Below are 72,089 nucleotides of genomic sequence, written 5' to 3'. Positions count from 1 at the left end.
GTTGTAGAGACAGGGTCTCACTATGTTGCCCAGACTGGTTTGGAACTCCTGGACTCAAGCAATCCTCCTGCCTTGGCCTCCCAAACTGTTGGGATTATAGACATGGGCCATGGTGCCCAGCTCCTCAAATGCTTATTGAGTTTTAATTTTCATTTTTGTAACCAATGAGCATAAGCACACTTTAATATGTTTAGTGGCTATTTTGCTACTGATATAGATGCTGTTGGTGCCCTCTTCAGATCTCCTTAATCAGGATAGCGTAACTTTATCTCAGCTGCTGGTAATAGCTTATATTTGCCTCTTCTTAGAGGATTGCCATGGGCTGATGGGAGCCACATAAGCTTATATAAATCAACTTGCTTGGATCACCCAGAAGGTGATACAGCCCATAGCCAGTGACTGATTGATGTGAGGTGCAACAGTACAGCTACCTTGTGTCTGGGCAGAGCAAGCTCTGCTGTACAATTCATGTTGTAGAGTTCCTTACAGGATGAAGTTGAGGCTAGACTTTAAAAAAAGAGAATAAAAGCAAAGTGCTTGTCCTTTCCTTTTTCCCATGCCTGCCAGGGATGAAAGCTGTGTGGAGGAGGGCAATAAGGTGAGGGGTGTCGCCAATTCTTCCATTTCCACACACCTAAGAAAAGTAGTGAAACAGACTTGAGCTTTCTACTCACTTTAGTCCTCGTTTATTTAAGGAAGAAATTGCTGAGTGACGAGATAATCTGTTGTCTGCTTTTCATCAAAACAATGATGCACTGCATTAGAGCGAGGGTACCCAACCCCTGGGCCGCAAATGGGTACTGGTCTTTGGTCTGTTAGGAACATGGCTGCATAGCAGGAGGTGAGCTGCGCGCAAGGAGCATTACTGCCTGAGCTCCGCCTCCTATCAGATCAGCTGGAGCATTAGATTCTCATAGGAGTGCGAACCCTATTGTGAACTGTGCATGCAAGGAATTTAGGTTATGCACTCCTTATGAGAGTCTAATTCTTGATGATGTAAAGTGTCACAGTTTTATCCCAAAACCAGCCCCCCAGGACCCCCCACCACTTCATCCCCCGGCACGGTCCTTGGAAAAATTGTCTTCCATAAAACTGGTCCCTGGTGCCAAAAAGGTTGGGGACAGCTACATTAGAGGATCAGAACAATCTTGATTTCCTTTATTTGGAATCCAGAAACCTTTTTAAATCCATGGTTCCAACTAGGCTTGGTTACCTTCTTAAAGCGGGCAGAGCTGATCCTCTAAAACTAGTTAGTAACACACATTTTCCAGGTGATAGCCAGTGCTTTCTCCTTTCTAAAACACAGAAAGTTCTAGCTCATGTAAAGGTCCCAGAGGAATTTCTTGACTTTTGTATGGGTAAGTTAAACCAAGATTCAAGTATACGGCTTCCTGTTTTTTTTTTTTTTTTCTTTCCAGTAATTTGCTGAGCTGTGCTGTGTTGCTTGGCAAGCTACTTAACCTTTCTGAACCTGAATTTTAAAAACTCCAAAATACTTGACACATTTCTCCCAAGGCGCCAGTGGAATTAGCAAATGATTCAGCAAATTTGTTTTATGATTCCTGGAAAAGTAAGCTCATAGTTTTTATAAGCACTGAGCAATGTAAAATAAATCTTATCAAACACTTTGCCCATCTGTCCTAATGTACTATTTTAAAAGAATACTCCAGTATTTCTGTTATTTATGTGCTTATTTCATTTATGCCTTTCCTCTTTCTAGAAAGCCAACTTATATATCCTTCATAAAGGAAGTCTGGAAAAGCCAAACCTTGAATAGCGTGCATATCATACTGTACTGGTTTCTTTCTTTCTTTCTTTCTTTCTTTCTTTCTTTCTTTCTTTCTTTCTTTCTTTCTTTCTTTCTTTCTTTCTTTCTTCTTTCTTTCTTGTTTTTGAGACAGGGTCTCACTCTGTCGCCCAGACTAGAGTGCAGTGGCATGATCGTTGCTCACTGCAGCCTCGACCTCCTGGGCTCAAGTGATCCTCCTATGTTAGCCTCCAAGTAGCTGGGACCACAGGTGCAGGCTACCACCCCTGACTAATTTTATTTTTGATAGAGACAGAGTCTCTCTATGTTGCTCAGGCTGGGCTCAAACTCCTGGGCTCAAGCCATACTCCCACTTCAGTCCCCCAAAGTGCTGGGATTACAGGTGTGAGCCACCACAGTTGACTTCTATTTTTTTTTTTTTTTGATTGTGAAGCAAAAACATATTCAATCTGTCAAAACTTCAAATATGCACAGGTATGACTTAGATCAGGGGCCAGATAGTAAATATTTTTGGCTTTGCAGGTCATATGGTCTCTGTGATGGCTATTTAAATCTGCCTTTGTAGCATGAAAGCAACCACAGACAAGGTATAAGTGAATGAGCATGGGTGTATTCTAATAAACTCTATTTATAAAAACAGCGAGTTGGATGGCCTACAGGCAGTAGTTGGCCAACCTGTGACTTAGTTGGTGGAAGAATTCCATATTCATTCTACCTGCCACCCCAACACACATGAACGCCCCCTCCCACAACACACACGCATTCTCATATCCTTTATTTATCTGTGGTTTTGTGCAAAAGCTTTAAGAGTTTTTTCTTTTTCCTGTATGTATTAATGTAGCAGAATAATCTCACAGGGAAATTAGCTCTATGTAATATTCAGCTGTTGGATAAGAATAAAAATAAGAGAAGTGGTTTTCTCCATCTGAGCACTTCAATCTGTCATTGCCACCATCCCGAAACAACTGAGTCTTCCTATCTTTTCACTTTCAAATTTTAAAATTTTATCTTTAGTCATTTTAATTTTAATTTTATTTTTTATTTAAAATTTGTTACACTAAACTTTTTATTTTCAAAAATTTCCAACCTACAGAGAGGCACAGTGAATACCCACACAATATCAACCTGAATCCACCAGTTATTGACATCTTGCAACATTTACTTTATTTCTCTCACATATATTTACTTTGCCTAATTATTTGAAAGTAAGTTGCAGATATACAAGTATTTTGACAACACTTGACCCCTTTATATTTCAGCATATGTCCCCTTAGAACAAGGACATTTTCTTGCATAAACACAGCATTGCCACACTCTCAAACTGGCAATGACAGAGTACTATCATCTGATAGACAGTAGTCCCCAAACATCTCTCAGCTGTCCCTTTCCTGCCTACAGGCCTGAATTAGAATCCAATTAAGAATCACATTTGGCATCTATTTGCCATCTAACTTTGGTCTCCTTTAATCTAGTACAGCCCCTTGCCTTTTTGTTTGTTTTACATGATGCTGACATTTTTGAAGAATCCAGAAATCCAGATGAATTGACGCATAGGATGCCTTCAATTCTGGATTAGCCCAATAGACTCATTATTATATTCAAGTTAAACATTTTCGGCAAGAATACTACAGAGGCACTTCTTGGATTCTGCATTGCATCACATCAGAAGGCACATAATGTCTGTTTGTCTCATTATTAGTAATATTTACTTTGATTATTTGGAACTGTGAGAGCATATCTCCTTGTTTTCCTTTTGCAACCAGGAAATACTCTGTGGTATATTTTGAAACGTGTGAACTTCTTGTCCCTCCATAATGCCCCAATCTTGGTGTTCGAGCAAAAGGATGATCACCTAATTTTTTCATTCCTTTCACATTTATTAGTTGTCATTCTTATTTAAATAAGATTTACCTTCTGTCTCCTGCACTTTTTGGGGCAATCTCATGGATTCTTTCTTTGTTCAATGTGTTATAATCTATTACTATCATTATTCCTTTTCATGCTGAAATTATAGGCAATTTGGCCAATGAAAGCCCATAGGCTGACTTTTGTTTCTTGTGCACATGACTGCATCATTCTTGGAGTGCTTTAGTGCAGGATTTTCTAGGTGTACTCTGAATTTTCCCTGCCTACACTTGAAATCAAGCATCTTTTCTAGCAGTCTTGTTTTCTTCTAGATAGGAGTGGTATTTAGAAACCAAGATCTTGGCAATAGGTGTACTCATTGCTACCAGGATGTTATGGCTTCTAGGTTCTTTGAGCAACCAGTTAGAATATTTATCTTTGAAAACATCATGAGTTCATATGGGTGGCTCCAGTTAGAGTTCTTCTTCATCTCCTCCCCATTCCATATTCATATCTCTTTTTTCCCCATAGTGAGGAACCTGATTCTCAAATATCATTCTTTTTACTAATGTTTTCTATCATGTAGGAAAACATTTCAGATTAGTACTCTAATGGCACTACAAGCAAAAAACCCACGATGTAGAGTTTAAAATTTCTTTCCCAGTTTTTATTTCTTTAGACTATATTTCATTAAGGGTATAGAATATAGAAGCTGTGTTTGTTAGTAGCTTAATATTTTTTCTGTGTGATTATACTATCAATTTGATTAAAAATTAGGTTTATTTGTTTCTGTTTGTATTCAATTATATGGTTAGGTTTTCACATCTTTTCAGATTTGATTCTTTTAATTTAAAAATATTTATGTGTTTCAAATGTTAAACTATATTTAAAAATATATCAGAGACATTTCATTCTTATTTCTATCCCTTCTACCACATTCTTTACCCCTATAGGTAATAGTTATTGTTGTTGCATAGTCTAAACTATCTAGTTTAGGCATTCATTTTTTTTTTGGTGAAATTAGCAGCATCTACCAACTCACACTATATATTCATGTTTTTTAATCTTTCTGTATATGTGCATGTGCATCTTACTTTGTTCACCTGACAGTCTATCCTTGAAATCACTTCCTATCACTTCATAGAGATCAACTCATGCTTTTGCATAGCAGTATATTATTCCATTGTGCTGATTTTCCATAGTTTATTTAATCAGTCTTCTACTAGGCATTTAAGTTATTTATAATATTTTGCTAGAATAAATACTTCTGCAATGAATAATTTTGTTCATATCTGTATGTGCATTTGTATTTAAAAGGGATATTCTTATCTTAAAGGCTCAGATTTCATAGTCTCCTAGGAGCCAGGGAAAAAGAAAGAATCAATAGAATTGAGTAAGAAATGAGTGGCAGACCTCTGAAGAAAGGGGTTGGATTCAGTGAAACAGATAAAGGGAAGATGCTAGATTCAGTAGCTGATAAAGTGCTAGACCAGTGCCACACAGTGCCTGAAGACATGCAGAAGCCATACAGGAGAGACTCATGAGGGGAATGGAAAGCAGTTGTAAGGGCCCTGATGTTCGGAGCCTAACAAATTTCCTGGTGGCTGAGTGGACTTGGAAGGAGAGAATTCTATGAACAACAAAGCTACTTACTCTCGAAAATACCTAGACTTGGGCAAAGTTCATCTCCTTAGTAGTCATTATAGAAGCAGGGACAGAATTTGTTTCCAAGTTTCATGACTTTTAAGCCCCTAGACCTCTAAAATAATCTAAGGAAAGAAGAGGAAAACTCAAAATATTACTGAGACTGAACTTTCTACCAGGCAGAAGAGAAAAAGAAAGAAAGAATGTTTCATTGCCTCCACTGTTGTGAAACAAATTCATTCCTGTTCCCAAAATGATTTATTATATGTATGTGTGTGTGTATGTGTGTGTGTTTATAGAAATGGTATTCTATTTACTGAATAACATAACATTTTCTTCTATGCCTTTTTTTTAACTTAACAAAATATATTGGACATCTTGCATTTTTTCAACACCTGCAAAGTGTTTAACTATATGGATATATGCTGTCTTGTTCTTGATAAGGTGCTTTTGGAAGAAATAAGTACTAAGAGATCCAGAAAGTATTACATTGACTTTCTAGAAGCAGAGTTTGCAGCTGGTTATGCTGTTCTAAGAAAGTTTTAGCTCTAAGAAAGTGTGCATTCATGTTTTTCATAAAGAAAATAATTGCACAGTATTCTTTGTATTTTTCAACACTGACAGATGGTAAATGAACAGCCTGGGAGGAGGAGAAGTGACCCAACTTGCTTCTGCAGTATTAGAAAAGATATCAAAGTAAGAGGCAGACACTCCCAGTGCCAAAGATTTTGTTTTCTTTCTTACTCATCTCATTCAAACTGATCACAAATTGCTTTATTGCATTCTACTGTGTCACTTCATAATAAAGTAATTCCTTTCTACCTTTACATAAAAGGAGTGTCTTAGCCTATGATAACATGATTTTCTCAGTTCACCTGAGGTTGAGAGTAATTGATAATGAAAATTATTCAGAAATCTGTCATAATCATAGCAATAGTATATAGAAACACAGAATGAATAAATTTACTATTCGGCATGAAAGGACAAAAGGAAACTTTCTAATGAGCATTATCCTGTGGGTTGCAGGAAGCACAAGAAGTCAGGACAAATTTTGATGCTATTCCCTCCCACCAAATGTTTATGAGAATTGTAATGCTTTGCACAATGCTAGACTTAGGTTGTCAGTTGAATAAACAATAATATTGAGAGTATTTTCTGTATTGCAGGTGAAAATTACTTTATCAATTTTTTCTTTGTGTTTAGCATATTTGTAGAATGGGCCTAACAGTCTCTAAAGTAAAACTCTGAGACATCCAATTTGCATATATTCTTGAAAAAAAAAAGGTTTGTTAACTCATCGAAAAAGGCTTTTGTCTAATGAGGCTGGGGGTGGTGGGGAAATATGAATAATAAATAGTCCATATGCTTAATTTATGTTTTCAAATATATCACATATCCAAAATAGCAGGTAGAATTGACAATAGTAATGATTGAAAAGTGCCGTATAATAGAAAGAGTACAAAAACTCAAGTTAGAAAATTTGAGTTTTGGTTCTAATTCTGTCACTAGTTAACTAAGTGACTGTGGGTAAGTCACTTTCAGCGTAATTATCTGACAAAAAGTTTGTGTGTGTGTTAGCGAGGAGTGGTTGTTAGACTATGTGATTGTCAAAGTCCTAATGATTTTTCTGCTTCTCCTGACAACAAGATTTGCACAAAAGTAACATGTGTTTAAGTTAATGTAATGTGATTTAGCACTCCAAAAATTTCTCTAGCGTTACATGAGCTTTTTTCAAAAATGTATTTATTGATGGCATATTCTGGCAAATAGAGAATATTTATTTCCATGGTATAGGTGATAAAACCAATAATATTCATATACTTTTTTCTTAAAGATCAGTATATTACAGACTTATAACTACAATTCAGAATCTCTAATTATTGATTTATTTCATTCACAAATGCAGTATATCCCCCCTTGATTCCCAATGGATGCCTGAAACTGTGGATAGTACTAAATCCTATGACCTATGCATATTGTGCTATGTGTTTTCCTATACATACATGCCTATGACAACGTTTAATTTATAAATTAGGCACAGTGAGAATAATAACAGTATCTAATAATAAAATATAATAATTATAACAATATGCTATAATAAAAACTCTGTGAATGTGGTCACCTGCCCATCAGTTTCTTAGTAGCTGAGAGATAGCAAGAGCATGAGATTTCAGCATGCTACTCAGAATGGCACGCAATTTGAAACTTACAAATTGTTTCTGGAATTTTACCTTCAATATTTTCAGGCTGGGGTTGATCATGGGTAACTGAATCCTCAGAATGCAAAACTGTGGATAAGGGGAGGCTACCGTATTCATTTATTGCATACTAGGAAGGGACTAACATGAGTTGAGCACTTAGCATGCCAGAAAGTTTGAAAGCAAAGGCTCTGGAATCAGAAATGTCTGAATGTTAGTCCTAACTGCTATTTCTTAGCTGTGACCTTGGGCAACTTACATGATCTTTAGGTGGCAGAGAGAAGTTTATGAGGTAAGTCTCAACTCTTTGAAGGTGAAACATAGCTGCTTAAAAACTTTATTCTATTTCTGGTGCAAGTGTGCTATAAAATATTGCTTATGAATCTGGATTACTATAAAATTTCAAGTAGAAAGTTATATGTAATTATCAGAGTATATATTAAGCTTACCTTTATAAATGATCTAAGTTGGTAACAGCCAAGGTCATTAGTTAATATGATGATATTACATTGTGAACTAAAATAGCACCTAGAAGGAAAAAACTATCTGAAATGCTAAGTAAGAACCAACTTTCAAGGTAAGACATCTGGAACACTGGGTCAGGGATATGGAAACCCCACAGAGAGATGACACACTGCCTGGCTATTCAGCCCAGGATCCCTCTGATAGAAGCATCAAGGATTATATTACACTCATTTTAGCAAAAAAAAAAAAAAACCTTGAACAGCCACCTAAAAAGATAAAAGCTTTGACCTATGCTGTTGGAGAGCTATTCAGGTTGTTTGATTGGATGTATAGTCTATGAGGGTCTCTGTTTTTTGAGCCAAGAATCAAACGAAAAAAACAGGTGCTTCCTCCCTCCATTTCTTTTTTTGTTTTCTCTGGGTAAATAAAGATGGGACAAATAATCTTTAAAAATTAAATCTGTGATTTTAGTTTTAGTTCCTGGGCAGCCCTAAGGTAAAAGAAAATAATTTTTAAAAACCTTTAGGTATTATAAATTCAGATCCAAAAGTGATGCTATCTTATAGGCAAGCATAAAATGGGAGTGCTAGTAGTACTTGTTTTACAAGGCTATCTGGTGAATTAAGTGAAATAACTTTCGAGCAACTGAGCTATAACCTTGTAACCAGTCTCTACTTTGCCACGCATTCATGAGGAAAGTAAATGTGAGTCCACACAAAATACCTGAAAAATCATGAATGTTTTCTCTATATATCTTTTGGGAGCACTAGGGAGGAGCTTAGACAGTATGCCACACAGAAAACCAAATCTTTACCCATTTGTATTCCTTAGGTCCAACCCCACAGGGCAGCTGCTTCAATCATTCCTAATTCTCCTCTACACTCTTCTTAAAACTACTCTTTCCTTCCTTCACCTTGTTTCTTCTCTTCCTCTTCCACTCACCTACTGTGGCCTGCTCCTTGTTCTGTACAACAATCTGGTCTTGGTTCCTTCCAACTGTGTTCCAACTGAATACATTTTCCCTAGTGATCCTCCAATACCGTGGCTTTATATAACATATATATGCTAATGCCCACCAAATTTTCATATTCAGTGTCTATAGAGTTTGATAACCACTACAGACTCTTATAGACAACTATCAACTTAAATGTTAACTCCAAGCAACATGCCCAAAGTGGAACCTTTGATTCCCTCTTCTATTCTGCCCTATATCAGCAAATGGCACCATCATCCACTAACTTTCTTAAAGGGAAGAGCTAATTTGTCCTTTTCCTTAATCCTTACATTGAATCTATCAGCAAAGCCTTTCCTTTCTGACTCAAAACAGGTCACAAATCCATCCACTTCCATCATCCTAGATTCAGAAATAATCATTTCTCAAACCTCAAACTGGACACATGATTATTGATACTTGACAGTGGGCTTTTAAAACTGAAACTATAATTTTTAAAAAAAAATTTGTAATTTATATCATGAAATTCTTCCGCTTGAATCTCTCCAATGGCTTCCACTGTATTTGGGGCAAACTGGAAATTCTTACAATACCTAGTTCCTGCTTTCTAACCCCCAACCTCATTTTATAACACACCCTCATCTCTCAGGATGTCTCACACATTCTAGCCTTCCCTTTTGTCTCCTATTTCAAGCAGGGCCTTTTCACTTGCATGTCCTATGACCAGAATCTTCTTCCCAGCTCCAAATGATTGTCTTCTTTTTTCATTCATGTAGCAGCTCAGTTATTACCTGCAATGAGAAGCCTTCCCTTACCAACATTATCTGACAGATCTTCCTTCCAGTCAGTCCATTTTGTTTTCTTAACATCAGTCATAACTCTGAGTAAGAATTCTGTTTATTTGTGTATACATTTGTTCATTTTCTGTCTTCTGTCTGTCTGGCATATGTCTTATTTGAGGGTAAATGCCAGGGAGACAGGAACCATATTTTTCATGTCTACAGTTATAATTACACAGCCTAGAACACTGAATGGTACAATAGATACTCAACAATTAATAGCAGAATGACTGCTGAATGGAGGAAAGACCTTTACATTTTTTAAAAATCACTGTCACACTGTTTTCCTAGTGAAACATTGTGCCCACTGAGGACACTCAGGCTTTCTTCTAGGCAATCTTCCTTTCCTATGTCCTGCTAGGTTAAGAGAGAGAATTCAAATGCCGTTCCTTTTTTTTTTTTTTTTTTTTTTTGAGACAGAGTTTTGCTCTTGTTGCCTAGGCTGGAGTGCAATGGTGCGATCTCGTCTCACCACAACCTCCGCCTCCTGGGTTCAAGTGATTCTCCTGCTACAGCCTCCCCAGTAGCTGGGATTACAGGCATGCGCCACCACACCCGGCTAATTTTTGTATTTTTAGTAGAGACGGGGTTTCTCCATATTGGAGAGGCTGGTCTCAAACTCCTGACCTCAGTTTATCCGCCCACCTTGGCCTCCCAACGTGCTGGGATTACAGGCATGAGCCACCGCTCCCGGCCGGCATTACTTCTCTTAACTGCATTGTTTAGCACAGTTTCTTCTATTGTATCTTGAAGCCAAAGAATTAGAAAATGTTCTTGAGAGCAAATCCAGCAGTTTCAGACTTGATTTCGCCAGCATTCTCCATTATCTACCTAGCAAGAGAGGGGAGATGGGTGTCCATGCAGTTCACTCCCTTGTTTGTACCTCTTGCCACAGTGAAATACTCACACAGGTATCACCAACCCTCAAGTATGAGACTATCTTTCATGTGTCAGCAAATCGCATAATCATCCCGAGGTCCGTAAGGCACCCAGAATTTAATGTCAAGACTTGCACAGACACTCTGTTTAAGATCAAATCTGGCACATCAGAAGCAAAAGAGTCATCACAGTCTAGTTTGTCCACATCTTTAACTGTCCCTTACGGGTTTCCTAGGAGTTCCCAGCTTTGTTAAATTGTGATCATTCTCGCATTAATTCTTGCTGATCCAGCCATCCTTGGCACCTTCAATTTATTTATTTATTTTTTATTTGTACAAGTTTATGGGGTATGTGAACCATTTTCTTACATGTCTATAATATGTAGTGATCAAGTCAGGGTATTTAGGGTGCCCACCAACTGACTACAATATATTTTGGTTAAGCATTGCCACCGTACTCTGCTATTAAGCATTGAATTTATGCCATCTTACTGTATATTTGCATCCTTTAACCCAGTTCTCTTCATCCTCACCCCTTCCCCCCACTCACCTTTCCAGTCTCGTTATCTATCATCTCACTCTCTTTCTCCACACGATCAAACTTTTTAGCTCCTACATATAAGACAGGACATGCAATATTTGTCTTTTTGTGTCTGGTTTATTTCATTTAAGATAATGATCTCCAGTTCCATCCATGTTGATGCCAATTACACAATTTTATTCCTTTTTACGGTTGAATGGTATTTCATTGTGTGCATATAACACATTTTCTTTATCCGCTCACCATGGATGGACACTTAGGTTGATTCCACATCTTTGTTATTGTGGCATATCTGACTGAAACCTTCTTCTTTAGGCTTGATCCCTGAGGGCAGCCATGTTGTTCCCTTTCTCTTTCTCCTCTTAAACAAGGTTCAGTAATAACATGTATTTCAATGACCCCTTCAGTTTGAGGTGAAACCTAAATTTGTTCAGCAGTGTTTTGCCGTAAATTGTTCAAAGCCTGACTTGTGTTTCTGATTCTTTAAGCTGTGCTCCACTATACCTTGCCAGAGGGCAGATTGAAGAAGTCAGTTCAGTGTGAATATCAACGGAAAACATTTGTCTCCTCTGTGGCCATGTGCAGTTATAAGTTTCACACATGAATCCTAGAAACTCCCCACAACACTGTAGACCAGCAATTCTCAACCTTTTTGGCACCAGGCACCAGTTTCATGGAAGACAATTTTTCCATGGATGGGGTGGGGGAGTAGGGTTTCAGGATAAAATGCTTCCACCTGAGATCATCAGGCATTAGTTAGATTCTCGTAAGAAACACACAACCTAGATCCCCTGCATGCACAGTTTACAATAGGGTTTGTGCTCCTATAAGAATCTAATGCCTCCGCTGATCTGACAGGAGGCGGAGCTCAGGCAGTAATGCTCACTTGCCCATGCTCACCTCCTGCTGTGCCGCCCGCTTCCTAACAGGCCATGGACCGGTACCTGTCCATGGCTCCAAGGTTGGGAAACCCTGCTGTAGACTCTTCTGGAGATGCCTGACAATCCACTATGGGACCAGCTCCTTGGTGGCCTCCAGCTTCAGAATAATTATGATTGAACATGAAGACACTAGCCTTCATCAATTCCTAGCCTCCAATCGCCCCACCAGACTTTCTGTTGTGTGATCTAACTACCATTCTGAGTCTTCTCTCATCTCTAGCAAAAGGTTCCTCATCAGTTTCTCTAGTTTTGAGTAGCAAGCAGTTTAAATCATACATGCTTTAAAGCCTGTATGATTACTTGTCCAGGCTGAGGCAGACATGATTAGACTGGTACAGAACACTTGCCTCAAATTCTTTCACTCTATCTCCTCTAGTATCATCTGGTTCATATTACTGTCATCCTTTCTCTGACTCCGGCATCAGCCTCCTAACTGGTGTCCCTGCATCTGCCATTGCCCCAATTAACCTTTTGTACACTGTATAGCCTGGATGATCTTTTCAAATGTTATGTGTGATCATGTCACTCTCTTGCTTAAGCATTTTAAAGATTTCCCATTGTTAGGGTAAAGACCAAAATCTTTAATATGACCTTTAAGTAGAGTGATCATATAATTTTCTTAGTAAACTGAAAACTCAAACTGCATTTGAGAATGAAAGGGTGTGCTATTGTTAATTATACTGAGACAGCAGACACCAAGTGGGGTGTCAGACACACTGGGGCAGATGTCATCTTACTCCAAGCCTCTGCATTTGAGTGTCCCTGACTCTCTTTCCAGCCTCCTGCCTCGCGTCACTCGATCTTGCTTTCTACCCTTTGCCACACTGGCCTTCTCTTAATTCTCAAATGTGCTCTGCCATTTTAACTACAGAAGCACTTTTTCCTCTGTCTGGATTGTTCTTGCATCCACCTCAGCCCCATCCTTCTCTTGGCATAGTTAATTACTTTTCTTAAGTAAATCTTACTCTAATATCATGCCTCAACTCATGATCATTTCTCCAGCAAACTTCACCCTCGCTGCCTAATTTAACCAGTTCTCCCATTCTGCACCCCCTGCACCTGATGCCTCACTGACACTCACTTACACTCTGCTAAAGTTTACATTTATTGATATGATTATTTCATCAAGTTTGTCTCTCTCTGACTAGACTATGGGAGCAGCAGAAGGCATAGCACTATTTTATCTTTGCACCTGGAAATTGCCTGACACATTGTAGTACCTTCTTAACAGCTGTTGAGTAAGCCAATTAATACCGTGCTTACTCTCACAGAGTTTATGTAGGAGACTTAAGGTATACATAAAGTACACTTAGACAAGAATAGTCACCATGTTTGTGAGTTGTTTTAGAGCATGTTTTGTTTTGTCTTTTAAAAATATCAAATTAAAGGTATCTTCAATGCTTACCTACATACGCTACATAGCCATTTACATTTCTTCTTTTAGAAGAAAAATAGAGGAAAGTGAATGTTCTGGTCTGCATAGGATGAGGTGACCAGCATGGGAATTCAAACTCATGGTTCAATGACTATTCCACATTCATGAAATGAATAGGCCATAGTATATCCAATATTTTAATTTCAGACACATTCACAATCAATACTGATCATCACAGTCTAGTCAATTGTTCAGTGATCCATGTCGATCATCATGACAGCTGAAATTCATTGATTGGATATGTCCTACACAGGCATAGTTGCCGTTGGAAAAAGCATTTTTCAGGGAAGCAAGACCAAGCTTAAGCCAATTTGTAAAACAACTGTCAATTGTCACATGAGTCCTCAGATCGCCTTGTACCCTCAGAGGATTCCTCCAATTCAAGTGCCAAATGCTCGAGATGTATCCCCACCCTGAACAAAACTTACTTTCCGAAAATTATTAGTTATGTACATGGTAAGAATTCTAACTTCAGTTATGAGCACTTCAGAATTTTAAGCATCATCTCAGTATGCTGAAGGAATAGGAGATTTGGCATGGGACTTATGGACCATCCTAGGCATTTCCAAAATAAAAGCTATTGAGGGCTGTAACAAAGAATTAGTCTCCCTCTCCAGGGAAGGATTCTTTACATTAGTGATTTCACATGCATGTCTAAAATTCTGGTTCCATTTCTTAAGGTTTCAAGGATCTTTTTCCTTTTAAAAAAGCTTTCCTTTCTGCCTGAAGGATAATGGATAAGTTTAAACATAATTAAGTATAAAATAGTTAACCAATGTTGTTTTCAGCAAAAAATTAAAAAATAAAATTTAAAAAAGCCCTCAATTGACACAAAATTTGCTTTAAATAGGTTAGTGATGACAATATCTAACTTATGCCTCCTTAGTAGCTTATACCCAAAAATGTGGAGTTGACTTTGATATAGGCCATCAGACAAGAAAGAGAGAGAGAAAGGGAGGGAGGGATGGAGAGAGAGAGAGAGAGTCCCTATAAGTTTTCTATCATCCTCCTTTTCTACCTTATAGCACATGCACACACACACACACACACACACACAAACACACACACACACACAGGCAGGCAAACATAATCTCATCTTCTGTGACATCAATGCCCAGTCAGCAAGTTGTATCTTCAGGGGAGAAGATCATTAGCTAGGTAAGGTCGATAGGTAGAAATCATGGCGATTCTATCACACTTTGGCATGGCGAATAGAGGCTGTCAAAAATGTCTGGAAACAGAAAAAATTTTATTGAGAAAACTTAATTTGTATTTTATGGACTTTTAAAACACCCTATCAAAGACCTACAGAGAGTCCATTACTGTATTAGTCTGTTCTCACACTGCTATAAAGAACTACCTGTGACTGAGTAATGTATGAAGAAAAGAGGTTTAATTGATTCACAGTTCCAGGGGCTGTACAGGAAGCATGGCTGTGGAGGCCTCGGGAAACTTACAATCATGGCAGAAGGCAGAGGGGAAGCAACTACATCTTCACATGGCCTGCCTGAGAGACAGAAGGGGAAAGTGCTTCACACTTTTAAACAACCAGATCTCGTGAGAACTCACTCACTAGCAGGAGAACAGCAAGGTGGATGTCCACTCCCATAATCCAATCACATCCCACCAAGGCCCTCTTTCAACATTGAGAATTACAATTCAACATGAGATTTTGGTGGGGACACAAAGCCAAACTATATCAATTACTTTTAAAGTCATTATGTTTTCTCATGTTGAACATGAAAAGAACATAATTAATGGCATAACCCTCTGAAATGTTAGAATATTTGTTATGAAGAAAAGTAAAAGAAACATAATATGCTTCATCCTATGAAAATACAGGGGGAGTTTAAAGATCAAGTGATAAAACTATAGAATGAGATGATAATATTGAAGAGGCATTTCAGCATTCCTTTTTCACTTTAGCTTCATTTTTTGATCAAACTTACTTAAAATTAACTTTAAATGCTTTTTAACTTAAAAGCAGTATAAGTAATTTTATGTCCTTCTAATTTCTCATTATTCCCTGGGTACATAAGACCATCCCATGTTAACAGTTGTTATTTTGGGATGATAACATTTTGCATAACTACTTTTTTAGTTAACAATTTGTAGATCATAGTATTGTTTGAATTTTAAATAATAAGCATGCATTATTTTTAAAGTACAATAAAGTCATCTAAAAACAATAAAAAAGGAAGTTAAAATCTCTCATAAATTAATTATCTGTGGATAATTATCTGTGGATAAAGAAGTCTGTTGAAATTCTTCTTTGCCAATGACTAACCTAATCATTTGCCAATGATTAGGTTAATCATTGGTAATTTCGCGATGTTTCTTACATGTACATAGAGTTGATTCACTCATAATTCTTATTTTCATTTCTCTTCTGTTGCTGTACTGGCACAAAATCATTTTCTTAAATCCTAAAGTAGAAAAAAAGTGTGTACAATTCATATACACAATTTAAAGAAAAACAAAGCTAACATCTAGGTCCTTGACACATAGCTTATAAAATGGAATGCTCCCAGAGATTTTGAAGTCCCACTCCCTAATTTTTTTTCTGCCTTGCTACCTCGTGGTTCATTCTTTGACCTCTTTCTCCCTTGCTTTGCTTTATGAAATCTTCATGTATTTATGTATCAAAAATAAAATACTACTTAAATTTGTCTATTATTTAGTCTTATAAAAACAAGATCTTATATATATAGTCATTCTTCTGTAACACTATTTTTTGAGATACATTCATTTTATTTATTTATTTATGGATCATACTATATACTATATGCTCATCACTATATAATGCTGTATTGTAAGAATATTTCAATTTATTTATACATGCTTAATGGACAACTGAGCTGGTTCTCAACTTTTAGCAATGAATAAATAATGCTGTTATGAACATTCTTGAACATGTTTCAGTGTGCATTTGTAAGAATTTCTCTGGAAGTTAATTCTGCCTGAGTGAATTGCTGGGCTTTAGGAGATGTGCATGATAATATTTACTGAAAATGTCAAATGCTTTAATGTGGCTTTTACCAATATGCATTTCCTCCAGCTGTGTTTCAGATGTACCATTAATCTGCATTTTTGGTAACATGTGGTACTGCCTGCCTTAATCCTGCCAATCTGATTTGTGGGAAATTGAATCTCTTTGTGGTTATAATTTACATTGTCATGATACCTAACAAGGTTGGAATCTTTTAAAATGTAAACGGACCATTTTTTTTCTTCTCTTATAAAATGCTTGTTCATAATTTTTCTTGTTTATTTGGTTGAGCTTGTTTCCCTTTTAAAAATATATACTATTAATTTATAGTAGTTCTTTGTATTCTCTAGCTATTAATCCTTTATAGGTTAAAATTGCCAGAAATATCTTCCAGTCATTTGTGGCATACCCTTTCATTCTTTTTATGGTTAGCAGAAGTTATTTTTTCATGCAGTCTAAAGTTTTGATATTCTCTTTTCTAATTTACAATGATCTGCTCTCCTACCCCAATATCATAAGACACTTGTTTCTTTCTGAAATATTCGTATCCTTAATATATCTAATGCTGAGTTTTAGTTATATATTAGTTACAGATTTAATTTATATTTTTATTTACCACTTTTTTGAGTACTCCTTTCTTCATTGATTTGCAATTCAAATTCCACACTTAAGATTTTCATATTTAAGTGGGTCTGTTACTGAGCTCAGTATTTCATTTATTTGCTATATTTATCAATCTGAATAAATGCCACACTGTCTTAATTACTATAGCCTCATAAAAAGTCTTAACAACTGGTAGGATAGATTCTTTGTCTGATTTTTCTACAATAGTGACTTGTCCATTCCTGACTTTCTTACCTGCACTATTTTATAATTGTTTTAACAAATTTTAGCCAAAATTCTTATAGTTTTTACTGCAATTGCTTTAAATCTATAAATCAAATTTAAAATTCTATCCATAAATATAGTATTGATTTAAAATTTTTTAATGTCTTTCAATATAATTTTTATAATTTTATATATGAAGATCATTGATATCAATTGATCAGCATTATTTTTCAGGTATGTATCTGACCATAATATAAATACATAATCTAAATCTAAATATAATATATATAAAGTTTATTTTTTTAGGTTAAAAGTGAATTTTTCTATACTACTTCTTTGATTACAAATCTACGTATTTTAACATAAATATATTTAAATAAATTGAAGTTTTTACCTTTACCTAAACAGTGCAATAATTTTACAATTCCTTAATTGTGAGCATCCATTACATGATTATAAATGATGTGTGCAATCAGTATTTATTTAGATTTACTCAAATTTTAATTTATACACATCTTTTCTTCCCATACTTTTTTGTATATTATATTTTATATTTGGGATAAATTCCCTGAGCCCAAAATACATTATTTAAAATTTGCTTTAATGAGAGTCTGTTAGTGGTAAACTCAGTTATTTTTCAGAAAATATTTTTATTTAACCTATGTTCTAAAAGATTTTCAGTGTATAAAAACTCAAATATACCACTATCTCTCAGTACATTGAAAATATTATCCCACTGTGTTCTGTCTTCTATTATTGAGGTCAGGATGTCAGCTGTCAGTCTAATTGCCATCCTTTATAGAAAATTATTTTTCTCCAACTTTGTCTTTGCTTTGTCACTATAATGGGTCTAGGGCTTGTTTGCTTTATTTTTCCTGTCAGAATATGCTGGGCTTCTGAATTGTAAAATTGTTCTCTCTCAACAGTTCATAAAAATTTGTATTTTGAATATTTCCTTTTAGCAATTTCCACAAATATCCTCTCCTAAAACACCAACTAGATATGTTAAAACTTCTCCTTTTATTCTCTATGTCTTTTAATCTTGATTTAATATTTCCCATTTCTTTCTTTTGCTAGGTTATAGCCCGGGTAATGGCTGGGTTAATATTCCACTTTACAAATAATCTCTTCTGTCCAGTCTTCTTTTCAAACTGTTCATTGAATTTTAAATCCTTGCTTTCGTGTGTTCAATTTATAACATTCTATTTGGATACTTTTTCAAATTTGTGTGGTCTTTTGAAAAATAGTGTTCTCATATGTTCCTATTTGTGATCTCTCTTTCATATTTTTAAATATTAAGGATAGGAAAGAGTAGCTGTCTGAAGACACTCTCTCATGGGACTTCATTTCCTTGGGTGGTTTCATCACTCTTAACTATAAGCTCATGTTCCTTAGAACTTATCATCTGTGGAAACACTTTCATTCTGGATTGAAGTTGTGTTGCCCTAGAAAAGGACTACTCAGGTATTGTGAATTTTGATTGTAAAGATACATCCAACTTGTGTTTACAAATACTCAGGGACTATATTTATATTTTTCATCACCCAGTGTCAAGGCCTAGACAGGCAAATTTCTACTGTTTCTTCTGTGCAATTAGCTTATGTTTTTTAGAATTCTGGCTTCATTTCCTATCAAACCGCTTACCTTGGATTTCTAAACTCTAGGATTTCTCTCTAGTCTACACTGAACATTGTAAAGAATCCCAATATTCATCAACAGTGTATTGGATAAATCAATTACGATTTATCTATGCAACATGCCCTACACATCAAAGAGAATAAACTATTGCTAGTTGCTACAGCATATATTCATGCTTTCAGACAAAATGTTAAATAAAAGGAATGAAACATACTTTTTTTTTTTTTTTTTTTTTGAGATGGAGTTTCACTTTTGTTGCCCAGGCTGAAGTGCATGGCACAATCTCAGCTCACTGCAACCCCCGCCTCCCGGGTTCAAGTGATTCTCCTGCCTCAGCCTCTGGAGTAGCTGGGATTACAGGCATGCTCCACCACGCCCGGCTAATTTTGTATTTTTAGTAGAGAGGGGGTTTCTCCATGTTGGCCAGGCTGGTCTCGAACTCCCAACCTCATATGATCCTCCCACCTTGGCCTCCCAAAGTGCTGGGATTACAGGCGTGAGCCATCACACCCGGCCAACATAAAATATTTACAACATGCAATTCTATTTACATAAAATCTAAAAATAGCAAAACTAATTCACAGTTTTAAAATCAGATTAGTGGTTACACCTTAGGGGCATTCGTGATTGGGATGAGAGTGACTGCTGGAGGACTAGCTAAGTTTTGTTTCTTGGTGTCTCTGGTATTACACGGGAATTGTTACGCAGGGATATGTTCACTTTGTGAAAACTCATTGAACTAAACATCTAATCGTTGCTTTTCTGTATGCATGCTATACTTCGATAAGAAGTTGGCTAAATTTTTCTTTTGCTCCAAAACTGTTTATTTTCTAGCACATTCTTTCTCCACTAATATGAATATTTAACCTGAGAGAGAGAGGGAGAGACAATCAACATGACTGCAAAAACAACAAATGGGACAGTTGCCTGGATCAGCCCCCTCCTGAATACTGGCTCCTAATTCTGCAGTATGCCAGTGGCATTAGGAGCACAGGCTTATATTTGCTCTTTCCATGAAGTAATTGCTGGTTCTCTTTATCTCCTTCTGCTTCCTGACACATGATGATTAGAGGTGCAAGCACTGGTGCAAGCATTCTGGGTTGGAATCCAGATGTCATCTACTAGCTAGTTTGGATTAGATACTAACTTTTTTAAACCTCAGCTGCCTCATTAGCAATTTGGGGATCATCATAGCACCTAAATGAAGGGATCATCCTGAGGATTTAAATGAATAATGTGTATAACTCATTTAGCACTGTGTCTGCATAGTAAACTCTGACAGATTAGATATTATTATTATTATCAGTATTAACCTTTCACTTTTTAAAATTTCTTCTTACATTCTCTTTCTTCCTAATTTATTTAGAATAGAGCATCATCTATTTCGATTCTCATCTATCCACTTTCCTTATTCTCATCCTCCTTTCCATCATGCTACAGACCAAAGTAGATGGTGGCAGAGTGCCTGGGTACGTTTATGATTTCCAAGAGTGCTCTTAAAAGCTAACATGCAAATTGAAGAGAGGTAATAGCTTGATCTAAAATGAGAAAGACTTGTGTTCTCACATATTAGACAAAAGCCTTAAAACGTCTCTAGTATCTAGCAAAATAGTCTGTATTTAGATCTGGTGTTAAATAAAATATTTTTGACCAGGATGGTGAGAAAAAGTCTGTTCACTTCACATACAGGTCTAGCATACAATGTAATTACAAATAACCTCCCACAGGAGTGGCTGCAAAGGTGGCTCTGTGCAATTAATGGTAATGCTGTGTGTCATTTATTACCTGTGTTATTTAATCTTTAGTCTTCAATTTGTGAACTTCCTTTAGTTATGAAATTTCATGACTAAATAAAAAGAGCTTTGGTGAGGTGGGCATACCAATTTAAAAGTTCTTTTTGTATTATCAGTTTGTTGAGTTATATACATAGAATTACACCAATAAATGAGTATACTAACATATTACAGAGTGATAAAGACTAAAAGAACACATTTACATAAATTTCCTAGCACAAAGTAGGTCCTCAAAAAATGATGAATTCTTCTGAGATCAGATGAGACTGTTGACCTGGAGGTATAAACTGAGAAAGGAAAGGAAGAAACATCAGGAACCTACTTCTTAACTCCTTAGAATATCCTATTTCCTGACCCAGAGGTGGAGAATGGCCTCAAGCTGGAGACGAAAAAGACCCTGATGTTGGGCTGTGGACCAAATATCCCACTTTACTCAAGATACCATTTCCAAGTCACATACTGTGGTAATTAACGCTGTGTTAGTGACACTTCTGTAATGGATTACAGATTGTTGCTGTGGTGTATACAAAGCTTATTGGATAAATGTCTTTAGGAAAGGAAAAGACATTAGTCTCTTCGTGATCAATAGGATAATAAATTGTGCTTTGTTTCTTTACCTGGATTTCATGTTTATCTTTAGAATAAATGTTAGCTTGCTCACTGCTTCTGTGGTTTCAAGGCTTGCAGTGTTGTGAAACACATAATCTTTTTCTTCACAGTTAGCAAATCCTTAGCTTCTCTGCTGGACAAATAGTCATGTGAGTAGAGAACATAAAATCAAAGCAACAAGAAGCTAGGGCAGGGGATTTAGAGGGCAAGCAAGCATGGGCCAGGACTTTGACAGCATTCATCCAGCAGCATGCGAACTCCAAAGAGAACCAGATCTCCAAAGACAAGTATCCATTTTCTACCCACCAAAAACACCCACATTTTCCCCTCCAAGATGCTCAGGACTCTGTGACTTATTTTGGAGGAATTGTCCCTTTATCACATTGTCAATATTCATAAAATGGCAGGTTTCTGACCACCCAGTACTTAAGAGCAAATACAAGTAACTTTTTAAAATAATAGCAACTTAACTATGTTATCCATTCAGCTCTAGTTCAGATGTAATCAGGACTTAAGATTTTGTAAGAGCCCATGTGGAAATGTTTGTCATTAGCAAGGGTATAAAAGGAAGAGAGGAGAGTTTTGTTGTTTCTTTTCCTCTTTGCCTTCTTTTATCAGAGTAATTGAAACAATCAGCTTCCTGACATCCTAAAAGACAATGATTCAGCCATAAAGAATGGGAAGAGAGGGCGGGGTGCAGTAGGTCACGCCTGTAACCCTAGCACTTTGGGAGGCTGAGGCGGGCAGATCATGAGGTCAGGAGATCGAGACCATCCTGGCTAACACGGTGAAACCCTGTCTCTACTAAAAATACAAAAAATTAGCTGGGCGTGGTGGCGGGCGCCTGTAGTCCCAGCTACTCAGGACGCTGAGGCAGGAGAATGGTGTGAACCTGGGAGACGGAGCTTGCAGTGAGCCGAGATTGCACCACCGCACTCCAGCCTGGGTGACAGGGCAAGACTCCATCTCCAAAAAAAAAAAAAAAAAAAAAAAAAAGAAAGAAGGAATGGGAAAAGAGAATGTAAAATACACCTTTATAGCTTTTTCTTTTGATTTTCCTCTCTACTGACCCATTCTGAAAGAAGGAGTTATCTATTATATTCTTTGCCCCACTTTGGTTAGCTGGCAGAAATAGAGAGGTTTCTCTCCTTTTCCCTTTTGCCCTCTAGTAAATAAAATCTGTCCAACATCGATTGTAAATGTAGACAATCATCAACAGATTCTTTGAAATCAAAGTTAAAATTAAACATACTCAAGTGTAGCCAGTAGTCCTTCCAGACGCGAATGTAACATGGAGGCATGGACATTATTTAACAAATATTTATGGTCTTCCTACTATGTGCCAGGCACTCTGCTAGCATCTTGAATCAGAATGGAGATATTCAGAAGGAACAATTTCAAACCAAAGAGGAGGACCAATTGCAGGATGATTTTAATTTTCCTCACAAATGTTATAAAGAGTATGTCTTTTATAGTAACCTTCCACACAAATGGGTGTGTTGATGAACAAATGCAGATAAGATGTGCATGGCTTTCACTGAGTTGCATTTATATGCCTCATTATTTCTACATAAATATGCCCAGCCTGGCTTTTGTTCACTGCCATTTAGAGTGATGGTGATTAAAGTAAATACAAAAGTACAAATAAGAATGTTTTAAAATAATGGTGTAATCATTACTAATTCATTTTATATTTATTGTAGTATTAGCTCTAATGAACCTTCTTGATATTAATGTGGGTGTTATAAGTACTCTAAATTTTTTACTCTGTCAGTATTAATTAAATGAATGGTTATTATTACCTGTGTAATGGGCCTAGGAGGGATATTATTTTGGTGTTTATAAAAATCAATAGTAATGCTTTAATAGTAAAAGCTTGTTTTTATTTTTTCATGTTGATTATTGGTACTGCTTAATTAATGTGTGCTTATTGTACAATAATATAGTTAGGCAGATTCCAAGCTCGTGATATTCTTGTAAGGTCTTCTCTGCCCACCGAAGACAGAGAAAACCATATTAAAGTAGCCCTGAGATGGAGTAAACTTTTTTTGGTAACTCTTTGAAATTGATAGCCCATGTGTGGTTTATACAGAATGCTCTCAATTAACCAATTATTAGAACAATCAGCATATTTTCCTGACAGTAAGTTAAATAAGCTGATATAAAAAGGCTCGAAAACTATAAATTAGCATTTTCTTCTACTCTACATTGATAGAATATTTTATAGTATTCAAAAACCTTTCACAACCATTTTTTACTCATTATTATTATGACAAACTTTTTTTGGTAAGAAGCAATGTACTTAGTTGATTACAGTGAAGGATTCAGTTAAGAAACTAATTTAGAAATCTTGTTTCTGGGGCTGAATCAATATGACTTTAGTCCATATGATTCATCCTAAAGATTAGTGTTATTATTTATAAAATGATACTAAAAGTGCCTGCCTCATAGATTTATGCAGCACCTCACTCAGTAACTGGCATGTCCTTCGCTTCCTATTTGTGTTAACTCCTACAGTTACTATAGACAGTTAGGTGGGGGATGAATGAAGCTGGAGCAGGTTATGGACCTATCTAAGGTAACACGGTTGTTGGTAACAGAAAAGGGACACGATGGAAGACATGTGGAAGGGAGCAGAATAAGGAAGAAAGTGACAAAGTTGGCTGCATAAACAGCTCCCCCAGGCAGGTAGGCAGTCAGGAACCAGTTGCAGGAGGGCAGACACTGTCTTTTCTGCAGGATTCCTTCCTTCCCTGCTGGATGGAGAACAGCAGAGAAGGAAGCACGCCCTTGGATCCACTGAAGGCTGGAATACTAAAAATCCAGACCACACAATCTGCACGAAGTGAGGAGGCTGTAAGCCAAGCTTTCCAAAGGGTATGTCACTTGTGGGAATTTACTGCCCAAAGTCGGACTCACTCTTATCAAATTTTATATACCTGAATTAACTAATGATTTGATTTAATTCATGAGTTAGCATGAAATACTGGAAGTAAAAAGTAATAATTCTTTCAACAGTACTTCACAAACTGTGTTTTGCGTAAAATAGGATTACGATAAATGTCAAAATGTATAAGATATATAATTTTAATGACTTGTTTGTAATAAAAAATTATATTAGTCATGAGTATGTGAACTCTATATATACCAAAATTACTATTGTAAAATATTAAAGATTAGTTTTTACTTAATGTGAAATACCACATGATGTTTTAAATCTATACATATATATGACTTTCTAGATTTATAGATATCTAGAAATACATATGTATATCATACACACATATGTGTGTGTAGATATATATCAGTTTCTAGATATAAAATATATATTATAGCAATATATATTACTTCAAAAGCAAAAACCAGACTGATAATTATTTAATAGCATACAAAATGCATATAATAGTATTTTTTCATTAAAACATGTTTAAAATTTAACATATTTGGAAAATTAACCTTAATGCATAAAGTATTGTAAAATCTCAATACATATATTAAATAAACACTCTGTTAATTTATGTTACCAAGAGTTTCATTACATGGTGACTTACAGTATAAATTATGGTGTAAATTGAAATACTCTTAATATCTAAGCACAAAGAATCAAAAGTAAAAGTGGGAAATTTCAAATGGAGAGAAAATTGTAGTTGGTGTTGGGTTTTTTCATTTTGTTTTGTAGAGAATACAAGATTTACAACTCATTTAATATTAAAGAAAAATAAGAACCAGATGCTTATTCATAAATAAAGCCAGTATTTTGAATGTTGATAAATTATGTGTAAATTACATGTAATGGTTTGTTCTCTAGAGTAGCAGTGAAGGGTGAATGGTGGAAGAATAAAAGGGAGGGAAAATAGTATGAAAGTAGAGAGATAGAAATATGAAAGATATATTGAGGGGCAAAGGAAGTGATGAGAAATAAAGTGTAATTGAAAAGAAGGAAGAAGAGGAAATAAGACATACAGTCATATATTGCTTAATTATGGGGACACATTCTGAGAAATGCATCATTAGGCGATTTTGTAGTTGTGCGGACATCATGGAGTGTACTTCACAAACCTACATGGTATATAGGCTACTACACTGCTAGGCTATATGGTATGGCCTATGGCTCCTAGGTTACAAACTGGTTTAGCATGTTACTGTGCTGAATACTGTAGGCAATTGTAACACAATGGGAAGCAAATGTGTATCTAAGCATACCTAAACATAGAAAAGGTACAGTAAAATTAAGATATTAAGATAAAAATACGGTATACCTGTACAGAGAACTTACTACGAATAGAGCTTGCAGGACTGAGAGTTGCTGTTGGTGAGTGACTGTGAAGGCCTAGGACATAACTATACATCACTGTAGACTTGGTAAACACTGTACACTTAGGCGACACTAAATTTATTTTTAAAGACTGGGTGCAGTGGCTCATGCCTGTAATCCCAGCACTTTGGGAGGCCGAGGTGGGCAGATCACGAGGTCAAGAGATTGAGACTATCCTGGCCAACATGGTGAAACCCCATCTCTACTAAAAATACAAAAATTAGCTGGGCATGGTGGCATGCCTGTAGTCCCAGCTACTCGGGAGGCTGAGGCAAAAGAATCTCTTGAACCCGGGAGGCGGAGGTTGCAGTGAGCCGAGAGCGCACCACTGCACTCCAGCCTGGAGACAGAGCGAAGACTCCATCTCAAAAAAAAACACAAACATTTAAAAAAATTATCTCTTCAATAATAAATTAACCTTAGCTTAACTTTTTAACTTTATAAACTTAAATTTAAAAACACTTTTTGACTCTTGTAATAACACAGCTTAAAACACACATTGTACAGCTGCAGACAAATACTTCCATTCTTCATATACTTATTCTGTAAACTTTTTTCTATTTTTAATTTTTTCTTAAATTTTTAAACTTTTTTTTGTTAAAAGTTAACAGAGACACACACATTAGAATCAGGATCACCAATATCACTGTCCTCCACCTCCATATCTTGTCCCACTGGAAGGTCTTCAGGGGCAATAACATGCATGGAGCTGTCATCTCCTATGATAACAATGCCTTCTTCTGGAAAAACTCCTGAAGGACCTGCCTGAGGCTCTTCTTGAGGAGGTGTCACTCTTTTCAAAAATATGTCCATGGTGATTTGCTTGATCTGTTTCTTTTTTTTATCATAGGTTTTTGTAATAATGTATTGTGCTGCTATATGATGACAACTATGACATCACTAGGCAAGAGTAATTTTTCAGCTCCATTATAATCTTATGAAACTACTGCCATATATGTGGTCCATCCTTGACCAAAATGTTGTTATGGGGCACATGACCGTGTAGAGAAAGGCGGGCATAATCATGTGGGGGATCCTGTGGGGATTCCCAGAGTGGGTTTCAGGAATTAAAGACCTGTTACAGAGTTTTGTAATAAAAATTAGATGGGAAACCTAATTTGTTAGCTTTTCAACTATTTTTTCATCATAGCTTACTGTTTAGAATAATGCAAAAAGTTATTCTCTGGGATTGTAGATCACAAAGCACTATTAAACTCATATTATAGGTAGGAAAAAAGAAAAAGAAAAAAGCAAAACACCAAAACTGGGACACTGTGAGGTTTTCTGACTAGTACAAGTCCCAGCAATGTTGATAATATTTGCAATTTGTAAAACCACTTTCTCATGACAAAGAAAAAGATAAATGGGGAAAAAGGGGCCTCTGTTCAATTATTAGCACAACGATGGTGGCATCTTTATACATCTTCCATGTAAGACTAAGATGCTAAAATAATTCTAGTCTCACTCTATTTCCTGAAATGTTAAATATCTCTTACACTTTCATGACACCAATATTACATTTTGCTTTTGATCCTACCATCTCTCTTTTGAAGACAAATGTGGCAAAGAAAGAACTTAAATGTCCATGTAATCAAAATAGCTATGGCTATTTAAAAATAATTGCTTCCCAGGGATATCTGATTCAGTAATTATTGCATTAAGTTGTGGATCAGATATTTGCTTCTTGGGCAGAGTGATGTTTTAGAAGCATGAATGTTGAATATTGCTACTGATAAACAAAAAGCAGTCTGAAAGGGTTACATACGAGAACATGCCATGTCTCTGTAGCCATGTACGGGAGCTGTGATATCCACACTTAGCAACAATGACCCCTGGGCCTTGTGACATTCCTGTTGATTTCCTCATCCATGTTCAGGGTTAAATGATGTAGAGTCAATATCAAAAGTACAAATAAATAAATTGATTAAAAATTATTTTTAAAATCTTCTAGTTCACTGTGAGTTTCTCATTAAATCTGTGTCATAGTCATACTTTAAGCTATGTTTGATCTCGGTTTCCTTGGTTCTGTTTTTTTTAATAACACTTTTATTTTTCCACTGTTCTTCTCAGATGAACAATACCCCTTCCTTTCATACTTGCTACCTGTTTACTATGTTATTTAGGGCAAATTAACAATATACTCTGAGCTTTTAGGTTTTTTTTATTTTATGAAGTAGGTGTCATGGTATTTGTCAAAAATATTTTTGGTGACTGTTTAATGCATAATCATGTATATACTCTTTTGGCCAGGACCTGGCAGACAGCAGGTATTCATACCTATTCCTGGTAGGTAAGTGTTAGTGTGCTTCCTTTGTTTGTATTACAAATGTACTTTTATAACTCATGATGGACAGAAAAGATACCATAGGCTATTACTGCTGCTTCCAACAAGAGCAAATGAAAAGAGGACAGGTTCCTCCACTCACTAGATGCAGCAGGTATTTACAATAATCAGATTGTCTAGAGAGATTTGCCTTTTGCAAGGTACTTCCACATTGCTCCTCATGGAGATCTGACATTTGGATCTAATATCTACATGCTCATTCACCATTAATACCTACCCTGAGGCCTCTCTATTGCTGTCAGTTGGCACAGTCTGGATTCCATGAAGTACACTATGGATGCTGGATCTTCGATGCAGTCTCTTCAGCAGTTCCTTGGGCTTGAAAGTCTTTGTAACACCTATCTTCTGACGAGTTATCTGTGTTTTAAATGAATCAGCTTGGGTGGAATTCCTTCTGGAAGAATTGGCAATTGCAGTGACTCACAGAAATTTTAGAGTCTATTTTTCGTTGTCTTGTTAAGTTTAGCTTAAAGCTGTCTCCTTACATATTTTAAATTTGGCCTAAATGTTTCTCCACACATAGTGAACTGTGACCTAACTGAATGTGTAAACAGACTATTACCTGATCTTGTAACAAGTAGTAGAGTCTCAGCCAATCACAGGCAGCCAACTGTTCCAACTGTGTTCACATAAGGCAAGCACTAATCTGTATACCTCACTTTTGTTTTCTGTACTTCACTTTCCTTCTTCTGTCTATAACTGTCATTGGACCATGTGGTAGTCCCAGAGCTGCTCTGAACCTATTTTGGTTCTGTGGGCTGCCTGATTCGTTAATAGTTTTTTGCTCAGTTAAACTCTGTTAATTTTAATTTGTCTTGAGTTTTTTTTTCTAACAGTTTGCATAATAATTTGCCGTGTCAAATACTATTTTGTCTCGTGAATTATTCTTTCTTCTTACCAGTGAAGTGGCAAACTGGAGAAAGAATGTCACAATGAAAATCAAATAATTTATCCACAAGCTGAATTACTTGGTAGTGTTTTATAAATACTCTTAAATATAGAATAATGGAGATACAGAATTTTAGAGTGAGGGAGGCATTAAAAGTCTTGATTTACCCTAGCTGTTGATCCAATGATTAACTCTCCCTCCACCCAGTCCAGGTGAAGCAGCAGTCCTGCTAGCATCGTGCTAGTTTAGAAGAAACATCACTTCAGTGACCCCTTACACTCACTTGGTTACCAAGAGTTGACTAATTAGCTATTAAATCTTGTGTGACCATCAGGGATAAAATGGTTTCAGGCTATTATATCCAGTTCCTGAAAAATGCCTCCCGTAACTCTCAATTTAAAAATTCATGGTAGCAGAAAAAGAATGAAATCTCATAGTATTAGAAACTGAAGCTTATAGTCAGCGATTTATTGGAGTCTGGGAGGAATTTTTTTAGTTACAGAATTAATTAGTTTCTCTTTCACTTTTCAAGTCTGTTTGAGCTGACTTTCTGAACCTAATCGGTGTCCTTTGGATACTTTAATTTCTCAAATAGAACCAGGTAGCTGAGCAGGTACAATGAAAGGAAGGGCTTCACCCTACTGTTTGACTGTCTTAGAGATACAGGGTATCTACAAATTATAAACACTGTATTTGCTCCAGGGCTTTCAGTGACCAGATATGGTGCTTCTTTTTATATAGCTACTCAAAGATCACATTCCTCAGTAGACAATATGCTTAAGGTACTGAAGGCAGCGAGAGATACAGAGAGTCAGGAAGAAAATGAAGACTGGACCCTGTTATTTGCTATTCTGTATACAGTATAGGCTATTGTTTTGCCTGTCCAGAATCCAGTCACCTTTTTGGTAATACCTTCTCTGCCTTTTCTCCTCCTCAATCAGTTCTCTTTCCAGGTAAAGACACAGGGCCTAGACCTGGTGATTCAAGGCATTCCATTCCTCTGGTGTCAGCAATTCACTTAGAGAGGGTCATGTTACCCATCTAGGTAGGTAGGACTTATTTCTAGGACTTAGGTTGGAATTGTTGGGAATGAGAAGCCTTCTTCTTAGGGTAGCAAACCTGGTAGGAAGCGAGACTGGAGCTGATTTTGGCCTTTCTGAGAATTGTGAAGAGTATTTTCAGAGAATTAAGCCAACAGAGGATAGCAGAGTCAGGAGATGGAGAGACAACTTACCTGGATCTAGCCATGCTTGAAGACACATCTTGCTTCTCAATTCCTTGAATCAAGCAGTGCCCTTTCATTTAAGTCTATTAGAAACCCACTGGCAAACAAAATATTCACAACTGACACGTTATCTTTCTCATCTCAGCTCAAGTATCACTTCCTCAGTGGAGTCTTCTGTGACACAGCCATAGCCTCTTTCCCCTGTGTTGGCCCTGGCTAAATCAAGTTCCTCTGTTCTGTGCTCTCATGAAATGGTGGTCATCTCTTTTATCTCGCTGTGAGATTTTATATTAATGTATGTGATTATTGGGTTAAAATTTATCTTTCCTCTAATAATAATGATAATAATGATGATGGTGATATAATATATATTGAGACCTAACCATGCTTCAGGCATTGCTCTGCTTGCTTGTACTGAACATAAACTCTTCTCACACCTGAAAACTGAGAAGCAAAGGTATAGATGTTCCTACCTCAGACCAACAGGGAAATGCTAATCAACAGTGGAAATTGGATTGGGGGATGGAAAAATAAATCATCAATTCATTCACAACGTAAGACATGAGAATGGGACTGAGAATCTAAAAGTGGATGTTAGGAACACAGGCAAAGGCAAATACAAAGTATACATGGGTTTATATGTGTAGAGTCATCCTAAGTCAAGGAGGAATTAAAAATAAATACAAATCAATAACATGGGACCTTTGGGGAAAAAAGATTTTGGCTTGAGTAAAATGAAGTATTATTATATCAAAGTCTCAGAGGAAATTACATCATTATAAATGGTTTGTTACAGGAAATAAAAAATAGACTTCTTGTTTTCAACAAGACAGACAAACTCACAGTCTCTATAGAAAAATAACAATAAAAAACCATAAGGAGAGATCAGAATTAGGTGGTAAAAGTTAGGCTAACATGCAGAATGAAACTTTAAAAGGCAGATACTTGAAATAACAAAGTAATTATAATAATAAAATAAAAATTAAAAACCATGGAAACCAAAAAGAAAAATCACAGAATTAAAATTCATATTGGTAATGCAAATGAACAGAATTGATTTTAGAAAACTGGTTCATTTATGTAATGAATCAACTTGAGAGCCTCTTCCAGGATGATGATGAGGAACAGGAAGACATTGCAAGCAGGCACTCTTGGCTGGCTGACCAACCCCATCCTTCACCCCTTTTCCCAGCCACTGACCAGCTGGGGGGTGGCATGTGACCAGTTCTGGCCAGTGAGGCACAAAATTGGTTCGTGAACTACCTCCTTGCCAAATAAAAAGGCAGAACCTCACTGGGAGAAGGCCTCCTTCACCTTTTTGCTCTCCACACCCCATTTCCTATTTGGAACATAGTTATGATACCTGTAGTTACAGCAACCATTTTAAAACCAAGAGGCAACAAGCCAGCATGCTAAGGCTGGCAGAGCAAAGAGATAGAATAAGCCTAACATTGTGATGTTATTTTGTAGTCATTGTGATGCAGGATTTTTTGCTCTTTAGTTCAGCTAAAATCTGGGTTCTTGTCTAACAACCAGGAAAAATTAGGCACGCGGACATATTGAAAGGTGAGGAGAGTGGAATTTATTAAAAGAAAGCTCTCAGCAAAAAAGAAGGGGTCCTGCCAACAGGCTCCTACCTCACAGTTTGAATACCAAGAGGCCAGACTCCTCCCCACTGCATAAGGTGTGAATTCTCAGTGGCTCCACCCTATTCTCCCAGTGTGCAGGTGAATCCCCAGTCCATTGCGCACATGCCCAGAGAAGGCCCTGGGAAGGTTCCCTCATTTGCACAAAAACATCTGATGTAAACACTTGTGGGGAGGGTTGAAGACTCTCCAGGGACCCTCGCTTCTCTGCCTCCTGCATCTATCAGCTGCACTGGGCATAACCGGCCAGTCTCTGGACTTCTTGTTGTGTGAAATAAACAGCCCTATTTGTTTAATCCACTCTTTTGCTATATATTCTGTTATTAATGTCTGAACACATTCCTGACTGATAAAGACTAAAAAGTTGCAAGATAGGAAAGCAGACATGGAAGACAGAGGGTTAAGAGTACAGAATTTTCTAATTAAAAACCAGAGGAAACAGAAGAAACAATCAAAATTATGATAGAAGAAAATTTGACTGACAAAGAAAATATGAGCTAGCTGATCAAAATATGCCATCGTGTATCAGACCAAATTAATAAACATTGATTCACTTTAAGATATAGATGGGACTTTTTTTTAACTAAAAAAAAAGAGAAAAAACTCTACATGAATCAAGTTAGAAAAGCAGATCATCTAAAACATAATAAGCATTAGAAATAGTCTCCAGTCCTTTGTCTCTGCAAAATCAAATTCCAGAAAAAATGTAGCCATGTCCATAGTCATATTAACAGCTCTGATTTAAATTAAAAACTCAGGGAAATTTTTGCTTGTGAAGACAATAGAAGGATATCTAGATAGGCAAAGGCTCAGGAAAAAAATCACCATTTTCATATCATTACCAAAGAAAAACGTTTTTGCAAGATACATCCAATGCTATATAAAGAGAATTAAAAAGTAGAAAACTGGGAAAATTGGAATTATAGCTAATTCTCAATGAGCCTTTAAATAAACTAAACATGTAGAGTAAGGGTTGGAAAGGTGTACATAGGATTTTATATAAACAGCCTAAGTAATTTTGAAAATTACTGTTCAAATGCAGTTTCTCAAGCAGAGTCCCCACTTTCCCTTACAGTGGTTGGCCATATATCTGCCATTCTGGTTATCTTTCCTCCATCAGGAGAATGACTTGAGGAAGAGTGTGTCCCTCCCAGGTTTAGTCCCTGGTGCTGCTTTAGTTATCTCTTGGTTAACATTGGTTCACTATTGTTACTCCCATTGTAGAAGGCATCAAAATACCAGTTTTTTTTTTTTTTGAGCTCAGACATGGGTTCTTTGGAGGGCATCCACAATGTATTACCCATGTCTTTCATTTTCTGTATTCTGATTGACATCTGGGGACTTCCTGAACCTGGTGGGACCTTCCCTTACATGGTTAGCCAATTCCTAGAGATGATAAGCAACTCCCTGGTTTAGGAACACGCAAACTGCTTAATCCAGAGCCCACACCCAATCACTTCCTTCATGGGGCTCTCACAACCCAGGCCACTACCCATTTGCCCTACTCACACCAAGGCAAGGTACCAGACAACTAGGGACAGACCCTACACTCCGGAGCCTCTGAAATTATTTAAATTAGCCAGTCCTACTTACCCTGCGTTGTGTTCCTTTCCACAGAAATTACAATAAAGGCTTTTGCTTGAATTTCCTCCAGCTCCCTCTGCCTCCTAACCAACCCTGGTGCTTCTCCATGTGCACCCCACCAACCCTCCCCACCATGTAGTGGTTATGCTTCCTGTTCCTAGGGAGCTGTGAGTGTAATCAACTTTTTTCTTCATAAGAGCAATTTACATGTCTTTTTGTCTTACCATGTCTGATTAAAACAAATCTCAGATACTCTTAAAATACATAGGAATCTCCTTACCACATTATGCCCTGATATGGGTGATGTGTTCTCTGGCTGAGTTTTGGCATCCCTAATTTTTTAACCTCTTGTTGATATCTGTTAATCCCTACTGGCTTCCCTTTTGTACAGGGTCCAATCACAAGCACCTGAGCCCACATGACAGGCACACTCCACCAAGCCAGCTGGCACAAGTGCAAGATTCTCCTCGTGGCAGCCCTTGCTTTCATGCATAGGTAGCTTCAGCCAATCTCAGGCCTTCTGAGCTCACCAGGTCAAAAACAAGCACCAGCCTCTGCACTTGGGGGCACAAATCACTCACCAAATCTATTTCCTGGCTCATGGTGGCAACTGCAGGGTCCAGCCAGGCAAGGGGTTTCCTGTCTCCTCTCATGTAGATCCTCCCAGTCTCAAGGGAGTTCTCTTAACCCTTTCTAGTTTGGCTAGAATAAGAGGGAAATGACACAGCTGTTATGTCCATAATGCTCAAATTCAATGGCTCTTCTGACTCTCTTTAAATGGAGATGGGTGATAAGAGGAACACTGATCATTTAATACAAGTTCTGTTAACTTTTAGTAAATGAGCATGGGCTACCTAGTACTGCTGTTTAGAATGTAGAAGTACTTTTTCCTAATGACCTCAGCTTTGGGGGCCTAAACTACAATTTCAACACACTGGAAAAAATTCCATCATGCATCCTGTACCCCAACACTGTAAGAAGACTCCATTGTGGTGGAGTTTCATATAATGAGCCTCTGAGCTATTTGAATCTTAAATAAGCAATTTATGCCTTCATCGGATCCCTAGCACTAGTGATATTTTCAGAGACTTTTCTTTGAAAGGTTCCACGGCATTTTTTCTAAAGTGGATGAATACAATATCAAATAATTTACCTCTCGACAATCACATTAAAATTCACAACACAATTCTTTAATTACCACTTCAATCTAATTCTCTCAAAAGTTTGTCCTAATTGCATTGTTGACATGTACAGATGCAAATAAGATGTTGGTTGTTTCCTTGCAGCAAATGACTGTTTCTAATCTGCACCTATCTATTCTCTTGCTAGAAAGGCTGGTGGGGGTTCACGGAACCACTAAAAGTTGTCTATCACAGATGATATAGCTAAACCCAGAATGCAAAGAGCACACCATCTGCCCTTCCACCTCCATACATACACCCACACGCAGCAAAGAAATGTCCACAAATAAGGCAAGGAACAGCAGAATATTCCCTGTAGACAGGCAGGACGGAAGTGCGAATTGGACATTTGTGGAGCAGCAGTTGCCAGAAGGTATGTGAAACAAACAACCCCCAGCTGCTATGCTTTGCTTTTGTAAAAAGATCTTAAGGTTGTTTCACAAACACAGGTGTGAGAAGCAAGAAAGAGAAAGAGAAGGCAAAGAGGGGGAGGATGATATATGGAAAACTAGCAACCACAAATAGCATGGCTACCCTTTAAGGGTAAAAATAGATGCCTTGATATCGTGAGGGGCATCTGCTTCATTCCTTTTAGTTATTTCTATCTATGCCTGAGGGGCACACTGCAGCTTGGACAGGTGTAGGTGTACGTTGGAAACAGGGCCAGGGGTGACTTGGGGTGGGGTCTGGTTAAAATGCATTTTTTTTTTTTTTTTTTGGCTAGGGCCGGCAATAGATGATTTATAATTTGTAAAATTACCTCTCTTTAAAATCATGTTTATATTCCTACAGGGCATAAGTAGGAATAAACATTTCCTATATGAATTTATATACATGTCCACATTGGGCACATATTTATTACTTAGTTTATTTCACTTGACATATTTTGTCCCTCTGCAAAATATCTTTGTTATGGAACATTTTTCAAGTGTGCTATAGTCACACAACTTGTAAAACTTCTATTTTTCCAATCATGTGGACTTGAAATTTAATTTTGCAAGTTGAACTATGTGAATGGCCCAAACGAAATTTTGTTTTGTAGATCAGGAATCAGATCTGGATAAAAGAGATCATAATAATCAGATTTTCTTCTAACTTCTGCCTGAGGAATCTTTGAGTGGTGACACACTTCTGATTCTTTAATACTTCAGTGAATTATTTCTTTCCTTAGATGGACATTTTGAAGATTGTTCCACTTATTTTCATTAAAACCTCCTGGAGCATTCAGGTTTATGGAAATAAAGTTGTTTAATAATTGGGGAAGAAGAAAGTAACTTTGTAAGTGAACAAATTGTCTTGACAAATTTTGGAATAATTCATGTTCTCTCCAAATGTTTTAAAAATTAGGATTGCAAATTGGCATGTTGTCAGCATGTTACTTGTTTATACTGAAGAGGGTCTTCAATACCTCAGATGGTAGAGTTTCAAAAGGACAGAGATTTATTAGCTTCTTCCCTAGCCTATTCTTGGCAGATATTTGCATTTTTGCATTTGAGTTTGCTGAGCATCTATTCCCCTTTGCATGATAGCATCCCAATTTTCCTTAACAGAAGCACCCACTTTAGAATCGCAGATCAAATATAGGACTCCTAGTTAAATCCGAGTTCACAAAATTAATAGATAATACGTTAATGTAAATATGTCCCAAATATTGCAGAGGACATACTTATACTAACGTATTATTAATTGTTTATCTGAATTAAAGTTTAACTGGGCAACTCGTATCTTCATTTGGTGAATCCGGCAATTCTGGCCCTTTTCCACTCTCAGGACAATTGGTTAAAGTGCGATTGACCTCCCCATTCAGCTTTAGGGGCAAGCATGTCACCCAGACTTGCTTAATCAAGTTAAAAAGATCTCACAGCCTGGCATTGTTTTCAAAATAAAACCCAAAACACCTCCATTTAACTTTTAAGGTTTTCCTTAAAATGATGTCTTCAACTCCAAATCATATTTCCCTTCTCTACCAGTCCAGCAACCATCTATGCTCACTGCACTTTTTGGCCTGGGCTTTGTATTTACCCTCATCCAGGCTTCTCAACTCAGACGGCCTCTGGCCTCCTTCTCTCTTGTATGCTTTCCTAAGCCCCATATGTCCTCTCAGCTGTATACATCTATCACCTTTTCTTGACTTCCAAAGCACTTAAAAGTCTGTATCTTTCGTTTAATGACTGTTTGTCTTACATTGCCCTGTAATTGCTTTTTTTTTTTCTCTTTTTTTTTTTTTTGAGACGGAGTTTCACTCTTGTGGCCCAGGCTGGAGTACAATGGCACGGTCTCGGCTCACTGCAACCTCTGCCTCCTGGGTTCAAGCGATTCTCCTGCCTCAGCCTGCTGACTAGCTGGGGTTACAGGCGTCCACCACCATGCCCGGCTAATTTTTTTGTATTTTTAGTAGAGACGAGGTTTCACCTTGGTGGCCAGGCTGGTCTCGAACTCCTGACCTCAGGTGATCTGCCCACCTTGGCCTCCCGAAGTGCTGGAATTACAGGCATGAGCCACCACGCCCGGTCTTAATGCTTAATGGCCATGCACCATATTTTCCTAGCCATATTTAAGGTCCAGAATGGCAGGAATGTGTCTAAAAGATGGCAGATGTGAAAAGATAAGAAGTTTAAGGATGGCTGACTTCTGATTCTAATAATGAGGGGTTATGGTTAATTCAAACCAACTGTTCTAGTTTGGTTTAATAACTAGTCTAAAATTTAAGCAAAGATAGAAAATCTGAAACTCAGAGAAGTTAAAGTGAAAAATTGAGAACTAGAAACTATAATAAAAGGTTATGTAAGTTTTAAAAAAGAACTAGAGAATTTTAGAAAATTTAAAATTACCTAAATAAAGAACTCAGTTGATGGATTTAACAACATATTTGATGCCACAGAAGTGAGGATTGGTGAACTACCAGATAAATCAGAAGAAAATATTCAAACTGAAAAATGGAGAAACAGAAGATGGAAATTAGAAAAGAAAGGATATGAGACATAAGAGAATATAGAGAGAAAGTCTAATATAAGTAACCATAGTCCAAGAAGAGAAAGATAAAGAAAATGGAACAGTTGAAATATTTGAAGGGATAATGACCAAAGCATTTACAAAACTAATACCAAGCTTGATTAAAAATAATTAAAATCTTCATTATCACAGATTACATAGTTGTGTACATAGAAATAAATCTACATTCAATATTAGAATTAATAAGCTTAGTAAGTTTGCTGGTTATATATCTACGTAAAAAAATGAATTGTACTTCTACATACCAGTACCAAACATTTGGAAAAATAAAATTTTAAATTCTTAATTTCTGTGACACTTTACAATAGTATCAAATTATTAAATTTCTAGAGTTAAACACAAAACACTTTTAAAAATGTGTAAGATCCAAATGTACAAAACTGGCAAAAATTATCAAGCAAATGAGTACCTACGTAAGTGGAGGAAAATACCATATTCGTGCATTAGAAGACTCATGTTGTATAGATACCAATTTTTTCCAAATTGACCTGTAGATTTAATACTATCACAAACAAAATCTCATTAAGTTTCTTGTGTGTGTATATGTAGTTTGTGAAAATTGAGAAACTAATCCTCTATTTGCATATGGATATGCTAAGGGCCAAAAATAGCGAAAGCAATATTGCAGAAGAACAGAGTTAGAAGATCTACATAATCAGATATTGAGACTTGTTACAAAGCTACAATAATTACGACAGTGAGATATTGGTACAGAAAAATAAATAAACCAATATATCAGAATAGAGAGTCTAGAAACATACCTACATATATGAAGACACTCTGCCTTTTGTAAACGATGGCATTGCAGAGTCTTTTAAATATGTCCTGAGACAATTGGATATCTATTTGGAACCCACATCTCACATGGTAGACAACAAAATAAAAATTCTAGATGAATTTTAGATTTAAATATGAAAGACCAAATCGCAAACCTTCTATGAGTTAATTTAGGAATATATCTTGATTGTCCCAAGACAAAGAACTATTTCTTAAGTAATACATAGAACATACTTATTTGAAAATTAATACAACTAAGAATTTGTGTTTATCACCATTAAGAAAAAAAGGAAGAAGAGTGTAGGATAAGCTATTTGTCACACATAATGAATAAAGAGCTGAAAACCAGAATTTTTTTTTTTCAAAAACACCTCCTTTTTAGTCACTGAATGTTTGTGTCCTTCCCAAATTTGTATGTTGAAATTTTAGTCCCCAGTGTGATAGATTTGGAGGTGAGATCTTTGGTTCGTAATTAGGTTTGGATGAGGTCATGAGTAGCGGGGTGAGATGCTTGAATCAGTGTCCTTATAAGAAGAAGAGAGCCCAGAGGTTCTCTCTCTCTGTCTTGTGAGGAAGAGAGCCCTCACTGAACCAGCTGGAACCTTGGTCTTTTACTTCCCTGCCTCTAGAACTGTTGGAAATAAATGTCTGTTATTTAAGCCACCCAGTCTATGGTGTTTTGTTATAGTGGTCCAAGCCAATTAAGACTATAAACTAATAAGAAAAATACAACCAAGTAGAAAAATGGGGAAGCAGCTGTTACAGGCACTTAACAAAAGTGGGTATACAAAGTGGTTGGCATTTTCTACCAAAGTTCAAGCCATGTGTACTTAGTGACGCAGTGTTCTATATCTAGGCATACACTCAATAGAAATATGTGCACAGGTGTACCATGAGACACATAGAAATATGTTCATAGTAGCTATTGGAAATAGCTAAAAACTGAAAACAGTCCAAATATCTATCAGTAATGATATGTCAATTGTGATATATTTATGTATCACATATACCACCGGCTGGTATACAGCAAGAAAAATACAAAATTTGGCTACAGCTAAACTATGGATAAAGCATAGTTTGAGTGAAAAATGTCAGACTCAAACTATATATGTATGTGTACATACACACATGCAAGCATACACACACACACACCACACATATAGAGTTTAAGCATCCCAAATCCCAAAATCTGAAATCAAAATGCTCCAAAATCCAAAACTTTTTGAGTTCCAATATCATGCTTAAATGAAATGCTCATTGAAGCATATTAGATTTCAGACTTTCAAATTTGGGATGCTATAATGAAAATATTCCAAAACTTGCAAAAAATCTGAAATACCTCTGGTCTCAAGCATTTAGGCTAAGATGTACTCAACCTGTATGTGTGTGTGTGTGTGTGTGTGTAAAGGTACATATACAGACATATATAGTGATTCTATGTATATCAAGTACAAACACACAGTCTTTAGGAATGAATGCTTAGGTGGTAAAGAGGTAAAGGGGGTATTGCAATATACATAGATAGTAGCTATCTTTGGGGAGAGTGAGAGGGTAATGATTGACAGATTGACAGCAAGGGGCCTCTGAGGCTCTGGTAATGTTTTATTTCTTGACCCAAATGATGATTATGAATGCATGCCTCTTAAACCTTAATATTTAAATATTTAAAATATTTAAAATAAAAAATATTTAAAATAAAAAATATTTAAAATATTTAAAAAGAAGGAAAGGGAGGAGGAAGAAAAGGAGACAAAAAACTTGAGGAGCAGATGTTGAGAATGGTCTGGTTAGCATTCTCTGGCTTGGAGACCTTAGGCAAATTCCATGATCTCCTTGAATGTTATTTTGCTCATCTTTAAAATGGAAATCATATCACCTTCCTCAAAGAAATGTCATGAGGATTAAAAAATCCTGCATGGGAACACACTTTATAAAAATATAAAGTAACTTATACATTTTGGGGAAAATAGTATATTAATATCTAATGCAACTCAGGAATTTTAATAGTCATAAAAATCTTGGGTTTGAGCGTGTCTTCAAAGATTAGAAAACTCTTAGGATAGAATTAACTTCATAGGAAACATTAAATTACATTTTTTGTTATAAAGTATATTTCTTCAAATTTATTTATTCTGTACAAACAAATCCCCATCTCACCCCCACCCATTCTTTATTCTGGATTACATTATCATAGTTCATAGAATTTTGTACTCTCCTGAGCTCTTTTATTTGGACACAAGTAAAACCCCTTTCAGGGAAAGATTCAGAGATGTAGCTGGGGACTCAGTGGATTTGGTTGTTATGAAACACAGAGCAGAGCCCCTATTGTACCCTGATAGTGTTAGTGCTTCCAGAGAGAAACTCAGAGAAATCCTGAGTTGAGTAAGGGACAGCAGGTCTTCCTAGATCCTTGAATAAATACGCCTCAGATTTTTGCAAGTCTTTGATTACTTTCCAGGTTTCTGAAAAAGTTGATTCTGCCCATTTTTACCAGTGTTCTCATTGTTTTTATAGGGAAGTGGAGTTTCAGAGGCCCTTAATCTGCCATTTCAGCCGATGAATATCTTGTGTCCCCAGGTCCTGACATAGCCTCCATTTTCTCTACCCTCATTTCAATAACTTGCCCCTTAAAGATCTTCCTCACAAAACTTGACACAGCTATGCCAGTTGTTACTTTATTCAGGTAAACAGAGTTGCTCTATTCAGGTAAGTAGCTGGTAGCCACTTTCTATTGGCACCACTCTCCTCTTTAAAGACTATCACAGTTCTTGCCTATGGGTTTTCTGTTTCCTTGCTCACATCCTGTTGCTTTGATGTCATACTCCAAATATTCAGTCTATTTTGGTAAGATTGCATTTCTAAGTCACCCTTATGAAGCCTATTTTGTTGAAATTCCTATTCAGCTAACCACAGTGCACCTTACCTTTTCATTCCTAAATATCTAATGTCAGTATCTCTATGTCTAACCAAGTCTTGGTGTAGATCACTGCATTTCTTTAGGCTTTAGCCCCTGTGCTTTTTGCTCCTGCACTATATTCCTCAAAGAGCTCTTTCTTCCCCTAGTGTCAGCTGCCACAACCATACAAAAGATTTATAAATCTCTCCAAGCCTTCTCTGATCTAAACTCAGGTCATATATCTCTAAATGTCTATAAGACATTTCCGCATTTATATATCTCTGTTAACCCAAACACAACAACCTAAATGGAACTGCTATGAAACTGGCACATCTACTGTCACACTCAGGAAAGAAAAAAATAGTTTTGACATCCCAAAGGATTTTAAAAGTAATCCAAATAGCACAGTCACTACAAAACAGACAAAAGAAAAGTTTCCTTAATAACAAACAGCAAAAATTCTCTTAAAATTCCCTTCACTTCTCAAGGGGAATACTTCCAGCTTTTGCCCATTTAGTATGATGTTGGCTGTGGATTCATCATAGATGGCTCTTATTATTTTGAGGTATGTTCCTTCAATACCTGGTTTGTTGAGTGTTTTTATCATGAAGGGATGTTGGATATTATCAAATGTTTTTTCAGTGTCTACTGAGATGATCATATGGTTTTTGTTTTTAATTCTACTTATGTGGTGAATCACATGTATTGATTTGTGTATGTTGTACCAACCTTGCATCCCAGGAATAAAGCCTACTTGATCATGATGAATTAACCTTTTTTGATGTGCTGCTTGACTCTATTTGCTAGTATTTTGTTGAGGATTTTTGCGTCTATGTTTATCAGGGCTATTGACTTGCTTTTTTCTTTTTTTGTTGTGTCTTTGCCAGGTTTTGGTATCAGGATGTTACTGGTTTCATAGAACGAGTTAAGGAGGATTCCCCTCTCCTCAATTATTTGGAATAATTTCAGTAGGACTGGTACCAGCTCTTGTTTGTATGTCTGGTAGAATTCAGCTGTGAATCCATCTGGCCCAGGACTTTTTTGGTTAGTAGGTTTTTTATTACTTGTTTCAAAGGTGTTCCCACTTATAAGTGGGAGCTAAACATTGGGTCCACAGGGACATAAAAATGGGAACAATGGACACTGGGGACTCCAAAAGAAAGAGGGCAAGGGCTGAAAAACTTCTACTGGATACTATGTTCACTATTTGGACAAGAGTTTTAATAGCGGCCCAAACCTTAGCATCACGGAAACTACACTTTTAACAAATCTGCACATGTACCTCCTGAATTCAAAATTAAAAAAAAAATTTAAAAATTCCTTCATCCATGTATTACCTGAATCTTTGGAAATCATGTCATGGTGGCTAACCAAATATCCCTCCTTCTGTCTCAAAACTCTCCCAAACTCTCCCTCAAACACAGCACATACTAGATACTGCTTTTCTTATTACCGCCCTATCCCCATCTCATGGTCTTATCTATAAATAACTCTGTCCTTTCCAGTGTGGATCAATCAGATCAAGTTTTTATATTGTGCCTGTCATCCATTACCCCAATTCTACACAATAAAAACTTAGAAATTAATCAGGCAGAGATGGAGTTCTTCTTGGAGCTTAAAGGAGGAGAAAGAGAATGTGAACAATCACCTAAATGTTATTTTTTCTAACATATCATGATATTCCAAACTAAATAAACCTTTCTTATTTCCTTCCTCAAATGATACCCAGGCACTGGTCTCCTTGGTGATTATCATGGCAAAATCTTCAGGTTTTAAGTGGCTCCTCCAGACTTCATGCACGAACTTAGAAGCAATCTTGAAGAAAAAGTGCCATTATGAGTTGTATTGATGCTGTGATTTTTAATAGAACATATTATTATAATGAGAAAGAGCATTCCAAATAGCCACCCACAAAGAGAAATATTTTCCTCACTATGATCAGACCAGGAAAAGAATACCTGCAGTGCTCTTGACTCTTTCATTCCTGAATATCTGATGTCATTATATGTATGCCTACCTGAGTCTTGGGGTAGATCACCGTGTTTCCTCAGGCTATAGCCCCTGTGCTTTTTACTCCTACACTGCATTCCTCAAAGAGTTATTTTCTATTCTGGTATCAGCTGCCACAACCATACAAAAGATTTACAAATCTCTCCAAGCTTTCTTGGATCTAATCGCAAGTCATGTGTCTTCAAATGCTTATTTGTATTCAGATTATTCAATAAATTATTGAAATATTTCCCATGCAACTAATATTTTGCAAAGGTGATCCTTTGAATTGACAGTAAAGGCAGGCTCAGCAGAGACTTTTGCAGAAAATGGACTTTGAAATGGGCCTTGAAGAATGGGCACTATTTTATCAGGCAGTGTGGAAAATGTTGGGAGGCCATAGAAAGATGCAAGGCTGGCATCAACATCTGCCCAGGGGCAGGACAAGTACATTGACCACAGTGAATACTCAGTTTGCTACCAGCTTGGGCACATGGCAGGGAGAATGATATCTGGCAGGATATCAGGAAGTGTTTCAATTAATTAATGGAAATAGTGTGAAATACAGATGGACCAGTAAACTATGGCCATTCAGTTGGCTATTCTGGGAAGCTTGAACAGTTTTTGGTAAACTATACATAGTAAATATTTCTTTGAAGAAAATATTTCCATTTTATATGACATTTTTATACATGAAAGAGTTTGAAAGTTAGTGGAGTATGGTGAGCACAGGCACTATCATCTCTGTTAACTTATGTCTTCAGCTTCTTTTTTTAAAAAATTAAGTTAATTTATTAAGATATTTTTATTGATGCACAATAATTGTGCATGTTTATGGCAGATGAGATATTTTGATACATGCATATACTATATAGTGATCAAATCAGGATATTTAGGATATCCACCATTTCAATTATTTATTATTTGTTTGTGTTGAGATACTTCAAATCTTTTCTTCTAGTTATTTTGAGATACACAATAAATGTTTGCTAACTATAGTCATGCTACTGTGCTATTGAACACCAGAACTTGCTCCTTCTATCTAACTCTGTGTTTGTGCCCATTTACCAACCTTTCTTCATCCCCCTCCCCACCATCCCCAAGCCTCTACTCTCTACCTCGAAGAGATCTACTTTAAGCTTCCACATATGAATGAGAACATGTGACATTTGTCTTTCTATACCTGGCTTATTTCACTTACCATAATGACCTCTAATTTCATCTATGTTGCTGTAAATGGTAGGATTTTTTTATGGCTAAATAGTATTCCCTTGTATATATCTATCTCATTTTCTTTATCCATGCATCCACTGGTGGATCTTTAGGTTGATTCCATATCTTGGCTATTGTGAATGGTGCTGCAGTAAACATGGAGGTGCAGGTATTCCTTTGATATATTGATTTCCTTTCCTTTGGGTAAATACCCAGTAGTGGGATTGCCAGATTTTATGATAGTTCCCTTTTTAGTTTTTTGAGAAACCACCATATTATTTTTTATAATGCCCGTACTAATTTACATTCCCAACCCAAAATCATTCCCTTTTCTCTGCATCCTTGCCAGCAGTTGTTATTTCTTGTCTTTTTGATAATAGCCATTCTAACTGGGGTGAGATGATATCTCGTTGTGGTTTTGATTTGCATTTCCCTGATGATTAGTGATGTTGATCATTTTTTCAAATACCTGCCGGCCATTTGTCTGTCTTTTTTTGAGAAATCTCTATTCATGTCCCCACTTTTTATTTGTTTGTTTGTGTTGGATTATATGTTTTTTTTTTTGCTGTTGAATTATTTGAGTTCCTTGTGTATTCTGGGTATTAGCCCCTTGTCATCTTCAGTTTCTTTTTAGGTAAAATACCAATAATATTAAAACAGATTTTTCATGCAAAAGAATAAGTGAGGAAAAATTCCTACTTATCATTTCATGCCAATTGTAAATGAATTAGTTAATAAAATATGAAGAAAATAATTATTGCTCATAGTTAACACTAATTCAACATGCCTCTTTTTTTTTCTTGCTTACTTTTTTGTTCCTTTCCCCCATTCATTCACAAGTCCTGAACATTTTCCCTTTGAAATAACTTTTGTAGAATTTCTTTTGTGAATTTGGCTGCAAAATTCATCATTTCTTCTTTAAACTCCTAGAAATCATGCAGAAACAATAACTGGAATTTTTTAAGGAAAGGAACCCATTTCAATGAATCTAGAAGCAGATCTAATCCTCAGACACCAATATGCATATAAGGGCTTCCAAAAGCAACTAGAAGGGAAGGAACCCATGTCAGTGTGGACAGCAATGAAGAGAAGACATGTGCAAAGTGGAGATAGACCCTGTGCATGAGATGTCAGAACACACCTTTAGAAACATACTGTCAGAGAGTGAGGATCCTTGCCACCCCAAAATGAATATTATAATTTATATTTGCAAGAATGAGTATAGAACTAGGGTGAGCAAGGCAGCCTGGGTGACAGAGCAAGACTCTGTCTCAGGAAAAAAAAAAAAGAAAGAGATAAAGAAAGAGGAAGGAGGGGTGGAAGGTGTGGAGGGAGCATGCTGGATAGGAGGTGCTCAGTATGTATTCAGTATTCAGCAGTTGCAGGAAATGAGGGCAGCTGTCAGGTTACAAAGCTATGAGAACGTCAGGAGGGTCCTGACCACTGCTGTGTGATCCTCATAGAAGAGCTGTTTTGTGGGTGGCCCTTTCAGATTCCATGAGTTCCAAAGCAAGCGCTTCTAGCAATGCTGAGAAAGGTCAAGGCTGCAAACCACCCAGCTTATTACATTAACTAAAGTATTTCTCATTCATTTGGGTCCATAGTTTATCCACCGAATATAATAATGCAGCATTTACAATTGCATTTTGTTGTTGTTGTGAATAGAACACCCAGCAAAATCAGCAGAAGGAAAAACATTTGTAGTTAATCTCTTGCGAGTGTTTAACTGCAAGGTTAAGGAGAGGCATAGTGTGGGCTTTGGAGTCATGAAGATCTAGGCTAGACAGGGTGGGGATTATCATTTAATCATGATGCTAAATTTCTGCCTGATCTGCCTTTAATACCTGGCTCCTGACTCTCGGTTTATCTGGTACCTGGTCTAGTTTAATTCATTTGGCTTCCATCTGTGGTGCCTCTTCTGAACAACATGCTGGGTTTCTCAGACTCTAGATTTTTCATCCACTTCAAAGTATTGACTGTTCTGGTTACAAACTCATCTTTTGTAACCAAACCTAAAAGGAGAGTAACTAATTATAAAATAGGATTGTGGAAGCTTTAAAAAGTTCAGCCTTCTTGACTTAGCTATATGTCATAGGTTGGCATCATACCATGTACCATATTGTATGGTGTGTTTAGGTTTAGGTCAAACAATGTCCTTTCAAAAAAAAATTGGTGCAGACAATATACACTTTCAATTACACAAGTAGCCTCCTTAGACCAAAATTTTAAAGGGGGGTCTCTGACCTTAAATTGTTTATTTAATTTCATTTTAAGAGAAAAAGAAAAGATCCCAGGTAAATTTAGGGGTAACATAAGATGTAGAGGGATGAAATTGTATATTCCACTTCCAATGTTAAAGATTCAGGAAAGCATCACAAAAAAAAGTTGAACTATATTCTGCTCTCGATTTGAGAATTAAGAATTTCCAAAAGTTCATAGTGAGACAACCCCCACCTCCACTGTCCTAAGGATTGTGAGAGTGAACAAAGACCAGGCATTAATCTGTTAACTGGAGTGAGGCTGTGCCTGATTGCATATCTGGCACCAAGAACATGATAGTAAACAAGGTGGCAGAGAGATGGGTACCCAGGTCCAGCAGGGTCTGTTCCGTACTCCCAGGGGAATGCTGGGTCATTTAGGTGCTTGGGAGAGAAACCCCTTCTCATTCATTCCCACCTCATCATACTGATTTTTGAATATCTCCAAAACCTTCCTTATCAGCCGCTGTGGAGGCAGCAAACTCCATGGGAGAATTCTTCTCCTTTTCAATTTGGGTAGATGTAGCCAATGTACCTACTTAATAGTGAGTGAGAAAGAAGAAACAATCGTTTTCTGCTGCCTTCTTGGGTTCTACACTCAGGCTTTCCAAAATGCCTCATCATCCTTCTTAACAATGGGGCACAGGCTACGTTTTACTGCGCTCCTCACTAGCTGTAATGTGTGAAACAGATCTTTCAGTTTAATTACCTTTTATTTTAAAAAAATAAGAATGGAATTTACATATGATAGATAGAAAAACCGCATAGCAACGGGAGTGTAGAAAAACAAGCAGGTGTTAATAAATTTCCAAGAAACATTAATCTGTTTCTGCAAATACATCCTGCTGTTCATTTAAATGGAATGATACTCTATAAATTTACCACTTGAGTCACTCTCTGAGCTATCAAAATATAATATATAACACCTTCGATGATCAAAGTGAAAGTAAGTTTAGAAATCCAATTTGTTTTTTTCACCATTTAAGCTCTTTATTTAACTTTTGCATTCCAGCCCTCATTTTAATCAAGCTTCAATTTTATTTATTCACATTCCATGTTGTAATGCAATTATAGGTATGCTTCAAAAGTTGTCCTGAAGTGTTGCAATTGCCAAAAATAAAATTTCATTCTAAGACAAATATATACAAATAAGAAAAAATATCCTCTGTCACGTTTGAAGATTTAAAATAACAATTGTGTGATTCAAAATTGGAAAACATTGATGGAATCAGAGGTAACCTCAAAGGAACTGGGAATAGAGCTGTAATTTTTTGGATTAAAAATAAAGAAGTAATGGATCTGTGTGGCTTAAGTAGGCTTCCCCTGGTTATCATAACACATGGCCAATAGTTGAATCCTGAGGTCAATAATAAGGAAACTGCAGATGGAATTCATCATTTAAAGGGGTTGGCAAAAACACCAAAGGAACTAAAGCTCCCCAAAATCATATGTGATTGGCTTGGGGACATGGATGAGGGAATGGGCCAGGATGAGGTGGGGCAATAGTAAAAGGGAGAAACTTGCTTTTCATTCCAAATCTTTTTGCCTTATTTGATATTTCACCACATGCCTATATTACTTTAATAAAATACCAGAATAAATAAGAACAAAATAATCAATTGCTTTAAAGTACTTGATGTCCACATAATTTAAATTATTTTAACGTTTTTATTTTAATGAATAGGTAATTGGGATTTTCATAGTCATTATCATCATCTATGGTCTGTGCTACTCAAATATAGTCCTTAAAAATATGTTATTTTTATTCTTTGTTTGTTTGCTTTTGAGATAGGGTCTCATCTGTCACCTAGGCTGGAGTATAGTCGTGCTATAACTACAGTCTCAACCTCCCCAGTTTAAGTGATCTTCCTACCAAGTAGCTGGGACCACAGGAGCATACCACCACACCCAGCTAATTTATTATTATTATTACTATTATTATTTTGTAGAGACAGGGTCTCCCTATGTTTCCCAGGCTGACCTTGAACTCCTGGGCTCAAGCAGTCCTCCCACATTGACCACCCAATGTGTTGGGATTATAGCCATTAGCCACTGCACCGGTTCTTAAAGGAAAGAATGGACACTCTCTCTCAGTCTAGAAGGTGAAGCTCTTTTTATTATAAGGAAAGCAGAGAGAAATGGTTTATATGGTGGCAGAAATGCCAAGTCTGCTTAAAGGGTTCTGGTCTAAAATTAGGGACACGATAAATTACTAATAAAAATACAAAGGCAGGTAATAAGCTCAACTGAGAGGTTTATCAGGCAGCCCTGAGTGAAGATCAGTTCCAAGGAATAACAAGCAAGTAATGAAGTTTTAGCCAGGAAGTAGCAAAAGCTGTTATCCCAGAAAGCTGACATCAGGAAGCAGGTATTAGATAAAGTTTCAGGACAAAGGAACCTCTGATGCGACAAGAAGTCACTCAGGTAAGTCAGTTCTTTTCGTATACATCATTTATTGTGTTACATTTCAAAAGCATTTTCAGGTATCTGACATCTCCAGTTCTCTGCCTTTCTTACCCAGTTTGATTATGCTGCCTAATTCACTATCCACACGACAGTCCACTCTGCTTAGTGTGTGAGGACCTGACCCAAGGGCATCTGTGCATTCCTGTCCCCAGGCATTTTCATTTTCATGACTCTATTTGCAAATGGATCTATTGTTCACGTGGGACGGAAGAGAGTGGCAATCTTGAGACGCTCAAAAGTCTCCGTGGCTCCTAATTCAGTTCTAATGCTTGGTGTTTGATGCAGTTTCCAAGGAGAGCTGTGACACAAGGGCATTAATCTACCTCATGACAGCATGGGGTTTTAATGCGTTTTCTGAATCCACAGAAAGAGCCTCCTATGGAGGTGGTGAAGGGAGTTATGGAGAAATCAATATCTTCATTTCACTGGGGCACTGACAATTTGTAGCAATGATACGAGGGATCACTGCACAGGGAGAGTTTGTTGGACAGAATCTGATGTACAGTACATATACTTCTGAAAATTGACACAAAGACTTGCTACAAGAGTAAAAAAGAAAAACAACAAAAACAAGTAAGTGGGCTACATGGAGCCATTATCTTTCTAGAAATATGTAGATAGCCTGTTGTACACCAACAACATGATTTTGGAGCAATGAAGGGTTCATTATAATTCTGTTCCTGGGAAGAAAAATTAATTCCATAAAGCATGTAAAGGAATCAATTGAAAATATGCTGGTCAGACATTGAAATCCCCAAATCAAAACTAAGATAACCAATAGGCTAATAAAGGCACAGACCAACGTAGAAAACCATACCTTAAAGTGCCCAGGATCAAGCATAAGGCCATTCAGCCTTGTCAGTGAGGTTGGCCAAGGAAAGTGAGGCTACATTCAGAGGTATTCTGGGATGGGGCATGAGTTAGAGTGTTTAACTAGACTGGCCTCTTTAATCCTTTGTGAACTACAGATATTAAATCTGATGCTGAAACCAGTATTACTTGAAAATAATATTTAATAGGCAACTATTGATTGCTTTCCTTTTCTTTTTTTCTGGGTACTATTGCTTAGTTTACTCTGATTTCTGTGATATTCCAGAATTCTATGTACACTACTGTAATTAGCAGATATATATAAGACTATATCCTTATCTATCTGATACATTCCAAATAAATAATTAAGAAAGATATATAGATGCACACTTTTAAAGATGAGTATTTATTGTTTTGGCATCTTCATAGCTTCCATTTGGTCTAAATACATATGTGAAAAAGCTTTTTTGTACCTTAAATTGATATACAATCTTGTTACCCATAGGCATTATTTATCTTATTTTATATACTCATAAAAATGAAATGGGAATGTTTAACTTTTCAATACTTTCCATGAATTTTATTGTTTCTTTTTTTTCTTCTGACAATCAATGTCAAGTAATTTTTAAAAACAGGATTTGGGTGCTTTTAAGATTCTCTTTTCCTGAGTCATGAAAAAAGATCTTTTTACTGTGTTGCTCAGATATGGTGGCTATTTCTAAAGTAGGGTAGAGACAGGATGCATACAAGATGCAGATATTCAAGAAAATACAGTCTGCTGCAAAATTTCCCAAATGCGTGTTCTGTGGAAAACTAGTCTCAAAAGAGTTCCATCATCAAATAAGTTTGGAAGATGCTGCATCTTATCTCCCTTCTTGGAGATTTATAGCACACTTCAGAATATTTAAAGCTTTGGTAAATTCTGCAGAAAAGGAACTAGTTTAACAATCCCAGCATTTCTTAAACTTCCTTGACAATGAAACTTGTCCTTGACAATGAAACTTGTCTTTAAAAATTTATAAAATACCCATTAACAACCTGCCTAATTGTGGGAAAATTAGAGTCTTACATCCTTTGCAAAATGATCTGCTATGCATAGGCAGAATACCCTGCACATAGACTGTTGAACTTAAACATATATGATTATTTCTCTGTAATACCCATGGTAGACTAGGGTAGAAGCTACAATATGAATCCCTCTATCACTCACCTGCTTTAATAGCGTCATCCATTTTCATTATCTTCTCCATTATTTCAAAAAATTACTCTGAAAAATAACCAACTAAATGGTCATTTGGCTTGTCAAATTAAGTGCTATATGAATGTAATAATAATAGCGACCATTAATTGGGCACCCACTGTATGTCAAGCAATGAAGCACTAAGTCAGACACTTAGCATAAACTTCCCCTGTTTCACCAGCAGAGGAGAAATTGCGATCTTCATTTAAAAGGTGAGAAAACAGTCTTGGAGAAGTCATACATCTTGCCCAAATTCACTTTCTACTACAGGATCAAGGCGGCATTGCATAACAACCTTACTTTTGTCTCCCCAGACCCTGCACTTTTCACTATATCATGCTGTCTCTCTAAATAACATGAATTCATCTAGTCCCAGCAAGATAATAAAATATGAAGTGATAAGAATAATGATGCCAATAATGGTAATTAATAACAATCAGAATGGTATTAAAACTCTACATATTGTCATCGTGTAAAATTTATGGAGGTGCGGTGTTTTAATATTATAGAGCCCACTCTCTTTTCTCCCACCCCCACATCCAATTAATCACTAGCTCTGGTTGATTTTTTTTCTTTAATATCTCTGCAATCCATCTACTGTCACTAATTTTTGTTCAAGTCACCATCTTATCTGTTCTGGATCTTTAATACAACCAACACCTAACTGGTATCCTTGCCTTCCTTCAAGTTATTTTATGCACTGCAGCCACAGTGATCTTTCTAAAATACAAATCTGAGTACTCATCATTGTTTTAAAACCTCCAAGACTTCCCAATGACAATAGGCTAAAGACTAAACTTAGAGGCTTCTAGGATCCCGCATTGATGTAGTTTGCATATGTGTCCCCTCTAACTTTCATGTCAAATTGTAATCCCCAGTGTTGGAGGTGGGGTCTGGTAGGAGGTGACTGGATCATGGCAGTGGATTTCTCATGAATGGTTTAACACCATGCCCTTGGTGCTGTCCTTGTGATACTGAGTTCTCATGAGATCTGGTCATTTAAAAGTGTGTGGCACCTCCTCTCTGCTCTTGCTCCTACTCTGACCATGTAATGTGCTTGTTCCTACTTCACCTTCCACCATGAGTAAAAGCTCCCCGAGACCTCTCCAGAAGCTGAGCAGATGCTGGCACCATGCTTCCTGTACAGCCTGCAGACCACGAGCCAATTAAACCTCTTTTCTTTATAAATTACCTAGTTGCAGGTATTTCTTTATATGAACACATGACTGACCTGATACACTCATCATCTGGCCCATGTTACCTTTCCAGCTTCAAACTTCACACTCTCCTACCTTATTCTAAGCCCTTTCAATAGCAAACTACCAATTTCATTGATTCCAAGTTGCACTTTGATTTCATTTCATATCTTCACACTTCTAAAGTTAAGATGTGTTTTACAATCAATAATTTGTCACATTTAAGTGGCAGCGATTTTTGTTTCTTGTTGGTGTATAAAATGAAGGGCCCTGCTACAGCTGATAACTTCAGAGATTCAGTGAGATGCCGCACTGCCATTTCCCTGATGCATCATGCTTTCTTATTTGGAGAGACATTTTCCTAACTCTTCTTTCTGCCTAAGGTGCTCTTTGAACTCTTCTTCACTTACTACTCCCAGTCTTAACTTTCCTGTGGGAAGGCTTTTCGAATTCTCCAAGTCTAATTTAAGGATGCCACTATTTGCCTGCATAACATTACTTTATCACATTTGTGGATAGTGATTTTAAGGGATGCCCCATAACCCTTTGCCACCCCTTCCTTCACATTAGGTGAAACCTAATTCCCCTGTCCTGAGTTTGGGTTCTACTGAGTGACTTGCTTCTGAAGAATAGAGTGTAGTAGAAGTCACTGTGTGTCATTTTCAAGATTAGGTCATAAAAAGACCTTGTGTGTTCATTCTTGCACTCTCTTGGATTGCTCTCTCTGGGGAAAGCTAGCTGCCCTGTCATGAAGAAATTCAAACACCTTCATGAAGAGTTTTCATGGCAAGGATCCAAGGCTTCCAGCCAAGATCTGTGTGAGGGCGCCATCTTGGAAACAGATTCTTAAGCTCCAGTCAAACTTTCAGATGACAGTAACCCTGGCCAACATCTTGCTTGCAATCTTATGAGAGACCCTGAGCCAGACCACCTAGCTAAGTTACTCCCAAATTCTCTTCCCACAGAAATTGTGAGATGATAAAAGCATGTTATTTTTAGCCACTAAGTTTGGGGTGGTTTGAAACACAGCAAGATATAACAAATATAACACTGAATTGAAATTGTTTCTTTTCTTGTCTGCACCTTCTTTTGGACTGAAAGCTCCTGGAGGAGAGGCCTTGTATGCTGCTTAGGTTATCCAGTGCTAAATGTACAATTTGACATGTATCGTGGATTCAAAAAGTTGTGCTGATGTATACATGTGGAAGAATCATATCTTATCCAGTACTTCAATTTAGACAGCAAATCCTCCCTCTTCTTCCCAAGCAAGTATTTGCAATACTTTTATATTCATGAGAATGTACTCATTTATTTATGGTACAAGGAAGGAAGGAATAGGGTTTTCTTAATGCCAATGTTTTATTTTCCCTACAATAGCCAGAATGATCATTGAAAACTGTTATGCTATCTGCTGAAAAACTTTTGGTGTTTTTTCATTGCACTTAGAATAAGATTTAACTTTCTTCCTGTAGACTACAAAACTCCCCATGACCTAGCTTCTTTCTACCTTTCTGACCTTACCTCTTGCTACTCTCCTAAGACTCTAGTCTTCTTTTTCCTCAAAGACACCAAGCTATTTCCTCTTCAAAGCCTTTATACTCATTCTTTCCTTGGCCTGAAGTTTTCCACTTGCTTCTCTTTGCAAAAATGATATGTTTCACGTAAATCGGATTTATAGATTGTCAATTCTTCAAAAGAGGCCCATCCAAGTTTCCCCTTTACCTCACTAGATATTAACATCCCCAATACCCTGATATATTTTCTTCCTATCAGAAATTATTCTCTTTATTTGTTCATGTGTTTGTTTTCCCTCCCGTCTCTTAACTAGAAGAGAGCCCAATGAGGGGAGAAACCTTGACTCTCCAGTTGACCACTGTGTCTCTCGACACACGGCATATGGTAAGCACTAAACAAGAATCATTTTCTGGGTGAATGAATACATGAAAGGGTGATGAATGAATGAAAGAAAAGTAGTACATGGGAGAGACGGAGAGGTGCCAGGGATGTCCAGGATCATGTTTCCTGTCTATATGTTCTCTTTTACTTTATTGGAGATGCTATTAAGAGAGAGGTCAGAATTAAAAGAGGAAATTTACATTTGACATACCTGGTGAGACGTGGCTCAAGCAGAGTTGCATTATGGCACAGGTGAAACGGTGTGATGAGAGGCATGGAAGGCCATTACCTCATTCACAGGAATCTCAGCATGGCTCTGCAACTTCAAAGAAGGCAGTTCGGGGAACAGCAGACACAGCTCCTTTGGAAAGAATATCTGCCACCCGAGGATGGGCTCTGCCTATGGAGGCAACAATGAGTGTCTTCAGAGCCCATCAGTGGCAGTGGAATTAATGAAGAAAGCAATGGCAGGAAAAGTTGAATAAAGCAGACCCTTCATGGTAAATCTGGTTGGTAAATTGCCTGTGACCACATGTGGGACAATCACTGGAGGAACCCCAGTTACATTTGGTCAGAGTGTAGGGAGGGGAACCTTCTCAGGAAAGAAAATAGAGGTCCTGTTTTAGGAAAAAAAATAAAGATCAGAAACCTGTTTTCAAGTTTTATTCATACTCTGACAAAATCGGAAACTACTGTTCCCATAGAATAGGAAGAAGAGTGCTGAATTTCGAATCAGAAAACCTGAGGTTTAGTAGTAGCTCCTTCGTAGTCCATCTGTGTCACTAAGTCTTTGTACTTTCTGTTTCCTCATCTGAAATATAAGAATAATGATATCTACGTCTACTGAAGGGTGTTGTGAGGATCAAATGAGATAAAATTTGAAAATACATATGACATCTTTGTAAAATATAAATTGCCATACATTATTAGTTATTTATGACTGTAACATTTGGAATAGTCTGTCTAGCTTATAAAGATGCCTTTTGACTCTTCAATGCTTCTCTTATTTACATGCCTGGCAACCTCAGGAGCCATATTTGTTCTGGATCCTACCCCGTTGACCAAAGTTATTGGATTAGAAGTCCAATGACTTTGTTTGACCTAAGCTCATACAATCAAACTCTTTTTCCAGGCATTTTCAAATTAGGATGAAAAGAGTAGTCCAGTCTAAGTTGGTTTGTTGAATGACAAAGCCTAAACCCAGAAGCTATAGGATGTCATCATAAATCCACATGTTGCTGGAAGGCAAAGAAAGACAGTTAAAAGAGAGAGAATGAGTAAGCAGATTTTCAGAGAAGATCTCAGATTCAGACATAGGATATCTTTGTGTCTTAATTAGCAATGTCCCTTTCTTTCTAAAGTTAAACAAACTTGATTTCTCTTCTTTTGCAAGGAAAGAGTCCTAATCCATTACTATTTTAGATGCATACACACGTACACACATACTTACATGGAGATGGCTAGCTCTGTTACTGAGTGATGGTGCTGGTTAAAGAAAAGAGGTTCATTGCAACCTTAAACACATGGAGCTTATTTTACAAGTATGTGGTGCATCTGCTTTGTTGAACTGTGGATATTAACATCTGTATGATAATTTAAAGTTTGTCAAAAGCAACATAATATGAAGTAAGGTGATAACTATAATAACAACAATAATAGTAATGCAGTATTTCATAAAAGTCAGAAAGATTTAAAAACTCCACACATGGCCCATGTGAAATGTTCAGCGGTGGACTATTATAACATGGGACATCATGGCTGGCTTGCTTGGCTGTTAGTCATATGATCTAGACAGTACTTTCATATGATAATAGCAAGAGCCATTGCGCTTCTGTCTGCACTCCTCTTACTTTTCTTATTTAAATGAATTCCATCTGTTTGGAAAGATTTTTTTCTTTCAGAAGCTCACAGTATCCATATTACTAATCAGACAAAAGAAATCTTCCAGTAAAAGAAAATAATAACGTTCACTCCCATTATTTTGTCCAGTCATCTTCGGGAAGGCTTGCAAATGTCCATACTGATCTTTGACTACTATGAAAACCTTCAAGCAGATTGCTGTTTTCATATTTCAAAAATCCATGTGTTAATGAATTTCTAGGAACACATGTTACCAATGCTATATATAATTTCCATCTTGTTCCACATAATCCTACTGCACAACTAATGACCATGAACTGAAGCTTGCTCTCTTGGAATGCCTATTACTTTAGTAACAATAATTTAAAAATCAATAATATTTTCTAAAACAAAGTAATACATACATATTAAAACTCCAAATATGGACACATTTTCTGGCACAGTCTTAAAATCAGAGAGAATACCTGGAATCGAGACTACATTGAAGGATCTGAGACCTATGGTGACAGCATGTATGTAAGATTGATCTTTATGATTCTTAAGGTCATTATGAATGTGCCTGTATATTATACATATGTGTATATGAATATAGACAGACTCTCTTAGACTATTTGAGCCTCTGTAACAAAATGCCTTAGGCTGGGTAATTAAAAACAATAGAAATTCCTTGCTCACAGTTCTGGAGGCTAAAAAGCCTAAGATCAAGGCTCCTGCAGATTTATTGTGTGGTGAGGGCTCACTCACTGATTTGTAAATGATGTCTTCTTCCTGCATCCTCACGTGGTGGCAAGGCAAAAGGAGCCAACATAAACATTCAGACCATAGCACAGACCTTTTATAAGGGTCCTACAAAGTGTACAATTCAGTTGTTCCCAAATTATTTTTTAGTAATACTTATCATTACCTTCAAGATCCTATTTTTACAAAGACCTTCTTTGATCAAAAATGTTTGCACACCTGAGTAGGCTGAGGGTAGCTTGCTGATGCCTGAATTAAGAAATCAAATACGCATTACAACCTCACTAATGTGTATGAAGGTGAGTATAAATGTTAAAAAATTTTGAATTATGTAATTTTATATAATAAATAAAAGTATGTTATTAAGTGAGCATTCTTTTCAAGTTTGCTTTAATGAATGATTAATTCTGCTGTTAATAGGCCACATTCATTGTCACACATAAATATGTTAATATACTTTAAAACTTCCTCTCTGAAAGTAGAGGTTTCTACAGAAATGTTTATATTCATTTTTAAAATGATACCCCTGGTTATATTATGCAAAGGCAAGTGGCCCAGTCCAGGCCAAAAAAAAAAAAAAAAAAAATCACAGAAAATTTTGAGTCTGGTATTATCCATAATACTCTGGCTCTATTTCCATTATTTTCCATAACATGTTTTATTTTTCAGTTTGTATGTCCTTTTCTCCCAGTAGAATAAAAACCTCTTTAAGTTAGACATGTATCTTATCCTTTTGATCACTTGTGTATAGCAGTGTGCCTTGCATGTCATATCTGCAATGATAATCATTTGTTGGTTGAATGAATGAATGAATGAATGAATGAATCTATGTGTTTGGCTTTCACTGACAATTTTCGTGGATTTCCTTGGTGAAGTAAAGAATTATTTACACACTAAAGGGCTCAGAAAGTTAAGATTCTGACAGACAATGAAGCCAGATAATGAATCTTTTGAAATGACTTTCAACATAAATTCTTTAATATTTCCCCTTAAACAACTGTTTTTCTATCAAGGCATGTTTATTGGCCTAGAAAATATAAAAGCCAGTCCCATGAAGAATGCTAAGGGAACTTTGTCAGAAACTTTGAAGTAAGAGAAATTTTGGAAGTCGAAGGAAGACCTCATGGCCATTCAGTGCTCTTGGAATTTTCTCTACAAAGAGCCCTTACAGCTTTCTCAAATCACATTTTCTCTTGAGGTTTAATGACAGTAGTATTTTATTGGGCAACAATATTGCAAAAGTTGATTCTTAAGTGAGCCTATACAAGAAGGCTTATGTTGCCTCTTTTTGTCATTCAAGGGGTCAGGGATCACAGTGCAATTTATAAACTTTGTTTTCAGCAGTTGTTGCTTCTGCAAGAATGGGCTCAATCTTCCTCCAAAGATACCTACATTTTAAAAAACCTTTAAGGGTAACCATTAGTAGTTTCCTACAACAACTTTGCACAACCACTTTTTTTAAAGTTTTTTTTTTTCCTTTCGTATTCTAAGTATCTGGAATTAGAAAAGATTGGTTCAATGTGAAGGAACCACAAATCTAGCCACTAGTTAATTCCAAAGCACCTGTATCCACCACTAGTTGTGCCTAAGGAGTGATAATTTTCCATCAGATCTGATGACTTGGAGTCACCATCAGCACAAATAGAAATCAGTTGGAGCAAATGACTGTCTATGTGCTGAATCTGTTCACTGAAGTCTCCTTCCACATGCAGCATCCATTTGCTCATGGACCTGATAACATCCCAGATGATTGCATTATTGCCAATCTCTGTCCCCGTAACTAAGAGATAGAAGGTTCCAGATCTTTACCTTGAAATTTCAGGTTTTCATTTGACATTTGGAAAAAGTGATCAGTGTGTTCAGAGTGAAGTTGGATTCTCCAGGTCATTTTATATATTCACAGAAACAGCCTCTGGGTTTCAGCTGGCATCGCTCCACAAGATGACCCAGGTGTCTTTATTGTAGGTTCCTTGGGGATTTTGCCTTTGTAGCTCTCTGAGAGCACTTATCTGCTAGAGGTGAATAAGATAGCAGATCTCCTCAATTCCTCCCTGCCCTTTTAAGGCAGCTAATGGGATCAGAGCTGCTCTGTGTTTTTATCTACCCTTCTAAGGTATCACCTGAGATAAGATATCAGGATTTTCCCCAAAGCAAACCAAAAGGAAACACAAAGAAACACTCAAGGATGAGAAGCCAAGTTGGGACAGGATAACTTGTGCCTGTAGCTTACCTGTTAATGAACCAGAGCCGAGATCCAATCATATGTCATGAAAAAGAGTAGGAAGCAAATAAATTCTAGTCATTTCAAATTAGCTCACTCAATAGGACAGGAGCAAGTTAATTCTTAAGAATTTAATTCAGTCAACTGGCACTCAAACGAGGAGAGGCAGAAACAAATGGTGTAGGCTTTGTAAGGCTGTTAACCTGACCCAAGCTCATAAGAGTGAATTAAATTTTTCAGTCTTCCCTCAATTCTTCAGTAGTGTGTAGATACACATTTTTCAAATGGAAGTTTAGTGTCTTACTCTATGACCGGTCTCAGGTTCACTACCACTTACTTGGATCATTTACTTAAACATTTTGTGCCTCAGTTTTCTTATCTGTAAAATGGAGGTACTAACAGTAGCAACCTTTATAAGCATTAACAGTAATGGTACATTTAAAGCATTTACTAAGTACTTGATTGACATGAGCTATCATTATTATTTCTGAATATTCGCACTTGAGACACCAATAGATAGGAATTTTAATACATTTCACCATTCTTCGGAGAGCCTGGTCTTCAATCAGGGATGGGAGTTCTTCCATGCTTAGAACACAGCAATAAATTTTCATGGGTTAATGTCAGCATCTACCTATGTAAAATTTATTTTCTTTATTATATTAAAACTAGATGATTATTAGTATTTTATAATTTTTTTCTTTTTCTTTTATATAATCAATACTGCTATTTTACCCTCTTAATAAAGAAAAAAAATGTTGATGCTTGCATTTCTGTACTTTGGTAATTCCCCTGAGTGCCGTGCCTCTGATTTCCCTTCTGCAAAGTGCCATCTGTGTGCAGGGGATCTTTTGTCGGCTCCTTCTGTGATTCACTGTGACTCTTTATTATTGCAACCAGGATGGCCTTTTTTTTCTCTCTCTCTCCTAATAAGGAACAGAACCAACATGACTGGGATCACTTTGAATGCTGGCATTTCTTCTGAATATAGTTCTAACTAGATTGTATTTTTATGCTGTGGGTGGAAATGCCAGATAAGAAGAAACAGATGAAGACAGATGAAAGGGTGAGATGGAATGGGGAGGTCAGTTATTTGGATTTCCTTAGGTGGGACATTTGTTGCGGAAATGGCAACCAGCTCTTCTAAAAAATACATTTAGAGTTCAGTACCATTAACAATAGATAAAGAAACAAGGCAAGTAGCTACGTGGCGTTAATCTCACCCCTCACAAATAATGGCACCAGTGACATTTGACCATGTGACAGATGAGTGAGTGGAGAGCCCTGGGACTGTGATAGTGACAGTTTTCTTTTTCTGTCCTTGTAAATTATTCAGCATTGGCACAGCACTGGGAAAACACAAACCTGAGAAAGGGTAGGAGAGAAAGGGAATTCTATTGCAAATGAGAATGGCTGCTGACAAGTCCATTAAAAAACAACCACCCAACATTCAAGCTGTGTCTGCTGCCTTCAAAATGTCCTTCAAAGGTTCGGTTCACTAACCTCTTTTAGACATGTAAGGTGGCAGAGAAGAGAGGAGAGCCCCTGTTAAAAGCATCCTATATTGGTCTCTCTTTCTGAGTGTGTCAGTGTCATTATCAAAGATCGGATGGTACTTCTCATAAGATCACGTGAGTGACTAAAGCCCACTGTCCCGGCCACCATTTCCATCCCAGTAATTACATTCTGCTGACTCGAATGCTCCCTGTTGTTTTGGTTAGATGTGACTACCTTCCATCCCCTTCCCTCTTCTGTGTTAGGACTGCTACCCCAGTAGAGGTTGTGTTTCTGAATGTGGTTATGAAATTTCACAGACAAGTTATAAAAATGCCACGGCTCACTTAAAAAAATTGGAATATATATTGATTTCTGATGAGCTTTATTATTATTATTTTTCTCTACTTGGAAGGGAGTCAGGGCAGTCTTTCCCTCTAAACACTCTCAGCCGAAATGGGAACCCAGTGAGATCTCTTGAAATGAGGCTGTGAACAAGGATTCTGACGGGTGAGCCAAACCAGTTTGCACTGCCCCAACCTTCTCTCCCACTAACATCTGCTGTGCAGCTGGAAGCCTGAGAAACTGATGTTTTTACATTGATTGTCCAGCAAGGGGGGCTAGAAACTACAATTCCATTTCTGTTGGAGGCGATTCCCCTCTGGTATATCCTGCTAGAGAAAAATCATTGGTAACATCTTGTATTTCTATAATAGATTTTATGTGACATTTTCAAAATATTTTACATTAATGTATGAAGCTTCCCTTGGTAAGGTATAATAAGTGAACGCTTCATCTCCATTTTCTGGAAGGGTAAAATGATACAACAGCAGGCTTAGTGAGGAATAAATCTGCTGCAGTGTCATGTATGGCCCCCAGATGTTCTTTCCTCTGCCCCTCCTCCCCAGTGCTCTAACATTTCTTGCCCACAGTTTTGTCTTTACAACAATGGTAAGATTTTCAAAGCATGTCCTTTATCAGCCCTTTCCTGCCAGGAAATAACACTAGACGGTAGTGGGAACATCACAGAATGTTGCATGGTTTCACTTATGCAGTTGTGGTGATTAAATGGTAGCATTTTCACCCTTCCTGAGTGACCCACATCTAATTTTAGGCTACTGTGACTTTCCTGAGTCCCACTACACCTGAGCATCACTAGTCTGGTACAGCATGGGTCTGAAATGTCAATCTCCTGAGGTCTCAATCTTTTACATTCTGTTTTGCAATACCTACCTCCCATTCACTCTCCACTCACCCACATATCCCCACGCACCCCAGTTTTGCCCCTGAACAAATGAAAGATCTTCCAATCAGATCTAATTTAAAACTTTATTTATTTATTTATTTTGAGATGGAGTCTTGCTCTGTCGCCCAGGCTGGAGTGCAGTGGTGCAATCTCGGCTCACTACAACCTCTGACGCCCAGGTTCAATTGATTCTTCTGCCTCAGCCTCCCGAGTAGCTGGGATTACAGGTGCGTGCCACCAGGCCCAGATAATTTTTGTATTTTTAGTAGAGACAGGGTTTCATCATCTTGGCCAGGCTGGTCTTGAACTCCTGACCCCGTGATCCACCCGTCTCGGCCTCACAAAGTGCTGGGATTACAGGCGTGAGCCACTGTGCCCGGCCCAAAACTTTATTATTTTTTATTATTATTAATGGTTCAGCAGTAGGATAATAAAATCCCTTTTCTGATAAGCTAGGCCTGCCCAAAGCAAGCTGCTGGACCAAGTAACCAGGAGATAGAAACAATGCACCCTGGAACCTTAATCTAAATGTCTGTGACCACTATTTTAGTCCTTTAAGGGACATATTTTCTTGAGGTTTAAGTAGGAATATATCTTTGCCCCAGATAATTTCCACAAAATGTTAATCCCATGATATTTATCCCCTGATTCTGGATTTCTTTTAGGATCCTATATGGTTATAATCTGCCAAGCTCACTCCTTAGTGAGCCTGGAAGACAGGTCATGTTCATAGAGGAACTGTATCTGCTTTTTATAGCATACCAGGCAAGACTTTGGAACGTCCATAGCAAGTGAGGGTCTAGTCGATGCTTGTCAGAAATCGGAAGCTTTGTTCATCAAGGGTTTATGCTTCGGTCAAAAATTAAATGCTCAAAATGGTTATTAGTGGTTAAATGCAATTTTTGTCTGAAAATTTTAAGACAGCGGCTCTCACAGGCTTGGTTTTAAGCTGGATGTTGTTGTATAAGAGGTCTGGTCATTACTTTTTGGTGGGTATAGATCAAAACACGAAAGGAAGATGTCTGAGTGGAGCCCTAATTAGGCCCTCGTTGTATTCTTTGCTATCTGAGTAGGGCAAGGAAGGCTCCAGTGTTTGACAGGAAAGAGCCAGACAGAGGTCTACCCTCATGCTCTTACACAATGGAAAGTATCTTTTACAATCCCTCCTCAGTAAAGATGAAGAAAGGTCCATCTCTCTTCTTGTTTTGCCACCCAGAATTCCTCAGGTCATACTAGTGTGGGTTCAAATTAGGGCCATTTTAACAGTAACAAATGACTGCTGGTACAAGGCCTCCAGCCTCTGATTCTCCCCGAATGACTCCTGGGCTTTGCCTCTGATTCTCCCCCAGTGACTCCTGGGCTTTCCTCTGCAAACTGGTTTCATCAGGTGCCCTCTAGAGTGCTTCATAGAGAAGAATATCCTCTTCACAAGTCCTTCATACCTGCCGATACACCTTAGGCTGCTGCTGCTCAATTCAACGATTCAACAAATATCTGCCAAATACCTACTCTGTGTCAGAAATTGTGCTAAACTTGGAAAATCTCTTTGTGACTATGACATGGGGTTAATCTGGATTCCTTGCTATACTTTGAAATCATAGTGTTTTTTTTTTTTTTTTTTTTTTTTTACTTTGGAAGTGCCTACTGTTTCAGAAAATAGAACATTTTAATTGATTGGCATACAAGTACTAAACTACAATGCTGAGGGTAGCTACGCACATAAATAGAAATAAATAATTAGGCCACAAGGCAAAGTTTTCTGTTTCCTGCCTATTCTTACCCTTGCCAATTGACCAAACAATTGCTGATGAGATGATGCATTCGTTTCACTGAGGGCAAAATAATACTCTTGTTTTTCCAATCAAAAGTGAGGAAAAGAAAGCATCTAAAGAATATCCATTGTGTAACTTCTTGGTAAAGAAAAAAAGAAAGGTGTGATCTTCTCATTTGACAGGACACATAATGACTCTGTCATTTAGCCTCATAACTGGTGAGTTGCCTTTAAATTTTTATTACCTGTTACTGAATTAATTGAATTTTTAAAAAATTTCGACCACTCTGCAAACATCATTGACTGTTTCCTAAGATGAATGCCAAACCCCTCAAGTGGATGTCAGACCCTGTGTCTTTGAGAACGCTTACCTTCATCCTTCCTCAGTGACTGCAAATCATGAAGGAACTTGGTTTCTAGGGAAGGTGACATGGGAGACTCACTACCAAAAATATTCCACAATCTAATTTCAGAAAAATACATTTCCCTGAATTGTAAATGGGAGAACACAGTTTTATAGGCATATAGATCTAAAATGCACTTCATTTTTCATTTTATATTATATCTGTGCGGGGGGATAACAGTTCTTCAAGGTGATGCGTGGCAATGGATCTTAAAGAGAAAAATAGACTTGAGGTCTTATCGAAGCTTCAGAAATTAACCGCAGAGAGCTCGTATCCGATCTGCTTGAGCAGGTTCGAGGTGGCTATCAGCTTTATATTTTTATGAGGCTGGAGAAGTGGGATACTGTTCTTTTACTGAATGGGTGGTGTCTCTCATCAGAGGTTATGTCCAAGAGATGACAAAGTGGCAGTGGAAATCGTGTTTCTGCTCTCTCATGTTATGTAGGGCAGATACTGTTTGGTAGAAATGAAAAATCGTGTGGTGTGTGTAGGAGAGAGAGATATATATATATGGAGAGAGACACACACACACACAGAGACAGAGAGAAAGAGACAAAGAGAAATCTTGTGTAAGTTGTATTATTAGTAATTTTGTCATGATTTTTTGTTTACTCAGGATATATTTTCTGAATGACTTTTATAGGCCATATAGCACCCTAATGTAACCCAGAGTTACTCTTTTGAAATTTAGTTTAAAGATATATCTTGAATGATATTGGATAACCAAGATTAATGGACCTCTTTTAAAAAAAATTTTGAGACAGGATCTTGTGCTGTCACCCAAGCTGGAATGCAATGGTGCAATTATGGCTCACTGCAGCCTTGACCTCTGGGCTCAAGTGATCCTTCAGCCTTGGCCTCTCAGGCATGTGCTACTCACACCTAATTAAAAAAAAATTTCTTTTGTAGAGATAAAGTCTTACTATTTTGTCCAGGCTGATCTCAAATTCCTGAGCTCAAGCAAATCTCCTGCCTGGGCCTCCCGAAGTGCTGGGATCATAGGCATGAGCCACTGTGCCCAGCTTTACTGGACCATTTTGATTTGCACTTGGGTCCCTGTGCTGTGTAGAATTTGGGACTTAACCGCATCTTCCAGCTATCAGGTCTTTGAGGGAGTGATGGACTCAGCACTTCTCAGAGGTGGCCGAGAGCCTGAGAGAATGATGAGTGGTGGAAGGTCTAGATGCTGTCCAGGGTTGTCTGAGATACCAAAGAGCAAGGGGCACTACAAAGTCTGCTAACAGGAAAAGGTCTTAGCTGTGGAGGACTTTGGGACAAGTGGCTGCCTCCACTGCCAGGAGGGTACTATCTAGGAATTATTACCAGTTAAAGTGCCAAATGCCTCAACACCACCATTCCAGAGGCCACACAGGAAGCTTCCATTTACCATAGCTCATACAGTGTCTGCCTGGAACTAGGTCTCTGCATTTATCTGCCATGCCAATAGGTCACCCTTCATCTCCTGCTACTGACATTTGCTTTACTTGTATTCTTTTTTGAGGAGCAAGAGTGATAATTTCCTACCAGAAAAATTTCATAGACTTGGACTCAGATTTTCAGTTTATTTCCCAAAAAAGACCCAAACATTTGATACTCATTTGGAAGTATACAGCCAAGAAAACCTGAGTTCAGAGTTAGACAAGAAATGCATTTTTTATGAGATTTTTGAGTCCAGCAGATGTGCATCAAATCAATCTTTTAAATGCTACCGTCCCCACAGCTGTAGATCAGTTGAAACCTTCTGACCTTGATCTTTTCATGTGGGGATTCAGGGAGTCTAACTTCACTCTTGGCTTCTCCACTCTTCCTCACACTCTTGCCTAAGTCAGAGTCAATGCTATGATCCAATTTTGATACTTTTGATGCTTATGATACAATTTTGGCTTTGTCATAAGATTCAGCCTCATCTAGCACACCCCTTCAGTTGACTGGATCCTTGCCTGGAGCCTGCCTTAGTAACCGGCTTGGGTGCCCTGGTCCTCCTAGGACTGAAGACTTCTGTTCTCAACTTACACATTTCCTTCTGCCCTTCAGTCCTGTGTTTATGTATTAGTCCATTCCCACGGTGCTAATAAAGACATACCCAAGACTGTGTGTTTATAAAGGAAAGAGGTTTAATTGACTCATAGTTCCACAGGGCTGGGGAGGCCTCAGGAAACTTACAATCATGGTGGATGAGGAAGCAAACATGTCCTCCTTCACATGGTGACAGCAAGGAGAAGTGCTGAGCAAAAGGCGGAAAGGTCCCTTATAAAACCATCAGATCTTGTGAGTACTCACTTATGAGAACAGCATCATGGGGGTAACCGCCAAACCATATCAGTTTCTAAAAGTCTATTATGAATTTTGGAATATTGACTATTCCTAGTTTCTCTTTTGATGAGTTTTACCCAATTACAGGACACCTTGTGTGTTGTTCTGCTTTTTGGAAACAACATGAACACAGATAACCTACTTTGCAACATGTCTAATCAAAATTCTTAGAGTTGCCATTTGTGGTTTCTGCTCCACAATCCCAGCCAGCTAACATTCCATCTTCTTTCTTCTGAAAATACTAACCTCAGTTTCTTTTGGGAGACCACTTCATTTCTGTTATTTGTTATGTGTGGGTTTGGGTGATGTTGAGACCACATCTACTTCCACACTGGACATGTGACACAATACAATTAACACATTCAATTTCCTGGCCAAAATGATTGGTTCAGATTTGGGAATATGACTAAATAGTCCAATAAGAAAAAGAGTTGGTATTTTTGTTCAAATTATTGCTCGGGTATCTGAGGGGACACTCTTTTCTTCACTTAGCTAACAGAGAGGAATGCAGGACAAAGAGACATAGTAATTTTGAGTCCTTGGTGACATTGGCCAAGTTCCGTTATCCCAACGATGATGGCATTATGCTACCTCCCTCCATTCTTTCCAGTTATATTTGCTAATAAGCTATTTTTGTCCTTGTCAATTTGAATTGAGTTTTCAGATACCTAAAAACTGTTGACTATTTCAGTTCTATTTTCCTCATGACTGAGGGCATGGTGAGCGTCTCTTCATATTGCTGTTTTGCTGCACTTGGACTTACTATTCAATCACATCAAAGCTACAGATAACAGGATAGAAATGTAAGCCACGGGCTGGCCACAACCATTGCAGGATGAATTATCCTAGGGACTAAAGTTCCAGAGAGTCTGCTAGAGTCAAACTAAGCAAAGAATTTATTTCCTTTGTATGTTGAAAAACCAGAACCATTCCTTATCCTGCTTCCGCTTCCCATAAATGGCATGTCTGGAATAATGGACAGGGGATGGCAGAAAGTATGAGACACAGGCCTGCTCTCCCCATTAGACTGTAAAAGCTCCTTAAGGAAAAGTGCTCTATTTAATTTACTATTGTATCCCCACAAACTCGGCTAGTACCCGGCACAGGGCAGATATTCAATAAGAGTTGGCAGGCTGAACAAGTAGAAAATACTTACAATAGTGCTGCCTGTGGACATACATTGCTCCACTTTTTGGTCTTTGTTATCTGGGCAGTCTTACTACCCTAAAAGTTGTCCCAAGATTTGTGTGGCATTTGCAAGATATGCTTATCAGTCACAATTGCAACCACAAGCAAGTTCACAGGAGCCAGAACAGCAAGATTGCAGCAAAGTTCAGAAGGCACAGAAATGAACTTTCTAAGCTTCCCCTATTCACGGGATCCTGGAGTGCTGTTGATCTGGGAGCACTTTCTCTCCTTGTGTCAAAAATCAAAATAATGAAGAATTATCAGAGGCCCAGGCTGGAGCTAAATGATGCTTAACTCTCGGTTGTCTAAGTGGTAATGGGGGTCTAAGGGCTTCTTTCTTTCAGGACCTTGGAACACTCAGATACGGTGCTTCTTCCAAATTTAGCCAGCTGCAGGCCATGGGGGTTTAGCATAAGGGAGAAAAGATGAGGGTTACTTATATTTTGTGAAACAGAGAAGCTCAAATCTTCTGCAAGAGGGATTATTATACAGGCCCAAGAAGTGTGAGATGAAGTGCAGAAAGGCTGTAGCTGGGACTCAGCCTCCAGCTGGAGCTGCGGCTGGCTCCTTGGTGATCATGCTTTCATGGCAGATCATCCATTAACTTTGTCAAACCAATCACGATGCTCCCTGGGTTATCCGTACTGATAGTAGGGCAGAACTAATTAGGCAAACATAATCTCCAGGCATCCCAGAGACCACAGACCCTGTGGGGTCTATTAGCTCCTTCTTATCCCAGCCACTCTCTCCAGTCTAGATGGTTATATTTAAATAAAGGAGAAGAGAGATCAGGGCACATGCAGCTGAGAGTTGTGCCAGGGCTAGGACTGGGCCCAGAACTGCTGGGGCAGGACCCAGGTGTTCAACAAGAAGTCTTTCTTGCTCGGAGGTCAGATGGAGTGAAAAACCAGCTTGAGTTGTTCAGGAAAGATATGCTGGGCCTTTTTGTGACTGGAGGTCAAGTTAAATGAAAGCAAAGTCTTCCCTCTCAGTTCTCTCTCCTCTTCCTGTGTCCTGGCAGCTAGAGTCTAACTAGGGAAAACTTCAGATTATTAGCAACAACCTAAACAATGGCATTCCTCCAAATCATGATAAAACCCTAGGGAATCTTCAAAATGTGCATCTTTTCCAGGATTCGAGTTGTTCCCAGGGCTGGACAAAAGGGCATGAACAGAACAGCTTTGTTTTCTCTAATTTGTAGAAACCTCTCCTGAAAATCAGGGCAGTCATGGGAGTTTTGCTGGGGCCACACTACCCAGATGCATGAATGCTTGGGATGGTGCAGAGGCTGCGCTCGCTCTGCTTAGCATACAGCTGAGACAGGTTTTAAACCCACTGCGTAATGTGAAGAAGAGAGGCAGGCAGGGGCTGGAATTCCCTGCTCTTGGCAACTCAGTTGCCATCATGCTACTTGTTGTAGGATTTAAGACACTAAGAAAGAACGAAAAAGAATGGCATTTAAAGTCCAGATAGAATCTAAAAATCAAAGAGAGAGAGAGGGGAAATACTTTTTAAAAATGGTTCTAGAAAACTCCAGTACCATGGCTGAAATATTTTGGATATACTAGTTTCTTCACATGAACAAATAAGCAAAAACTGCTTGTGAAGGGAAGAGGGTAAAGGTCAATGGGGGCATTGAACTGCATTATTCAAACCACCTGGATTCTCTGCAGAAATTCTGTGTTATAAAGTATCATTTCTGTGGCTGTCATGACACATGGAATTCTCTGGCTTCTCTGAGTCCTTTTTCTTAATCTCTTCTCTGAATTCCTCTTCCATCTCATCAGGTTTTAGTCCTTGGTCTCTGCTCTCCTTCTATTAGACTCTTTCCCTGATGAACATATTTACTCATTCATATTTAATTATTTATACCATTGGCAGTTGACTTTACTTCTGGTTCTGATCTTGTTCTGAAATTATTACCTTTTATTTCTCAATTGCTGTCATCACAAACTGAACATGTCTATGATAAACTTAGTATTTCTCTCATCCCAGTCCTGGTTTCTATTCTGATTTCTGTTAATGATATCATAATATTCCCAGGTACTCAGGCTCCAAACAAACAAATAAACAAACAACAAACAAACAAACCTAGTCCTTTATCTCCTATTGTCATTCATTGTTCTCCATTAGTTCTCTTTATCTTTTCTTTTTTTCTTTCTTCTCTTTTCTACTGCCACCCCACAATTCATCTAACAATTGAGTTGTTAAATTTGAACTATATAAAATTGCTATTCTTTTATGTCAAACATGGCCAAATAGTGGCAATTTCAAATGGTTCATTCTAATATAGTAACAGCCCAGAGCTGTCTCCCTGGATTTAGGGGAAATAAATGAAGTTTAGATTCTCATTCCTTTAGGAAATGGCTCAACCTTGTCTTAACTCTCAACATTTGAAGCATTTTCTGGTGCTCAGCGTGCATCGAAGAATGTTGGCTTCCCAGGTGTACCTAAATAGTTAATTCAGGCATTCCCATGGCCACGCATCTTACCATCTTCCCAACATCGCCACTCCCAAATTTGGGGCAAGAAGCTCTGGGAATCCATTTCCATGGCACCACTTCAAATTCTCTTTGGGAGTAGCAACGGAATAAATTTTTAACCAGTCAACCATGGCTTTAATGCCTGTACTTTGCCTATTTGCTTCTGCCAAAAAGAAAAGATTTTGCAAGGAGGGCATATGACTCCGTTTGTTTTGCCCTCTGCTCTGACACAGTCAGCTGGCCTTCAGGGCACAGCTTAAGGCCCATCTGTTCAATCAAGCTTCTGCCTGATTGACATGGGAGAATCATCCAGGTGAGGGAGTCCCTTAGATTATTATCTTCTTCCCTTTGTACACGCAACCAGAGACCTCTGGTGCTGCAGCCTCCTCCAAGTGACCTAAATGAACGAATGCATAAACAATGTTTTCCACAGCAATAACATCCATTCCAAAAACTTCCTCCTCAAATCCTTGGTGGAACAAATCAGCATATAAATATATACATAAATAAAAAATTTAAAATATTTCAAATCATAGCTTTAAAAAATTCTTCCTGCTCTAAAAGCAAAGCTTTTCATATTTAAGACAAGCTCTCCTATTCTCATTTCAGCTGAAAAGATGAGGATGAAGTATTTTTCAGAAAATATTACTATTTGCCTAAGCATTTTAAAGTTTTTATTATTCAAACATATACAGCAGTAGAGAGTCTAGTGTAATAAACTCCCATTTACCTGTCATTCAGCTTTTACAATTCTCAACACTTTGCCAATCACATTTTGTCTATCTCCCCTACTATATTTTTCTTGTAATATTTTAAAATACATTAGTCCATTTTATTCATAAATATTTCAGTACGCATATCCAACTGATAAAGGCATTTAAAAAATACAACCACTTTCATGCATAAAGACTTAATAGTAATTATTTATTTCACTTAAATGCCTAGTCCACATTCAAATTTCCCTGATTATCTCAAAAGTTCCACCTACTGCAAATAGTTATGACTTTAAAGCCCCATTATAGTTAACAGTGCCCCACCCTGTCCTCTTTTTCTATGACATGAAGTCACCATTTGTCCATCAGCACTTTCCACTCTGAATTTGACGAATGATTTTGTACAGTAGTGCTTAATTTATTATTCCATCACCCGTGTCTTCTGTAAACTGGTAGTCAGATCTAGAGGCTTTTTTTCAGATCCAGTTTCAATATTTCAAGGGAGAATATTTAGTAGATGATACTGCAGATTTCCTGCTTCCTCATCTCAGGAGGCATATAACATCTGACAGTTCTGCTTGAGGTTGCTAAGATTAATTAGAAGAAACTCAAGACCTCTATCTCAGACATGCAAAGAAAGCCTGAAGTGGGGTCCACACCTACCCATTCAACAGATATTTCCGGAAAACAAACTTCAAAGTTCTGTGCTGAGTACTTGAGGACAATTGAGAAGTGTAAGTCTAACATAGGGCATTTGCCTTTAAGAGATTTATATCCCCATGAGAGAGGTAGAGAGACAAGAGACCAGCAAGAGACGTGAACAAGTGATGTCAGCTTTAGAAACAGTACAAAAAGGTATAGCAATGACTAAGAGCCAGAAGACTTTTACAGATGCTATTTGGCGTCGGAATACAAAAACGGGAGAAAGGAATGTGGTCAGGCAGTTTTCCTGAGGAAGTGGGCTCTAAGCTAGATTTGAAGGATCAGGACGATTTACCAGGTAGTGAGAGAAAGAGACGTGGGTACATAAAATGGCCGAGTGAAAGACCAGCCAGAGAAAAACACACAGGAGGCTCTGGGCACAGCACACACTTTAGTACAGTTTGTTCCATTAACACCGCTTCCTCATTATCTCTGTACTTGAATAAGTACCTGTGTAAAAAGGCACTCAGCAGGTATCAGTAATGACTGTAGCTGTCTGAATCAAGCGTGCCTTGTGTCAGGGTCAAATGCCTTGGTGGATGGGCTGAGGGGTGACCTCATTTAGGGCAGCGGTTTCCAAAGTTAGTAAACTTGTTAAAGGTGGAGACTCCCAGCCTGACACTCAGAGATTCCGGTGTCCTGGGTGGGGCCCAGGAA

General features: G+C 37.5%; 1 protein-coding gene across 1 annotated transcript; it reads left to right on the top strand.

Moving 5' to 3' along the window:
* The first annotated feature begins 21,530 nt into the window (after positions 1-21,530).
* LOC130541763 (putative uncharacterized protein LINC02906) lies at positions 21,531-54,951 on the top strand. The gene is made up of 3 exons (XM_063606615.1): positions 21,531-21,650; positions 54,232-54,302; positions 54,552-54,951. The coding sequence occupies exons 1-3, from the start codon at positions 21,614-21,616 to the stop codon at positions 54,750-54,752; spliced, it is 309 nt and encodes a 102-aa protein (XP_063462685.1). The 5' UTR covers positions 21,531-21,613; the 3' UTR covers positions 54,753-54,951.
* Positions 54,952-72,089: the final 17,138 nt, after the last annotated feature.

The sequence above is a fragment of the Pan paniscus genome, chromosome 7, assembly GCF_029289425.2.
Source record: "Pan paniscus chromosome 7, NHGRI_mPanPan1-v2.0_pri, whole genome shotgun sequence".
Taxonomy (NCBI): domain Eukaryota; kingdom Metazoa; phylum Chordata; class Mammalia; order Primates; family Hominidae; genus Pan; species Pan paniscus.
This window is presented reverse-complemented; position numbering and strand designations above follow the sequence as displayed.

Bases quoted from the DNA above. Each gene is read 5' to 3' on its own strand.
- LOC130541763 (XM_063606615.1), top strand. From the start codon at position 21,614: ATGCGAACTCCAAAGAGAACCAGATCTCCAAAGACAA. The intron at 21,651-54,231 runs GTATCCATTTTC...TCTCTTAACTAG, and splicing joins AACCAGATCTCCAAAGACAA to AAGAGAGCCCAATGAGGGGA. The intron at 54,303-54,551 runs GTAAGCACTAAA...ATTATGGCACAG, and splicing joins CTCTCGACACACGGCATATG to GTGAAACGGTGTGATGAGAG.